Source organism: Medicago sativa, chromosome 1, assembly GCF_051527215.1.
Source record: "Medicago sativa cultivar Bolivia chromosome 1, Bolivia_mono, whole genome shotgun sequence".
Classification (NCBI taxonomy): domain Eukaryota; kingdom Viridiplantae; phylum Streptophyta; class Magnoliopsida; order Fabales; family Fabaceae; genus Medicago; species Medicago sativa.
Genome location: NC_140749.1, coordinates 68345414 through 68415888, shown reverse-complemented (window position 1 = coordinate 68415888; position 70475 = coordinate 68345414). Strand labels below are relative to the sequence as shown.

Below are 70475 nucleotides of genomic sequence, written 5' to 3'. Positions count from 1 at the left end.
ATTATAACACCTTACCTTTGCATTCATCAGACATTTTTTTTTGCCTATTTGTGTTTGTGGTATATAATGCATTGCAATGTATGGTGTATTTATAGTAGTTTTTGGTGGAAACCTTATGGGTTTTTTTATTACAAAAATCTCATAGGTTGTTGAACGGTGCATGATTTGACTTGTGTATTATATTGTCCAAATTTGTACGGCTATTATTTTGTCAAATTTTATGATATCACGCAATCAGTGTTCTTATTTAAGAAGCATATATATGTCAATTTTTTTTAGTTAACAAAATGGTTATAGAATTGGCATTTGACAATTTGTTCTCATAAGGTGTTTGTGCAGCCTTTTTGGATTTAATATTTCACAAACAAGTCTATAAAGATAAGAATTGGATTGAACTTGAAGCATATTATATTACGAGAACAAAAGCAAACACGTAGAAAAAAAAAATATTTTGCATGACTGTTCAAAGGAACTCTGTTATTATGTACACGGAACTTGGTTTGGATGTTCAAAGCGTTGAGAGTTGAGACATATGTGACACATACAAACTATTTTCAGTAACTGATAAATAAATAAATACAATTCATAAAGTTTATAATATTTTTTCAAAAGGTGTCCACATATATTATAGATTAATATTTGCACCTACCGACATTGTTTTTAGATTTGCAATGTACAATTCTTTGTATTACCATGATTGATTGTAGGGGTTGTATCCAGGGTCGTCCTTATGAAACTGAAGGATCGGTTCTCATAGCAAAAACATGTCCCTAATAAAAAAAATGCACAATTTTTTAAAAGATTAATGTTCTATTTAACGTGAAAATAACACTCGTATAATGATTATTAGCCATCGAAATAAAAATTAGCAATTATTTTTACTAAGGACATGGATTTTAACTTAGAAATAGAAACATGAAACATGATTTTTTTACTTAGAAATTGAAACATGAAACATGTTTATTTTTCTTTTTTGAGTGGGGTGGAGATATTGAGCAATAATTTTTTTCTTCAGGCCCATCACTTTGGAAGGCCCAGCTTGGTTGAACTCTTTGCACTCCCCAAAAAACGACTCTGGTTGTAATACTATCACTTCTTTTGTAAGAGTTCACAAGTGAAACCATAGTTCTAGTTCGAGGAACAATACGAAAGATTTACACAGTTCTATATGGATTATGAGACATAGATATCATAAGGGGCTAGCTTGTGGTAAGGAAAATTCTATGGTGAAGTTCTTCAATTGACTTTTTCGGTGAAGTCACCCTACATCCAATAATAATGCACCACGTTTTTAAATGATGTCATGTCATGTTGATGGTTGCATGGTTTGTACCGTGTACCTTTACAGTTTGCTCAATATGTTCCACCATAGACTAGTTTTATTAGATTTTTTGAATCATCAGATTAAGAACCTCACTAGTGTTATTGTGTTTCCTTTCACACTATATTTATTTCCTTTCTACTTTTTGACTTTTTCTTCCTTCTCCTCCATTTCAACAACACATTTTTCCAATTTATTTATGGGAAATGCTAACCAGTGCCCCCGGGGCACCGGTTATGGATATGAAAAAGGAAATTATATAGTAGTTAATGCATTGAAACTGTGTAATTAATTTATAATAAAGTCAAAAACAGTTTCCTTTTATGGTAATAATTCCATTTTATGGTATGCTTAACCAGTGCCCCAGGGGCACCGGTTAACAGGACCCTTTATTTATTTATTTATTGTTTTAGATCCTAACTAATTAATTTCTGATTATTCTTTCATGAACGTCCACCATATCCACCTCCATCACGACAGCCACTACCGCCACCTCCAAAACCTCCGACTCCTCCACCGTCTCCACGACGGTTACCACCTCCATAACCTCTGTCTCCTCCACCATATCCACCACCACTTCCAAGATGGTCGCCGCCTCTGCCACCATATCCACCACTGACTCCACGACATCCACCGTCGCGACTCTGAGCCTCAAAGCCTCAACCTCTTCCCATCGTTCTCGCATTTCTTCACCATCATCAACCTCTTTACACTCTCACAAATCACAAACATGTGAGATTTATTCTTTAGATCCGAACATGTGAGATTTTCTAATTGCAAAGTGTTGTTAGGGATGAATATATTAGTTTGGGTTGAATTTGTGGATGAATTTATGGGTTTGAGATGAACAAGATTGTTGTGATGAATTTCTTAATTTCTATAAATTTGAATCGTTGGGTTTCATTCGGTTATGTGCTCTGACCGTTGTTGAAATCACAAATAAAATGTTTTTTTTTCAAGAATATTTGTTTAAATCTCAAATTTCGGTGTTAAATTGGTTTGAATTAGTGGTTTTCATGTTTTGGGTTACGTGGGTCTTCAACCTGGTCGAACTGACCCTATGAAGGTTGAAGATGAAGTTAAAAAAAAGAAAAAATTTCGAAGAAAAAAAAAAGGAAAAAAAAGTCTGAAACATTTGATATTTACTTGCATTTAATAAATTAGGAAAAGTTGTGTCTTGATAAAGAGAGTGGAGGATCAGGGGTTCATAGAGTGAATGAGTTCAATTTAACTTTGTTAGGAAAAATGTGTGTTTTGGTATATAAATTTGAAAAATGGGTAATTTGGGAGAAAAAAAAAGTTTTTAGGTTTAGGTTTTAACCTGATAATTTCTATTGTGATTATGATTCAATAATTAAACAATTGAAGTTAAAGATATGTAGTTGGGCATAGTAAAACAGTTCAATTCATCACATTTCATTTAGAAATAAAGTCGAACAAATATTGATAATTTTTTTTAGGGGAACAAATATTGATCAATTAATTGACCGTAAATATTGGACTTAAATATGCAAAATATCCTTGCAATTACGGGTCACTTTGTTTTATTTTATTTTTTTTGTCAAGGGGTCACTTTGTTTTATTCCCAATAAAAAGTTATTTTTTCCAACTTGACTATGCAAAAGTTATTAGACATTTTTTGGGCACATACATATTAATGTGCGTCACGTCACTAATGAATAGATAACATCAGCAAAAATGACCCTAAAATGAGATTGAGATTAGGGTGGAAAATTCAGGAAAATGTAAAATTGGAGAACCAAAACTCCATTTTTTAAAAAATAGAGGAACCAAAAACTAAAAGAGATGAAACAAATCAAATTATATATTATTGGACAATATTTGTACAGTGTCATATATAATTCCTTGGCATAGAAAATAAAAAACAAATTATTTATATATGCATTTGCAATGCAAAACATGTATGTTTAAATGATATATAATAAGTAGTATACAATTGGAAAGAAACTAGCTCCTTATTGAAACATTAAATTTATGACTTGGAGCATATATACAAGTTCAATTCCATGACACTTTCTATCCAATTGTTGGAACCTGAGTGACAATTCCATCTTTATTAACCCAAACCCAAACCCTGTCGTTGCGTAAGTCGTCGGTGACAGAAGATCCTTCTAGCACAATGATGGCATTCACCAATGGATTCTCCCTCTGAATTGTAGCTTCTGCTACCTTTCCTTCCACTCCAACCAACTCTGGCCATGAGCTCTTAGCTGAGAACAAAATATTGATTAATTCAACCATCAAATTATAATAAAAATTTCACAAACCATTTAATTTATTATTCATATCATATATATGCATGTAAACACCTTACCTTTGCATTCATCAGACATTTTTTTCTTCCTTTTTGATCCTTCAATATGTATGACTATTTTGTGTGCCTTTTTCTTTCTTTTTGCAATTCTTCTTGTGTTTGGATATATAATGCATTGCAATGAATAGTGTATTTATAGTAGTTTTTGGTAGCAACCTTATGGGTTTTTTTTATTACAGGAATCTCATAAGTTGTTGAACGGTCCATGATTTGACTTGTGTATTATATTGTCCAAATTTTACGATATCACGCAATCAGTGTTCTTGTTTAAGAAGCATATATGTTAATTTTTTTAGGTAACAAAATGGTTATAGAATTGGCACTTGACAATTTGTTCTCACTAGGTGTTCGTGCAGCCTTTTTGGATTTAATATGTGTGCACAAACACGTCATAAAGATAAGGATTGATTAAATACATACAAGAAAAGATAAGAATTGGATTGAACTTGCAGCATATTATACTACGAGAACAAAGTAAAATATATTTTGCATGACTGTTCAAAGGAACTCTGTTATTATCTACACGGAACTTGGTTTCGATTTTCAAAGCGTTGGGAGTTGAGACACGTATGACATACACAAACTATTTTCAGTAATTGATAAATAAATACGGTCCATAAAGTTTATAATATTTTTTGGACAGTCGATTTGATAATAATATAGGATAGTTAATACATTTAAATATTTATATTTTCAAAAGGTGTCCACATATATTATAGATTATAGATGCACCTACCGACATTGTTTTTAGATTTGCAATGTACAATTCTTTGTATTACCATGCTTGATTGTAGGGGTTGTAATACTATCGCTTCTTTTGTAAGAGTTCAAAAGTGAAACCATAGTTCTAGGGGTGCATTTAGTTTGCACCACCAATTATGAGACAGAGATATCACAAGGGGCTTGTGGTAATCCAACTTAAGTGAATTTTGTACAAATGTGAAATCCATGGTGAAAGCAAAACACTTGCGAGTGCAGAAAATTTGTCATGTGAGTCTAGTTCCCCTAATTTGTCATGTGAGTCTAGTTCTCCTTGGACGAGAACGCTTACTTGCTCCAACATCCTTCGAAGAACTAGTAATACACTTTTGAGGATCTTCATCACTTTTGTCATCATCACTTTCTTCATCAAAACTCTCAGTTTTTTCTGGGTCTTCTTCCTCTTGAAGAGATTTGTTCCCGTTATCTTGTTTTGACAGCTGATCTCGAAGCTCTCTCAGTTTTGCTTTCTTTGAATTTAAGACACCCAGAAACTAAAACAGAATAACATATGCAGATTCAGTCGAATACATGAAAACAGAGACCAAATTCGAAAGTTTTGTAATATTAACATAGTACAAGTAATTAAAAGCATCATAAAACAACAAGGTAAAATGAGGTCAATATTGGAAAAACTACAACTAGTTCAATCAATTAGTTGCTTCAGCAATCTATCAGGAGTAGGACCAATGGCTTTCTACTGTGACACAGGGTGTAACCATGCTATGCCGGTAAACCATACAGGTCAAAATTTTCAATGGACAAACAGTAAAACAACTACAAAGTGAAAGTTAAAAAGTTACCTTTGTATAGATTTGAGATTCAAATTCCACCCTTTCATTGGCTATTCTCTCACTCTGAGCCAAGCACTTCTCAGCTTCTAATTTTGTCTTCTCAAACAATTCCGTTTTTATGACAACTTCTTCCTGTGGATGTTTTGGGAGTTAGAATAATGGACAATTGTAGTTTAAGTAGTTATAAAAGTTAGTTAGTTAATTGGAGGTTGTTATTATATGGCTATTTGTATAATTAAATAGAATAATGTACAATGTTAGAGTCGAACATTATTGAATATTGTAAACATTGTGAATATAGTAGTGACTCTATTATGAAGGGTAAACCCTCGGAAGAGAGATTTCTCTTCTATTTATGTATAAAAGGGTTATTTCTTTGGAATCGAATTCTTGGGCTTCGAACAAAATGCATATAATCAAACATGGCCAACTATGATGTTCAAAACTAAATAAAAGGGAGGAGGGATACAACTATACAAGTACTGACTATACCAAATCAAGCAGGATTTGAAAAAAATGAGAAAGATTATTTCCCTGATCTCGTTCATACGAAAAGAGCGTGCAATTGATCTTTAAGTCTAGTATGATTTTTACAAAAGATGATTAAGGTATTATAATTTTTTATCAAAATATCAAAAAAAAAAATTGTTGGATTGGAGACATAAGCCCCGTTCTGTTAGTCACAAGGACCATGTGAATGACTGTATGAATCGGCCAATTTTCTTTGGCGGCACTGGCAAAGGCTCCACAAAAAAAATTGTTTGGCGGCACTGGCAAAGGCTCCACAAAAAAAATTGTTGGATTGGAGACATAAGCCCCGTTCTGTTAGTCACAAGGACCATGTGAATGACTGTATGTATGAATCGGCCAATTTTCTTTGGCGGCACTGGCAAAGGCTCCACACTTGTCTCAGCCCTCACACCTGCACACCTGAAGTGTGAAACCAGCCCCAGCTCAAAGATTTACCTGTTTCCAGGCCTGCATTTCTGCAGATTGGGCCCGGGGACTTTCCTGAGCCCAGCACTTGGCATGGGCCCATCCACATCATCTCAATCCATGTGTTGCACTATGAGCACTCTTGCTTAATATAAACACCATTACAGTAGTTGATATTAACGATGTGGGACTAAATATCTAAACTAGAAAAATAAGAAACAGGCAACAAATATGACACACCAAACACCTCCATTGACATACTTTAAGTTTCAATATCCATAAAATAGGCATATTGATTCCACCTGAGAACCATCATATGGCAATGAGGAACATATGGCAATTAGAAACCCCATATTTACTCAAGTTTAAGACTCATGTTTCTAGTGAGATGAAATTCAAAAAAGGCATTTTATATTATCAAAAAGATACATTTTGTGGCTTTCTATGAGGAAAGTTGTCTTTTTCATCTTTGGTAATTTACTGAACATTAAAAGTATGATACATTAGACCAACTGTTATGATCTGTTGATATCATTTGACTCCATAAATAACAGCCAACTTATTTGTGTCTCATTTCAGATGTATGAATATGACCAGACAAGGCATGTGATATACAAAATGGAGAATAAATGAACCTACCCGCTCACAAGCCACTTAGTAGATCCTTGATAGTATAGTATATTTCATGAAAATGTCAAATTTCAGGAAGAACAATAATTCCAATTTCAAATTTAAAGGTAATTAATAATGTAAGAGGTATTGATTGCACACTAGTACACAACAGTATTCTTTTGACCAGCTTAGCATTAGGTTATGTTTAGTCCAACTGTAATTTAAAATTTCTACCTAAATGGTAGAATATGAACACAATATGATTAAATAAGGATTAATATTTTCCCAATTTAGTTCTAGCTATGTTTGCACTTTCTCTCAAGATTAGAATTGAGGTTATGAGTAACAACTAACAAGAATGCTTATCGTTCTTTCTCTAAACAATGATTTCTCACAAAGAGCATAACACAATAATTGCACGAATTGAATACAACAACAAACTGGGAATGAAACAATGATATACAGGATTTTACCATTTCACCTATCAAAAACCATTTCACATAAAATAAGTAGTAACAGAATTGATAATTCCTCCTTTTGAACTCCAATTTCACACCGTTAAACATTACATTCCTATTTGTTACCATTATCATCCCAAGCATGACATCTCCAAGTAATAACCATAATAAACAAATCGAGAAACACGAAACATACAAGTGAGGCTGATTGAAATTTCTTGTATGAAAAATGCACAAAGAAAAGTTAAGCAGAATGTTATCTTACACTAAGCCTTATGTTTGCATCCATGAGAAAGTCCAATATTTCTGCCGTAGTTTTCTTACAATCAGGAGACTGCATGCATTTCCATCTCCAATGCAGTGTCATTCCTCCCTTCTCAAACGTCCACGACAACTGCAACATTCCCACAAACATTAATAGCCAGTAGTGAAAGGACCGTCTCCGTGACTGAATATTCAATGGTGAGTGAAACAGAATGATATAAAAAATGGAATATTATAAAATTATTGTACAATTGATTAGATATTTTCCGATGGAATATCTAGCCCAAAAAAAACCCTCACATCGAAGAAAAACAAATACATTGGTAAGGTTTTAAACAGAGGTCTACAACTGCAACATCAGGTTTTTCGCTGTCTCTGTGACTGCGATTGGGGCCACACACATCAACCATATTTGACCCCCAACGTAACCGCAACCATTAACGCAAGCACTACTTAAACCGTGGGTATTGGGTTCAAGTGAACTAAACATATTACTTCATGTGACATTTTTTATCCTATTTCAAAAAATTAACACTAGTATCCTTCTATTTCACTTCATATTATTATTTTCTTCTACCAATTAAAACATAATTTTTTTTTTTTTTTGTTTTGGTTGATCCAGATATGTATTTAAGGGGTTGACTTCTCCAAACAGAAGACCTTTCAAGCACACCGGTTTGATAAGCCTTTACTATATGTTTACTGCACTCAATTATCTACCAATCATACCACATTCTATAACACCAACACTTCTAATCAAAAGGTGTCCGACACTGACACATATAATTACACTGAAGTATTTTCTTTTCTCAAATTATTATTCAGGTCAACGTGTCAGTGTTAGTGTTGGTGTCTACGAAAAATAACAAACAGTTGGCAGGTACCCTCTTATGAGCATCAGCAGCATCAGCAAATGCATAAACAGACCCAGGTTGTTGAAACCCCAAATACCGCTCAGACAATTCCACGTACTCTTCCACCGGCTGGTCCCACTGAGCAGCACGCTGCTTCACTTCATCTTCCGATGCTAAAAAAAAATTCAACAACCCCACAAATCAAAATCAAAACTTGAAGATAGATTAGTGAAAAGGGTTATTAGAAATAGTAGTACCGTTGCAGTTCCAAGCGGTGAAACCGTCGGTGATGGAGAGGTTGAAGTGAGTATTAAACCATGTACCCTTCACGAATATTGATTCTTCTTCGGTGAGTTGTAGTTTCAAGCATGTGTGTCTTTTCTTCCCTTCCATCGATCAAAATTCAAAAATCTGGGTGGAGACAAATTACTGTAACAATTTGAAGGCGCTCAAAACTGAAAAACTTTACGAATGTTTAGTAGAAGAAAGTATATAAACTAAAAATACGGAAGAGTTATCACAAGGCGCCCATGGCCTAATGGATAAGGCGCTTGACTTCTAATCAAGCGATTGTGGGTTCGAGTCCCACTGGGCGTGCTCTTTTTTCTTTCTTCTTTCTTTTTCATTTTGTCATTGGAAAATGATATTTAATCATTTTTTTTTTCATTCATTTTTTGCTACTTGTCTAAACTAATCTTCTTTAAAATATTTACTAACACTGTGTTTGGAACGAAAGAGTTACGTGAGAGAGAGATTGCCGAGAGAGAAAGTCTGAAGAGAGATGACATTTCTCTAGTTTGGAGCATAAGAGAGTTGCTGAAGAGAGATTATATTTCATGGGTCCCACCTACTTTTTATTTCTCTTCACTTATGAGAAGAAAGTGTCTTGACGTGTTTAATTCCAAAACTGTCCTCCCCTATTTTTCAAAGCTCATGTGTTATTTTTCTTTGATTGAATGCTAACATGTGAAGGTATATGCTATTATCAAGGGGTATGTTTTAATTAATTTACTTATTAAAATAATAATAAAATTAATTATGTAAATTAATAACTAAATTATATTAAAAGACAAAATAAACTTGACCAAAAAGAAAAAATCAATCAAAATTAAGTACAAGGATATTTTTGTCTTTTTAAAATTAAACACACTTCTCTCTCTTCTATTTCTCTCTTTTTTCTCTTATACCAAACAACCCATCAAATCTACTCTATTTCTCATCTATTTCTCTCTTCTCATACTCTCTCTCACCTATTTCTCTCTTTTCACTTTCTTCTCGCTGCCAAACACACCCTAACACACTGCTTCCAAAGTGAATGTATTTTAAAATAATGGTATGAATGAAATACACAAGGTTAGCTGTAAAACTGTACATCTTTTGATAACTTTATTACATCTTATCGATGTGTAAAATTTTAAACAACAATTTAAGCAATTTTTTTTAGAAAATAAAACACATTTTAGAACCAAGGGAGTATTTAACATTTTTAAAAGATAGTATCTCTTGAAGTTTATAAGAATTTGTGTAGAGTATGATCATCCCATCTAAAAGAACCAATACAAGAGTGTTAAGTGAAAAATGTAGTGCCAACAACCCTCTATGAAACAAATAGAATGATGGACTTAAAAACCTCTAACTTTGTAGAGGGAACTACCCTCTCTACCCTCTACAAAATTTATTAAATAAGAAGAAAAAAAACTCCAAACTTGATTAAACAATAAAAGTGTTGAGTTGAAAAATTACGTGAATTAAGCCCAACAATTAGCTAACAAATTCCCCTAAAATAAATTAACAAACAAATTAGTGATTTTTGTATTGCACGTGAGTCGTCACAACACATTCACGTGCAAAGTCATCTTAAATGTTTGTCACTGTTGATGAGTAGCGAGTGGCTAATGAATTTAAGCAACAAACATCAACAATAACAAAACAACCTCAAAAAATGGTTCATCACTATCACAACTATGTTGTTGTTGTTGTTCTACTCTTGTTGTTTTTCACCTCAATTTCATCTCATCAACATCAACATCATGATCACGACCCTTCAATCATCTCAACCATGGAACAATTTTCCGGTTACTCAATTCTTGAACCCACTTCCTTCTCTTCACTATCCTATGATGCTCAGACTCTGCAAAACCAGGTACAGTACACTCAATCATTCACAAAAAATCCTTTTATTTTGTTGGTTTTTGACATTTTGAACTGTTCTTTGTTTTGTTCTTAGATTGATGAACTTTCTGCATTTTCTGATGCACCTGCTCCATCAGTAACCAGGGTTTTGTACACTGATAAGGATGTTTTAGCTCGAAGGTATTTATTTATGTAGTAATGTATGTATATATCTATATAAAGTTTCAGTTTTTGGATATTTTTTTAGTTGGCTTGGATGATGAGCAAAGTGTGTACCTATGAAGTACGGACACAACACTGACACATTTGTACCGGTAATAATTTGAGAAGATGAATTAATTGAATGTAATCAGTATCACATATGTCGGTGTCGGCACTGACACACGTCGGACACCAGACACACTTTCTATTAGAAGTGACAGTGAGTACAAGAAGAGTGGCATATGGAATTGTACAACCACTACAATTCCAGGTAGTTCTTGAATAGACTAAAAGAGATAATTATTGTGTATGATTATAAAATTAGGTATGATTCTGTGCAAAAGAACTTAGTTGATATAGACTATAGTACTTCGCTGATTCAAAGGTGAATTTAATGGTGCAAAAAGGATGTGCGGGTGTTTGTTTCGCTAATTTTTGTATGAATGAATGACATTAACTATTTAACTCTAAACAAAGTAGTCAATGTGTTCGACAATATTTCTCCTTAGAATGTGAGATGTTTACCTTTATAAACTTTACTCTTGTTTTGCATCTGTAGGTATGTTAAAAATCTCATGGGAATTGCTGGTCTATCTGTAAGAGAGGATGCTGTTGGTAACATATTTGGTCGTTGGTGAGTGTTCATTCCTCAAAAGCTCTCTCTGGGATCTAGATTCCAATCAACTTATCATTGACTCGGTCTTCAAGTTCATATTAACACTTAAATCTTCCCTCTATTAGCTACGGTTTAGCGGTAATTAATTAACTAATATATAGCTTTACCTTTGCTTGGTTTATGTAGGGATGGCAGTGAACCCGGGCTTGCTGCAGTTGCAACAGGTTCTCACATCGATGCTATACCTTACTCGGGAAAATATGATGGAGTTGTTGGGGTTTTAGGCGCTGTTGAAGCCATCAATGTATTGAAAAGGTTTTTGTCTTTGTTATTATTGCTGATATAGGACTTAATTGAGTGTTTAAAGTACGACAATCGTTAATTTGTTTCTTCTGATAATTAGCGAGCAAGTCTTGAAGTTTCAGCATCTTGAATCTTACTACGGCCTTTCACCGTTCTGATAGTCTCGCTGCAAATTATTTCAAAGGAAGAATTGGGCATATAGATGTAGTAGCGTAGCCAAGTGAAAATGAAAAAACCTGTATGTATCTCGTTATAATATTTGATGTTTGATTAGAACAAAATCAATGAATTTGTTTGAGTTAATGTTTAACCAACATATAATTGTTTAAACCATTTTATGAACGATGCAATACTGTATGTGTTTAATACTTTTGTTCAACAATGTGGAAATAAGAAATTCCACAAGTAACTATTTCCTTATAATTACTTATATGTAAAAAGATCCAAATTCCAAAGATGTGATTTACACAGATCAATCATTACCCACTTAGGTGAGTAGCAACGTTTGCCATACTGACTAAGCCTTCACAGGTCTGGTTTCAAACCTAAAAGATCGTTGGAAGTCATATTATTTACATCGGAAGAACCCACACGCTTTGGAATAAGTTGCTTAGGAAGGTCAGAAGCATACCATTGTTACTTTGATTGACTAAGTTAGACACCATATTCTACTTTAAGTTTCAACATTTGTTGCTTTGTGCAGCCGCTTATTGGCTGGGAGTGAGAATCTTGCAAATTCTCTAAAGACTATAACTGATAGCCAAAACGTATCCTTCTTAGATGCTGCAAGGTCTGCTGGATACGCAAGAGATGAAGACGATTTATCGAGTGTATTTTTAAACAAAGGAACATATTCTGCTTTTGTAGAATTGCACATAGAACAAGGGCCTATTCTGGAGGACGAAGGTACACATCTCTGTACTAACATAATCTTTATACTAGCTAAAACTTCAGTGATCATAATACGTCATTTGTTTCTCGACTCAGGTATATCTATAGGCATAGTCACTGCCATTGCAGCTCCTGCAAGTCTAAGGGTTGAATTTGAAGGCAATGGTGGCCATGCAGGTGCCGTCCTTATGCCTAACAGGTGGCTGCTATCTTTAAATATATATTTTTCTTTTTGATGTTATTCAATTTCTTCATATTTTTAAGCAAAAGGATCGTAGCGTCAAGTACGACACTATCACTTGATCATGTAATATTCGCTAGTTCGCTTCATTGATCCTTTTTGAATTTAAAATTCTCAATTCTTGAAATCTAATGTTTAAAGTATTATTTTTAAATCACATGGAGCAGAAATGATGCTGGTCTGGCAGCCGCTGAATTAGCCCTGACAGTTGAGAAACACGTCTTGGAATCTGGGTCTGTTGATACCGTTGGCACTGTTGGTAAGTTATTATTGTAGCACCTCGATTTGATTAATCAAGAGCCTTCATTCAAAACAATTTATTTTACAAGGTATCCTGCAACTGCATCCTGGAGCAATCAATAGCATCCCTAGCAAATCGCACATAGAAATTGGTACGTATATTCACGACAATTTGAGTCATACCTGGCATTCTTACAGTGTTTAAATACAAGTAGTTTGGCCATCCAATAGTTGTTTATTTTTTTCAATTCTGAGAATTGCTTAGATTATTTCCCTCTCTACTGACTAATATTTCCAGTTGCAAGTATAATATACTTGGTCACACACTCATATAGATATTTAATATGTAATTGGTTTGTGTTGCTGCAGATACTAGAGACATTGATGAGGAAAGAAGAAACCAAGTTATTGAAAAAATTCACGAAACAGCAATTAGAATAACTAAAACCCGAGGTGTCAAGCTCACTGAGTTTCATATCATCAATCAGGATCCACCGGCCCTATCTGATGAAGCAGTCGTCAATGCAGTGGAAGCTGCAACAAAAGAGTTAAACTTGACGAGCAAGTTGATGATTAGTAGAGCCTATCATGACTCTTTGTTTATGGCCAGGTATTTGCAGGAAGATAAGTTAAAATGTTTTAACTTAGCAGGAAATATTACACAGTGGATTGTGCTTATATAAAATATCTGCTTCTCATGTACGTTATGTAATTGCAGGGTGTCTCCAATGGGCATGATTTTCATTCCATGTTACAAAGGTATTTACTGTTCAGTTTTTTTTGCTATATACATCAATCTGATACAAGCTATCCAATTGTTTTTGCAATCAACAAGCAAGTTGAATCTTGTAGTACCGACACAGACAAAAACCGCACATGTTATTACATTCAACAATTGCTTCTGTTTTCTCAAATTATCATCGTTGCCACATGTCTGCTATTGGTGCCTGTCAGTGTTAGATAGAGTTGAATAGGTGTTAACTCAATCAATTACTTTTACTAACTGATTTATAAAGAAAAATAATTTGTCAATATTCTTGTCGTCGTCGCTTTCGCAGGATACAGCCATAAGCCTGAAGAGTTTGCTAGTATAAAAGATATGTCAAATGGTGTAAAAGTATTGGCTTTCACCTTAGCCAAATTGTCCCTTCAGTAGTATCTTATGTAATTACTTGTATTGACTATCATTGCAGAACAAGGAAATGTAATTTATTTCTGTTACAGCTTAGTAATTAAATAAATTTCACCTTAGCCACATGTCTGCTATTGGTGCCTGTCAGTGTTAGATAGAGTTGAATAGGTGTTAACTCAATCAATTACTTTTACTAACTGATTTATAAAGAAAAATAATTTGTTAATATTCTTGTCGTCGTCGCTTTCGCAGGATACAGCCATAAGCCTGAAGAGTTTGCTAGTATAAAAGATATGTCAAATGGTGTAAAAGTATTGGCTTTCACCTTAGCCAAATTGTCCCTTCAGTAGTATCTTATGTAATTACTTGTATTGACTATCATTGCAGAACAAGGAAATGTAATTTATTTCTGTTACAGCTTAGTAATTAAATAAATTTCAAATTTTAGATATACCCTTTTTGTCTAACGTGGAGGGTTCGATAAACCATATAATGTGAAAAATGTGCCTAAAAAGAACATTTTTAGAGGAGTATATCTGTAATCTATGTATATAACCATAAGGGTGTTAATATATCCTTGTAGTTGGCCACTGTGTATGGAGGGAAAAGACACCTTACCTTTGTCAATTATCCATTTGTTGCATTCAAAATCTTAGGTATGATTAGAATAGCTATAATTGCTAGTTACAAATCAAGAAGAAAAATGCATGTATTTTAGTTTGGCAGATGAAATTTCCCTTTTATGGATACTTTTGAGTAGGAGAATGAAATTGAGGATGGGAAAGGCTTGTCATAGAAAAAGAAGTAAGTTAGGAGGAAGATTAAAGTTGACATGCTTGAGGTTTTCAGTCTTGATCTTGCTTGTTTATTGAGTACCAGAATGCTGATTTGGATTGCAGAGACGAAATTGACTTGGTCACATGAATTTCCTCTTACTCAGCAAACTCTAGTGTTGCTTTCTAGTAACATTTTGAGAGTTTCAACCATTCGTTTAGTTGTCTTTTGGGAGAATAGTGTATTATTTTAAGATTTCTGCTCTTCACCCAGCACAAAACACTCGCACCCAGCTGAAATGACCAATTTACCCCTGCGCTACTTAAGTAACGCAGCGTGAGTTAACTCACGCAAGTATTAATTCCAGCGTGAGTTAAGTTGCGCAGCGCATGTTAAGATGCGCTGATTTTAACACTTACGTTACTTAACTAACGCACGGGTATTTTCGGCATTTCAGCTAGGCGCGAGCGTTTTGTGCTGGGGGAAGAGCAGAAATCTTATTTTAACATAAGAGTGAAAAAAATTGTAATTCAAATTTATCAGTGGGGACGAACATATGCCCATACTATCTACATGTACTTTCTAGGAATGTTTTGCTTCTTTTCATGCATGACCAAAGCTTAGAGCATCCAGAATGGGAGAGTCTTAAACATTTAAGACCTGGTACCTAATAGGTACCCCCATTGTGGAAAAAAAATTGAGGGTCTTAAAAGATGCAAGGTCTAAATTAAGACCTCATTCTTAAATGGACTCACATCACCTTTTTATTAAAATAATAATTAAAAAGTGTATTAAAATAGATAATGTATTAAATAAATAATATTGGTGGGACCCAATTAGACTTTTTGTTAGAGGGTCTCCATTGAAGTGGTTGAGTACCTATTAGGTACTATTTATTAAAAAGTGATGTGTCAATGTGGGACCCATTTAAGACTTCAAAGATGAGAGTCTCCATTGTGGATGCTCTTAGAGCTTTTGTTTGGAAAAAGCAAAAAAGAAAAAGTCTATATACCGTCCATGAAATTCAAATTTTGTTCTGTTATCTACGTTAGACATTAGACAAGTTGCAAATGATTGATTATTAATGACTGGAAAGAAATGAATTCAAGAACTCTACTAAAACTCAAATATTACAATCAATACCTTATTATAAATGGTAAATATGGACGTGTAATATTATGATTATGTAATGGACTTTGAATGAATTATTATTATTATTATACATTTATGATTAGATAAATTGTTAGAGGGTGTTGGGCATTTATCAAGGTGTTATGCAAGAGCAGTCAAGTATTATTGGGTCTAAGCAATGCTTTAGATAGGATGTCTTTTCCTTAAATCGCTTTTATGCAAAGATATGGACATCATGATTTGTGGTGATCACTTACTTGAAGCCAAGAACTAGAAGTCTTTAGAAAATAGGTTTGAGCTTTTATTTAATTTAACTTAATTAGTATAATTTGTGAGGTAATTATATGTGTGCTTAGCTGGATTGAGTGAGACAATTTTTTATCACTATAATACAACTTAGATGATAAGTATGTGTGGATGTATATATAATGACAACCGACACTACTAATTAGTGCTTTGCGTTAAGAATGAGATTATAACTACTTCCATTTATCTATTTTTGTTTTGATTTTGATTTATGATTTGATGTATATACTTTTTTGTTGATATATACTATAACCTAAATTTCTTCACCTTTGTAAAAAAAAAAAACTTTAGATTGTTTTAAACAAGACCTTGTTAACTTTCTCACTTTTTTATTTGAATATTGTTGGATTGATTTTTTATTCTCCTAACTAATCATGCCAATAAGCTAACTCACATAGTTGCATTAGAAAAATATTGATTCCCGCTGTTATATGACTGGTGGCTCTACAAAAAAAAAAGCATATAGATAAAGTATTTTAGTTTCAAATAGATGTAGAGGGAAAGAAAAGCAAACACCCATACATGTAATAAAATATGAGAGATCTTATTTTAATCTGTAGTGTGAGAAAATAACGATAAATAATTCGATTTGAATGTTTATACGGTGTCTAATATTAAAATTAAAAACATTATGACTAAATATCACATCCTAAAAGTAGAATTGATTATCCAAAATGTCATTCTCAAAGAATAGTCATTCTTCAGAATTAATGATCATTCTAAAAGTGGAATCAAACATGTATTTAAAAGTTACTTAAAACTCTTTACCATCGTTTTGTTCCACATTCAAACTAACATTCTTACATCCGAATATCATTTTTGTCGTGCTTTTGTGAAGATAAAAACACATGCTTCTCTTTAAACGCATGACATTGTCCGGTTCACTACCATAACAAACACACTATTACAATAATGGGTTAATTATGTTTCTAGTCCCTATAAAATAGCGACCTTGTAAGTTTAGTCCATACTTAATTTTAATAGCATTTTTAGTCCCTAATTTTGTTTTTCTGCACTGAGTATTAGTCCCTACTCAATTCAAATTTGTTTAATTTATGCTTAAACTCTTAAATTTTTGAACAATTTTTTGCAGACATATTTAGAACATTACTAAAAGTTCGTCCGCAAAAAATTATCGCAAAATTTGATTTCTACATCCAGATTTTATTACTTTTTATCTTTAACTTTTGTCGTTTTAAAAAATTCATATTTAATTCATTTCATGTCAGAAAATTCTAAATTTTAGTAAACGAACCTTTCATAGTGTTCTAATCTTGTCTCAAAAAAATCGTTCAAAAATTTAAGAGTTTAAGGATAATTAATCAAACTTTGTTTTAGTAGGGACTAAAATTATAAGTAATTTTTTTTTATAGGGACTAAAAATGCTATTAAAATTAAGTAGGGACTAAACTTACAAGGTCGCTATTTTATAGGGACTAGAAACATAATTAACCCTACAATAATTGACGACGATTCTAAAAAATAGAAGTCGACAATGGCTCTCCTTGTACTTACTTATTGTGACTACAAAATTTTGCTCTTTTGGCCCCCACAATTGCTCAAACCATTCTGTTCGTAACAATTGAACAAAATTTTTTATGTTTAAAAACGCTTTGGTATATAACTATTGAATATTGTTTTTCATGAATACAATTTTGTAGTACATATATTTGTTTTATCCTATTTTTATTAAATCGAAAGCGATGAAGTCACTTCTCAATCATAGTTAGTTTTTCTTTTTTAAACCAGATACCATCTGCACAAAACTTTCAAGACTAATACCTCAAGTTTTGTTGGATTTAAATGAACCGAAAACTCTACCTAAAAGTATTTTAATGTTACTGCATCCTAAATTTTAATTCCAATCCAAAATCTTTACTAAACTAAAAATACAATGTCATCTCTTCTAATTGTTCTTGGGGTCGGCCATAGTAATAAAGGAGCCGTAAATGTTTACACTTTCATTCAAATCAAAAGTGGTGCATAGCACAGTAGAATTTTTCAAAATTCAAATTCAAAAACTAGAAAGGTAGAACTTAACTAACACCGTTAAGAGTCACGGCGCGTGACCGACGACTAGTGACATATAAAAACCACAACATGAAAACAAAACAAAAGTACAGAACAAAACAAAACAAAACACAAACTCCTAGTAATTCACAAACTCATCATAATAACTCAAACTCAACAACACAGTCACTTCCATTATTATTCCAGATCCAAAACTCTAAATGTGAGTCATTCTCAACTACCCTTTACATTTTCATGCATCAAAATCCACTTTTTTCTTTCCTTCTAAGATCTAGCATGTTCTTTTGTTACTATTGTTGATGTTTGTTAATCAGGTTCAGTTTGGTCCCTTTTATTGTTTTTTGAACAAATGGTTCTTGCATGGTTGGATCCAGTATAGGAAAAATAAATAGTAATAATTTGTACATTATGAAAAGATAAAATTTTCTAAAGCAATTTTGAAGCTTAAGAAAATTCAACGTCTTTATAATAAATTTTTTTAAACCAACCACTTAGTATAAATTTATTTATTTATTTATTTTTGTCTAGTGTATGATACCTTGTCGGTTAATCATATTGTTGAGTTGTTAATTTTGAATTATTAGAGTTTTAATCATTGATTGAAGATGCTTGCCAACCCAATTTGATTACTTTCCTTTTCTGTGTTTTAGTTTTTCTTAACTTAGTTAGGTAGACAATTTTGGTTCTAAATTTTTATATCATTTATTTATGTTAAATAATTCACATATGCTAACAACTTCAATACTTTTGGAATTTGTCCTGCTCATTACTTAGGTTTTTTAATCAATCTTTGGCCCCATGGTTCCACTTTTTAGTTGAAAGCAACTATTATGATTTCTAAAGAATATTCTCTTATCTTCTAGGGTTTATTAAATAATTAAATTTATATACACGTTTGGGCATGCTTGGTGTAAGAGTGTTTATATATCTATGTTAGTGTTGTATATGTAATGTTCCATTTCTGAAAGATTATTTCAACAATAGAACCTATACAGTCCATTTCATAAAATCACTTGAGTAAAACCCTTTGGAAGCATTCTTTAATTTTTATTTCAGCCTTGAATTTGTACCTATGTAAGATTTTGTTTTTCTATAGAAAGATTTTGTGAAACAATTTAACTATATAACTTTTTTTTGTGAAAGATTGTACATTCAGTTAACTATTTAATTTCTTTTGTACTGACATTTCTTTGTTATATAGTGCAATGGGAATAGAAGATTCAGATATTTGTATCATCAAGGAGCCAGATCGTGTTGTAGTCTATTCCGATGGAATTTCGCACAATTCAGGTCATGAAACCGGAACTGATAATCACAATATGGCAGAGTCTTATGAGCATATCAACGAGACTACTGAACATCATAGTTCAGAAGAGAGCACAAAGGAATACGAGGTGAAGGAATGTACAACAGAAGTTTCTGTTAAGGCCTCGGACGTATCTAACCTAAAAAAAAGTCAGGAGAAGTTGACGCCAGATTTTGAGGGTGTTCTCAATGTGAAAAGTTCGAAACCGCACAAAACAAGGGGTAATCAAAAGCCACGAGATACTGTCAAGCCTACAGTTCCGCGACCATTTTCCCTAGCAACTGAAAGGCGTGCTACAATTGTAACTCGTCCTACTTTTGAAGAAGATAACAAGGGCGGTAATGGAAGAAAATCTGTAAATAAAAAGAATGTGCTGTCTTCTAATACGCTTAAACAGAATCAGGTATATGCCGATTTTGAATTTGCTTCCTCCTTCATTGTCTAATCTATTGCTGAACTGTTTGTGGTTAATTTATTACTATGTACTCAGAGTTAGTCTTAAAACTTATGTTTTGACTGTTTGTGCCTTGCAGTTGAAGTCTCCTTTAGTTCCAAGGAAACCGTTGAAACCTGATAACAAGAAACATTCAGACGAGGACGATTCATGTTCAGTTGCTTCTGGGTATATTCTTATAAACCTTATAGTCGAAGGGTGTCAAAATCTCATCTCATGTTTTTCTTATTCTAGCAATGATTTTTTTTTTTTAATTTGTCTTATAATTTGAAATTGATTTTACCCCTTGACCATGTAAAGAACTGCAACTTCTGTGAGGTCTTTCAAGTCCAGGGCAACTGTTGCTTCTGCTCCAAGCTTTCGGTCGACTGAACGCGCACAAAGAAGAAAGGAGGTAAAATTTGTTGATTAAGTAGCTTTGTTTCAATAGGGTTTTCTTCCCAAATTGATCGGTGCATTCCTTTTTATTTGTGCTATAGTTTTATTCAAAATTAGAGGAAAAGCAACAAGCAATGGAAGCTGAGAAGAATCAAAATGAAGCAAGGAGCAAGGTACAAAGAGATTTCTTCATTATCTCAGGAACCATAAATTACATTGTCATTTTGTTACTTCTTTTCTCCTAGTTTTCTCACTCTAATTTGTTCATCGATTAAGGAAGAGAAAGAGGAAGCCATCAAACAGTTGAGGAGGAGTTTAAAGTTTAAAGCAAGCCCTATGCCAAGCTTTTACCACGAGGGGCCTCCACCTAAAGTTGACTTGAAGAAGGTATGTAATGGTCTTGTACTTAAACTTATGCCCTGTTGGGATAAACAACTTAATTGAGTGGTTATCATATAGGTGTTTATGTATAAGCTATTTCTATACCAAAAGATAAAATGAAGTCAAACTATTTTTTCAATCAGCGTTAAGCTGTTTTCATAAACAGTCTCACAAGTGCTTTTGGTAGTAGATAAACTCAAATCAGTCAATTCAAATAGATCCTTATAACAGTATCATGTCTGAGGTTCACTCTATACAGCGAAGATAATGTGTAGTTCATGTTAATCTCTCAAAGCAAGTTTTGTCTACAGTAACTTGAAAACAACACATTATGATTAAGTTATGTTCTTCAACTTGTGTTAATGACAATGTTAACATGTATGGCCAGCTACCACCCACACGTGCAAAATCTCCAAAACTGGGTCGGCGAAAGAGCAACAGCGGTGCAGCTAATTCATCTGAAGGGGTCAAAGAAAAAGGAGCGGCTGCTCAGAGAAAGCATCGCACATCGAACACCAGTTGTAACTTGAGTGATGTGACTAACGACAATGGCTTGGATGGTCTCAAAAATAAGACTGAAAACAAGACCGAGCACACCGAATTAATTGAAGAAATTAATATGATCAAAGTGAATGGACAAGCGGGCATAGAGATCAGCAGCCAGTAAAGTCTTCAATGAGATTAGTTTTTCACTTCTAATTTATGAGTTTCCGGGGAATGGAAGTATTGTTCCTTGCAACTTTCTGAAGGGTGTTCACTTTAATTCCTTTAACTTATAAGCACTTTCTTCTGTGTGCAGTGTTTGATGATATGTGAAAATGTTTTATTTGTAATTTATCTCAAGTTATTTGTAAAAAGGAAATTCTATTGCTCATAGGAGCTATTTTAAGCATTTTTCTGTCTGCCTCAACTTCAGGGTCACATTGTTTGAAGTTATTGGAAAATAATGATGTTCAGTGAACAGGATAATTATGCTTCATTCATGCAATAGTTTGTTATTAAGGGAAAGGCTACTGAAGCCCTGAAATAAGATTCTCTATGATGGATAAACTAAAAGTGTGTTTGTTTCCACGGTACCCTATCTACAAACGTACGTTTTGCTGGATGCTACAATTTGTAGCTTCTTATTTTCACGGTACAAAGGCTTGGTAACACACGTTTTTTTTAGTGGACATGGAACCAAACAGTCCATAAGCTTATGTTTGGAAAGTTTTTTTTCACGGTGAAAATCCACGGTAGACCAAAAGCTACCTTATGTAGCTTCAAGTGACCACGCGGCCAGTTACAAGTCACCGCGTTACCAAACACACTATTAGATCCTTAATTACTTAGGTCATTCTAATTCAACTAAGCACAAGTGTAAAAATTCAAATGAACACAGTCGTGAAGTCCTATACCTAGGGCCTAGGATAATCACCCTAGGGCCTAGGATTATCACGAGCACGGCAATCAACTTCGTATTCCAATCGTGAACACACAATCACGAAGTCCTAGCCATATTCCACAGGATCATCACGAGCACGGCAATCAAAACACACAATCACGAAGTCCCAGCCATATTCCACAGTATCATCACGAGCACGGCAATCAACTTTGTATTCCAATTGTGAACACACAATCAGGAAGTCCTATCCATAGGATCATCATGAGCACAGCAATCGACTTCGTATTCCAATTGTGAGATTGAATCTACAATAAATTCAAAGATAGTCAATCAATGAAAAGCATTAAACATAGAGGAAATTGTTGAATAAGCATGAATAAAACTAGTATTGAAGGCAATGTGAGTCATACTTACACAAGAATCTAACAAAGGTTCATCTTCCCTAACCAAATATAAACACTTAACTACACATAATGGGATAAGAAACAGGTAAAGATAAGAAAAAAACTAGGGTTTCTTACATTCAAATTTCATGTAGTCCCCTACAGTTGCACTATCATTCAAGGTGTTTCTGATCTACTTCATCTCTCTCTCTCTCTCTCTCTCTCTCTCTCTCTCTTATATGTAAATAATTTATAATTATTTTAAATGTATGAACATAACCATATATTCTACTATCATTTAGTAATTAGTTTGTTACAAATTTTGAAAAATTCCAACAAGTACATAAAAGCTAACGACCATATTATGGCTTGGTTGACTAATATAAGATCCAAGAATGTGATCATGGCCACTTGACTCAACCAAGTTCTTATGCCAAATCATGGCATGCCTAACTCTATCAGAGTCATCAATCACATTCAATGATCAGACCATGATCTCAATCACCCATAGCCATCAATTGCAATCTTTTTTTTTTCTTCTTTCTTTCCGGTATTACTTCTATTGTAGCTAACAACGTAGGCTTTTAAGTGTTTTTTTAGTCTCTAGAGTAATTTGTGTTGATTTGAACTCCGGATTTAAATAAGCAAACAAAATGAGTAAACATTATTGCTTATGTTTAAATACAAGTTAAAATACGAGAGTTTTTTTTTCCTATCCTCCAAACTTTTCGTACGCCTTACATTATTTCAGATTATGTAATCTGAAAAGTGTAAAAACGTTAAAAAACCTTTCATAAACTCTTCATTTATTGAATTTTAAAATCCTACGCAAGAAGCTTAGATAGTGGAAAAAGAAACACTCGGATAATTTATCAAATAGATCAAAGTCATCAAACATCAGCCAAGTTCATGTCTTCAAATAGAGCCACTTACACCTAATATGATGCTATTGGCTTTTGGCCTTCTTTCCAATGACAAACATATACCAATAATTTGTTATTAACTTGAAGTGATTGGAGGCTTCTTGTATACCAGATTCCTCAAGGACATGCAAGTATAAACGTTTAAGATGCGAGGACTTTGTATTATATATTGGGTGACTTTATTATGCTAACATGCACAGTAACCAATTTCGAAAAATTGCTCTTCTCCTAATAAAAAACGCTCACTTTCATATAAATTGACCAAAATACCCCCACACGAGTTAACTCACGCTGAAGTATAACCTACATGAGTTACCTCACGTTGGGGTTATAACCTACATGAGTTAACTCACGCTGGGTTATAACCTATGTGATTTAACTCACGTGGGATGTACCAATGTAGCGATCATGACTTAAGTCACGCTGGTTATAAGTAACACATGCGTGACTTATGTCACGTGGAGGTATTTTCGTCAGTTTGTATGGGAGGGAGCAATTTTGGATGGGAGAAGAGCAATTTCCCCAATTTCGTCGTGTTGGGCCTTGAGGGCCCATCGTCCTTTCCTTCCCACTTCATTTTTGATAGTCGTTTTTAAACACTTCAAGTTCGCTCTGATTGATTCATAACTTTTGATCAACTATTTTTATGTGTAAAATTTGATCTAGCCGTAACATCCGACCCGTCTTTTTTCAGTAAGGTGAACAATTTTTATGTGTCTAAAGATACAACTATCTCATCTCATTATTATTACACTTTGTATGCATGTTCTCTATTTCCTTTTTGATATCGACCGTGACCATAGTTGTTCAATTTGTTTTGTTGTGCCTGTTTTCATCGTATATTGTTCTTCGGGAGTAACTAACTGTTCTACTACAGCCCCACACTTTCAACAATGCCATTAATGGATCTTTTGACCAATATGATTATGAATGCACATCGTGCAAGCAAAATAATTTAGTGATTTATTTTCTTTTTGACTATGCTTATGATTGGTTTATAGTATGATTACATCCCCTAAGTTTATAACTTACCTCCCTGATTATTCAATTCCTTTTATTCTTTCATTTCTTCGGACCAGCTTTAGAGTGCAGGTGCAAGTGTGACATACTCCTTCAGATCATATTTATATACAAATTTTGTTTTTTCAGGTTCATTAAACATCTTATGTATTTGGACTATAATATAGTTCATATATATTAGTTATTTAATGAATTTAAAAAAGTAAAATTTGCTTATAAATATGACTGGATGAAGTATTTTTTTTAGATAGACGAAATGAGAAAAAACCATAAACTCACAGACATAAATGGAGGAGTTGGGACTCGAACTCCGATCCGACTTACTAATTTCAACATTTTTACTGGTTGAACTATGACTTCTAGACAATGACATGATTTTATAGATGTTGGTTTGTATATTATTTATTAAAGTGTTGGGTCATGAGACGAGCCGGGGAACATCACATTAGTGATCACTCTTCCTTAATTACTAAGTTAACCTCCCTAGAAACTTCCAATGTTTTCATATACTCCCTCCGGTCACATTTATAAGCAAAAATCAACTTTTTAGGTTCATAGAATAATTATTGCATCTAGTCACATTTATAGACCATATACATTAGTCATTCAATGAACCTAAAAAGTTACTTTTTGCTTATATATGTGACCGGAGGGAGTACTATTGTTTTTACTTTTAATTGCATAACTGTCACATTTATTTTATTTAGTTTCCTGTACAACTTTTTGTTTGGTAATCTATGTAGAAAACTTTGATAATAATAAGAAATAGATTGAAAATAAAGTTATGGTTAAGCAATTAAAACTAAAAAACATAACATAAATTAAAAGTTCTCTCAAAGTAAAATAGTCCCCACTTTGCCTAGTTGCACCCCCTTTCCTTTTTTCCATCAGGACCAACAAATTGCTTTCTACAGTTTTATTACATGAGTTTGATTAGACAATAGACATTGAAATCATCTCAAGCTATTAAATGTCACCATAAAATATGGCAGGCTATTTGTTCACAGCAAATATCATACTATAAGCAGTAATTAATTTCACACTTAGTAATTTCAAATTTTTCAAAAAATATTCTATTTTGGTATCCACTATCCACTTTCCAATACCTCTGCTTGAGCTAAAAAAGGGCATGTTAAAAGCTTGAATTGATACCATTTAGAGGTATCATTCAACAACAAGAGTTTTTCTATTCATCTTTTCATTAATTTTTCCTTTTTCCAAAGTAGAAAGCAAAAGAAAATTCCTTTAAACACCAACTCAATACTTATGAGATACAATTTTTTCTTTTTATCTTTTTTTACTCATCACTGCTTATGTCACTATGACATCATCAAATCTATAAACAAGAAACTGTATCCAAGTTTTCTAGATACAAAAATACTTCATAAATAAAAGTAATACTATGTATCCACTACATGTCACAAGTTTGCAATAGTGTACATGATCTAAGTTTGACATGGAAAATTGAGATAATCTGAATTTAGGAGGACTATACTATAGTTATATAAAATGTAACAGAAAATGAGCAATGTAAATAGTATTAAGTTAAGCAAGTAGTGTCTATGAGGGGTATTGTTTGGTAAGAGATTGGTAAGGTAGGTAGGACTTGAAGGGAACTTTGGCAGGCCTTTAAGAGATGCTAAAAGAGGTCTTGTTTACTTTTGCATCACTAATTCACTAATTTCTTTTTTTATTGATTTGAAACCATTTACAATGAATAAGAAAAATGGGTCTTATTAACTGTTTCCTTTTAAATTTCTAAGACATAATGTTTGATGAAGTTATATAAATTTGGTACTGATTAATATAAATGTGGAAGGACTAATTGTAATGGAAGTGAACACTTAAGGTTATAACACTCCACTAATTTCCACAATAGTTTGGATTCCTTGTAGTCGAAATATCCTGTTAACATATCGAAAGTCATTAGATCAAATAGTCCAAATTTTTGGTATTTGGACTATTAGATATGCGTACTTTAGCCTATTTTGATCAAATAGGCCTTTAAAATAATCTGCGTGTTTTCTCAACCGTTCGATCTTGATCCAACGATTACCGATGTGTTGAATGTGTAAATGCAAGATATTTGGATTGAAAGGAATCCATTTTTATTTCCACAACTTCATAAAAAAAGAAGGGAAAAAAAAATCTTGCCATGGTTCACTTGAAATAAAAAGAATAAGGTAAAGTATTCTATTCTATGGAACATATATGCATAAAATGTGTTGAAAAGTTTGATAAGATGGAAGGAGCCATACCAAGTAGGACACCATGTTTTCCTGGCCCACACATTTTCCCTTCTTCACGTATATAATGGACCATGAAAAACAATGCATGGCCAAATCAAAATCAATCAGTTCTCTCTACTTCTCTCATCAAATCAATCCTTTCTCACCTTTCTCCATACAGAGGAGTTGAGGGGGATGCTGTCTGATTCGAGACCATTCGTCACAAGTGACCCTTGAGAGAATGATCTCGGACCAGGCTTCATTCCCCCTAGCTCTTAGTATCATGCAAGCAGTCTTGTTCCCGGCAGTTCAATTCATATTTTTCACCTTCAAGAGAATTCAGTGACCAAATAACATGTAAGTTGGTTCAAAGATCTTTTCTCATAATCTTTTCATTAAAATTTGTGTTTCTTTCTTTCAATTTACATAAACACCAATGAAAAATGTAGATTTTTTTTAATGATTACTAGCATAATCTTCTGGAGATAATTGTTTGTACAACATATTTGCATAATTGCTGTGGTAGACATGCATAAGAGTTATCTGTCTCAAAAAGCCATCACAGTTCTTTTGTTTATGTTTCCTGTGTGTATATAGTTAACAAATATACCCCCTCCATCCCAATAACTGAACCATTTGTAAAAAAAATTATCTCAAAATGACTTAATCATTTCAATTTTCAATACAACATTAATATTTTTTTCTTTTCAAATACACCTTCTAATTAATACTACTTGCATTACTGTTAATTCAATATCTACTAAATTTTGTATTTATGGTAAAAGTAAATACACCAATACATGATAACGATAGTTTAGTAAAAATACTATGCTTTCTCTTTTATTTATACAATTATCGTGTGAATTGGTCAATTATTTTGGGATGTAGGGGGTATTATAGTAGAAATAATTTGTGTTGCCTTTGTTTGATCAAAGGAAAACATAATGTAGTTAAATTGCACAAAACACTGGCAATTTCTTTGAAAATGTTTGTGAAATAAATAATTGATTGATGTATAGAAAAAGTGGTGACTTATCTTTTTATAGTTGACTTTTTGTCCATTGGCTTTGCTTGTGAAGTGTTGCAAAGAATAGTTTTTAGACCTTTAATTTTGCTTTATTTGTTGCAAGAGTAGGGTATAACTTCTTTTGGAGTACCAAATCCATCAAAGTGTAGCTTTAAAATTAAAAATAACATCATAGAAATACCTTACTCTTAGCCCACACCTCACTTTTAATGCAATGTGGGTCATAGATTGTACATGAAAACTCCATAACACCATATATGGGTCAGACGGCTATGCATGGTTTATGATAACCCCATAATGCAGCAGTATGGTTCTGTTCTAGGTGGATCTTATTCTCAGCCTTAGTTTCCTATATCTATATTACAATATTCTTCAACCAATGGGTATTATTACAGCCTTAGTCTCTTACAAAAATAAAACACAAAGTAATTCCCAACATTTTTATATCGAGGACAAATTAGTCCCTCATTCAATATAACATAATGACTAATTTGTCTATGATATAAAAAATTCAAAGAGTGCTTTGAGTTTTATTTTTGTCGGAGACAAAATTGATTCATCAAAAAATTGCAAAAGACCAAAATGAGTCTTCACTCAATTAATAATTATATCCTTGCTGATGTTGCATAAATTTGCTAAAAGATGGCAGCGTTAAATTTGTTGGAGTATAATTAATATAGACAAGGCAAAATTTGCAGAAATCATCAATTATAAAACCTTTTACAAATATATTTTTTTATTGGTTTTTTCTAGATTTTTTTGTGGTTACATGAGAAAAAGAGAAAAGGAAAATAAAACAAAAAAGAGAAAGAAAAAAAAAACTACTCCATCCGTCTCACAATAATAGACTCTTTAACATTTTTTCTTTTTCTCAAAATAATTGTCATTTTAGAATACCAATGCAACATTTATTATTTTTTTTCCATTATTATACACTTATTCATTGAATTTCATCCAACTTAACTACTCCACTAACTACAATTAATAAGGATATTTTAGTAAATGATATTAATTTTACCATTGAAATCAACACAATTAATCATTTCCTTAATTATCGTGCACAAACCTTAAACGACTATAATTTAGAGATGGAAGGAGTATGTCCTTAGAAAGGACACACCTAAGGTATCATCCATTAAAGCAGATGATAAACAAGGGGGAGGCTCATTGATCGTGACAAGATGGTCTGAATTGTTAGCTCCCAACTTAAAGAGAACGTCTGCACATGAATTTCCTTCTCAAAGAATGTGGTGAATAGTAACTGTCCAATCCTTAACAAGATAGTTCCGGATGAGTTCCATAATATTTACATGGTGATGAAAACGTGGAGTGTTCTTCGACACCAATTGCACCACATGAAGAGAGTCAGAGTAACTCATAAGTTTTTTATAACCTGCCTCCCAACACAACTTGATTCCAATCCAGAGAGCTTGAATCTCAGCATGAAGGATATTAGAGATCCCCACATCTCTATGCTGCCAACTCACCATCTTTGGAGTAATAATATGAGACGCTGAAGGGTGAGTCCCAAAAGCTTGGTGGGTAAGTTGAAGTTGGAAATAAATAGTTAGATGATTGAAATGCAATAAATAAAAGTATGTTAGTGGAAAAGAATAATAAATGTTGTATTGATATTGTAAAAGAGACAAATAATTTGAGATTAAGAAAAATTGTAAAAAGGACATCTATTGTGAGATATAAGGAATATAAAAATAACCCGACTCATAAGTAAAAGATACGAAAACAACACAAACATAGAATCCACGATTTGACTATGGAGTTAAGTTGATAATATTTATTCTCTGCCCACAAATCGGTTGCAACATATTTCTAAGCTTAAAGTTTATAAAGTACAACTTATGTTTAAATACAACGTTCAATTTACGAAATTATGATCCTACATCCCTAGTCGCACCCATTGAATGTGTGGTCCAAGTCCACTTATCATGGTTGTTCCTACGAATCTGGTGGCGTGGTTCTGTAAATGAAAAGAGGCCCGTAATAAAATAAAAATGTACTTTTTGTTAAAAGAACAATGTTCTATTTAAATTTTTGAAAAGATAAATACAAGGTGTCGTATATATGCGGTACACCCAAAAGTGAAAATCATTACCATATGCATGAGGAACCTCAAACCACCCTCCCAAAACAACACCCACCTAACACTTAGTAGTACTACTGGACTATAATTTTTTTTTTGAGGCCCATACTTTAGGGTGGTCCAGTTCCATTGAGCGGTTTGCACACCCCAAGGCCCGACCCTGCCACTTATGGATAAACTATGGAGTCAACAAGAACAAAGCAAGCTGGTAGTTGAAACTTCTATGGTTTGGAAGAGTGAACAGTAGTAAGAAACTGAATAATGAAACATATAAATTGTTTTTCGAAGGAATATCCATTTTTTGACATGTGAATCTTATTGGTTAGTTTCATGTAAAATATGAGAAACTATCACATTCATATTTCGCTTCATCAGATCGTGCATTTATGTTCAACTCAATAACCTTTTAATTTGAAACTATAAAACAATTTCAATACCCTACGAAATTCATCTCTGATACATGTTTGCATCTCAAACTCGAAAACTAATTCAAAGGTTGAAGGAGTCTAAACACACATATGTCACAACTCACACAGCCAAGAAATCATGACGATGTAAGACTCTAACACAACTTCAACAAGACCTAGCTCATGCAATCTTCACGAGACTTCCAACCAACTTCCCTCACGGTTTGTTCATAGCAAATACTAGGAAACACAATTATATATGAAGGAATTTAGCCTGAGCAATCTCAGCAAATCTATGCAAGCACATTTTATATGTCTTGATCTAAACATTTGATTTTTATAATAATTGAAGACGTGTTCTTCAGATATGAATTTTCCTAGAGAATGAGCCTCTTGTTGCAGGGGAGGAGAATTAGGTTGGAAGCAAATATATATTAGTCACACCCCTTAAGTACCACAATTTTTTTTTTTAGTAAACTCAAGGCCCACAACATACAAGCATGTACCGGGATGAATTTTTTTTGGACTATTACTTTTCTCACCCTATCCCTTACTAGCGCACCCTGTAAATTTTTCGAAAATGCACTTGAGCAATTTGGATTTTGTAATCCGAACTCAGTTTTTCCTTTGTTATAGGATGAAAAAAATGAGTTCCTAACCAATTTGGATTTTTTTCGGATTATATAATCCGAAAACTTCAAAAAATAGGGCGTGCTACTTGATTTTTTCGGATTATATAATCCGAACACCCCATAAACACCCTTTTTCAAGGGAAAAACAGTTCGGATTGTATAATCCGAATTGTATCAGCACAAATTCTAAACATGTTTGTAATATGGATTGTCATTTTATGGACAATATTAATCTTCATAACTCTCATCCTTCTGTTTTGCGTCATTTTAGCCGTTCTTAGTCAAAAATTGGGTTTTCGGGCTACTTGATCGGATTGCTCCGAAGTTTCCCAGAAAATCAGAAGAAAAAAAAATCAAGAATCATGACTCCCTTAAAAGATACTTCTTAAGGGACTCTGCCCCTCAAAATCCAAAGTTTATATCCATTTTTAATTTTTTTTAATTTTTCATATTCTCAGAAAAATCCGAAAAAATTTGCTTTAGTTTTATTTGATTTTTAGAATTTTTGGTGGAATTTTTATATTTTTATGATTTTATTTGATAGGTGTTTATCATTTTTTACTTTGTTTCTTGTTGTTTTTAAAAGCAAAATTCAAAATTGCTGAAATATAAGAGATTCTGATTGCTGATAATACATAAACATAGTTTAGATTATAAAATCCGAATTAGTGAAGCATGAATTCAGATTTCAAAATCCGAATTGCACAAGGACATTTCTGGAAAATTTACAGGGCGCGCTAGTCATGCATATGGTGGGAAAAGTAATAGTTTTTTTTTCTTCCCCGCAAACCAAGTTAAATATATCTATACTATGTATAAAGAAAATAACATGTTTTGACCTTTTTTTCCTTAAAAAAATAAATAAATCTTGTTTTGATATTTTTGGGGTGTCTTTTTCTATTTCTAAAATTACCCTAAACTTTCAATACAAATAACACGTATAACAAATAGATAAGAGTAAATTATATTGAAATAAAAGTGTAACAAACACGATTCCAATTTTTTTCCTTTATCCTTTAAAAAGTGTAACAAACTAGATAAGTATATCTATACTTACTTTTTCATTATCCCAATTATATCATTTTTCTATAATAAAGATTGTTGTTGGTGTCATTAAAAAAATATGAATTTAGATTATTTTTTTTGTTATATTATTGGTGTCATTGAAATAGATAATCATGGTTAGTTTGCTTTTTTTTTTTTTTGTGGTGTCCGAGATTTGAACTCCAAACCTTACATACATTATGCATTATCCCTACTAACTGAGCTAAACTCACGGCGACATGGTTAGTTTAGTTTGTTATAATTTGAAAGCAACAAACATTTATTTTTTTTGTCTTAATCAAAATCAAAATTTCACAAAAAAAAAATATCGTTCATAATTTTTAAATGTTAGCGTAATAAAAAAAGCAGAAAGACGGATACGTGAGTGTCCGTCTTTTCGTTAGTATAATATAAAGAGGATACATTTTGTAAAAAAAAAATATATAAAGAGGATACATGATTAAGGAGTGAATTTTATCTTCCAATCATACCCTTAATTTAAATTTATCTAGTAATAATTTTAAATTTTGAATGATATTATTTAAATCTTTAATTACAAAAATCAGTTAAATCACATTATAATAGAAACAATTTCACTACTATAGAAAAAAGATATAAGTTTAGTATATTTTTTTTTTGTAAGAAAGTTAAATCTTTATTTGATTGTGATTGAGTGATTATTATAAGTATTGTTATTAAAAAATTATAAATAAGTGATGTGTACACGTGAGACTCATTTAAATACTCAAAATTGAGGGTCTTCATTGTAGATGCTCTAACAATTTCATAATTTTTTTTGAAGAATTTCATAAAAAAAATGTGATGCAGTTTAAATTAAAATAAAATAATTAATTGGGCTTCGGCCCTCTTTGTATCAAAAAATAAAATAATTAATTGTACATTGAGTAATTAAAACAACACAATTTTATTTATTTTTTACTAAAAAAAACAACACTAGTTTAAGATACTATTATAGTTATTTACTATAGATTAGTAGTAGTAGTTTTTTTGGTGCACAAATGTAGTGTATATTATACTAAAAAAATATATAGTATAGGTAAAATTACTCTTAAGAAATTAACAGAATACCTTTATTTGAATTTAATTGTTGTTTTTTATAGAGATAAAGTTGATGATATTAATTTATAGGCTTAATTACTATTTTGGTCCTTTAAGTTATTTGTTGGTTACATTTTGGTCCCATAAGTTATTAACGTTACAATTTGGTCCCTTAAGTTATTTGTTGGTTACATTTTGGTCCCATAAGTTATTAACGTTACAATTTGGTCCCTTAACTTAATTTTTGGTTTCGTTTTGGTCCCTTAACTTATTTTTTGGTTTCGTTTTTGTACCTTAACTCTAATAACATAAAGGACCAGAGTGGTTGACGGAGGAAGAGTTAAGGTACCAAAACGAAACCAAAAAATAAGTTAAGGGACCAAATTGTAACGTTAATAACTTATAGAACCAAGATGTAACCAACAAATAACTTAAGGGACCAAATTGTAACATTAATAACTTATGGGACTAAAATGTAACCAACAAATAACTTAAGGACCAAATCATTAATCAAGCCTAATTTTTTTCTTAGGTGAAAGTTGATGATAGTATTGTATTGTCTGCAACAAAAAAAGTCAATTATTGTCTGTAGTTGATTTTGACATGTCGGTAGCTAGAAACTTTTTTAATACTTTTTAGAAGCATTTGAATCAGATGCCCGTCCCTAAAATTAAAGATGTCCTGATCCAATTATAAATTTGATGTTCTATTTTATTATTATTATTATTATTATTATTATTATTATATATATATATATATATATATATATATATATATATATTTTTTTTTTTTTTTTCTTTTCTTTCATGGCCATATTTATGCTATTGAGATGGCTGCTCACATGGGCGTAGCCCCGTAAGAGAATGAGGTAGTACTACCCCAAAGAAAATAGATTCTTGAATTGGTTGGTATGTTTGTATATTTAGCCACCCAATAAAAAATATTTAGCTACCTTAAATAATTTGTAAAAAAAAAGCTACCTTAAATAAATTTATTTGACGAAAACAAGCATAAATAAGAAGCTAAAAAAATTACTACATGATTGATAGATTTATTTGTATTAGTTTTACATTTTCAGTCTCAACAATAAATATAGAGAAAACTTTTTGAATAAAAATTGACAAAAAACAAATTAAATGGATAATGAGTTTCTTGCAAATACCTTATTTGTTTATATTGTAAATGAAATTATAATCTATTTAGTATACAATCAATTATGAATAAAATTGACTTTTTGACACGCGCTGTGCCCAACTTTTTTAAATAGCCATTGTCAATTTTTATTTTCTTTGTTATTGCTTTAATTTACCTTTCATGTATGTAAAAATTATTGTGATATTTTTTGAGATCTGATATTTGAACAATTATTTTGTGACAATATTTATGACAATTTTCTTTTTCATACTCTCATTATGTTCTCATTTTCTCTCTCCATTACTTTGATTTTTATGTCAAAATCTACATTTTTTTTTTATATTTTGATTGTCCCAAAAAATGGTTGTTCAAATGGTTCTTTGAAAGTGACTCTACAAGCGATTTATTGGCTTTCAAGAATTTTTCTCTTGTTCCAATTAAGATCCAAAACAGATGGCATAACTGTTTTCTTTTAGGTTATCTCGCCCCATATTTAAAGGAAAGGTAAAGGGAATGTGGACAAGTTGATAAATCGTGGGCATGCTATATATGAGACTATTTGGTGGGATGATTTGCCCTCTAATTTTATTAGAAGATTTTTTAGAGATTGTTATGGGTTGCCTAACTTTCGGTTTCCGTAATTCTTTTTCTTTCCTTCTGTTTTTAGGAGGGTATTGGTTTGCCCCACCCCCCATATATTTTTCATCTTTTTTAATATATATATAGGGTTGTCTGGAGGTGCCAACCTTGTTGGAATATCCGCACTTCCCTTGATGCTTTCCTTTTCTTCTAGCCTATATATAATGCTTATATCCTTTGACATAAAAAAAAAAAAAAAGAGCTGAATGTTACTCCCTCCGTTTCAAAATGAGTGTCGTTTTAGGTGTTTACACACATATTAAGAAAAGCAATGATTAAAAGAAAGAGAATGGTTATTTTACCAAATTATCCTTATTAAGTATTAGTTAGTTTTAAAAGTAATACTTTGAAAATAGTGTGCAGAGTATTAATTGGAGGATACAATTGAAAAGAAAAAGTTATTATTGCATTGAAAACTGAAAGTGACATTCATTTTGAAACAATTTTTTTTTGCTAAAGCGACACTCATTTTGAAACGGAGGGAGTATGATACAAGTTTAAGTGAAATAAAACATCTTTACTGTCTTGACCAAAAACTAAACATCTTTACTGTTTAAAAGAAACAAAGTGGAATAAAATATATTAAGAGAAGTCAATATCATAAAATTTAATTTTGATTTAATTATTAAATCTCTCAAATCACTTTTAATTATTCAAATAGAATTAGCCATCACGATCTTAAGAATTATCATGTTTCAAATAAGTTTCAAGATTTATCCAACATAATTGTTTAATTACCGGTGAAAGTATTTTTAGAAGTTTGAGGTGTTTGTAAACAATCCTAGATGCTTAAAGAGTAATTTCTCTAAAAGTCTCCTTAGTAGAACCATGGTTTAATTGTGCGTATTTAAATGAATTTTCATCTATGTTGCGTATGTACAGGTATCAATACGAGAATACGATAATTTTTAAAAAAAATATTAATATGTCAATAAAATCATGAGTTATGTTATATAATCTAAAATAAGAGAGCTACAACAAAATATCATGTTAAAAATTTAAAAAGTCAAATACTAAAATTGATTACAAATTTACCAAAAAAAAAAAAAAACTATGCACATATAACCCTATCAAACAGCTAGCAAGAATCAAGGAATGTCCATGTCAATGAATGTTAGTGGAATGGTATGTATCTACGTGGCATATCCTTACCCTCGACAACTACAAGTGGACTCACAGTTCTCTCTCTCTCTCTCTCTTGCACAGATCATTCACATTTTTCTGTATTTCCTAACCAAACAAAGAGGTGTGTACTTTGTGTATTTTCTCTTTCAATTTTCTATTTTCGGTTAATGATAAATTATGCCTTAGTCAATTTATGTATACTTTTGTATCTTACATTCATGTACAACATGTTTTCGTGTATCATTATTTGAGTAAAACCATGTACTAATATTCTTTCATACAATGAACCTGTATGCTTCTGTTTCTGGAAATTCTACCACGGTACCGTATCTTTTCTATTCTATATTTATATTTATGTTTGTTTCACGTGATCATGGGGTGTTTGTCTTAATATACCTTACTAAATTCACAATATTTTCTTGTCTTATTTTTGTCTATATATATATGAAGAATTTTGAATCAGCTTGAATTCTTGAGCATATCAAATTATGTATTGCCTAGTCATGTCAATTTCCTTAGACTGGAATCTTTTATGTTCAGAGGTCTGTAGCATCGATACTTCTTATTGAAGGTGCGTCCGATCCGATGTGTGTCGGTGTCGTAATACATGTGATGTGATTACACTCCGTTACTTCATTTTCTCAAATTATTATTGTTGTTGACGCGTTAATGCTTCATAGGTCTAGATTGCAAACTAATGAGTTGATTGTCATAACTGGGAAGAGCCTATATTAATGTGATGTTTCATTTTGAAGAATAAAAATCTGTGAAATACTCATTTGATGGATAATTTAAGGTAATGATGCAAATTAAAGTCTAATAAATATTAGTAGAAGATGCAAAATATCATGTTTTCAACATGCCTTGAAATAAGATGCATCTCACACTCGGGTTGGCCTGATGGTATTGGCTTGGGATTTGGGAGTGTGCTCCTACTCAAGGTCTCAGGTTCGATTCTCTTCAGTGTCAAGTTAGGTGGGCTAATTTACTTTTTTTTTTTAAAAAAAAAAGATGTATCTCACAATCTTACTCATGAGTAACCTATAATTCAATCAAGTAATTTGATGGTTTAGTGTTGAGTGGCTAGTTGCATCCACATTCATACCCTACACAGGCTAATTTTGATTGGAACAATATTTCATTTCAGGACCTTCTACTGCTGAGTACTCAAGTTGAGTTCAAAAAAGCAAGAAAATGAAACCAAAGACTGGTTTTGAAGTCATTCTGAATTATTCTAGTCAATGTCATAAGGAAAAATTGCAAACTGAGTCAAGTGCAGGTGCAAATGCAGCTTCTAGAGCAAACACAATCTTTTCTGCCAATGATCCTCTATCTGAAATAGTTTGGACTCCAGATAAAGGTTTCAGTCTTAAATGTGTCGATTCAAGTTTTACTAACAAAAATACCTCGCTTTTGCGCGATGTTGAACCTAGTAGTATGGTTCTTGCTCTGCTACAAAGTGTTACTTGTGCCACAGATAAACCTGCAGAAGACGTTTTAGTGCAACCTCTTGCTGTTATATGCGCAAAGAGTGACGTTTCTTCGACAGGTACTCCTGCTAGGAATTCAACAAGCGATTCAGTTGCCATCTTTCCAGAATATACACCATATCAAGAACATGATACAGGTAAATATAACATCCCTTATGGATCCTACAGATGTAGGGAAATGTGAGTTTGCAGTAAGAACTTTGGAGTCAAGTATACATTATTGAAGTATTTACTTTGTCACGAGGTGTCAGCTCAATGGTAAGAACTTGGCCGTGTAACCTGAAGGGATGAAATTCAAATCCCTCGGGGACGGTTGAAAAATGACCACTAGTGTCACTTTAATTAATAACAATTTTTTCTTTCTCCAATTTTTTCCTTTAAAACCTTTTTTGCTCAATCATGATGTTGATCTGCCAGGATCTGGTGATAATTTGGAGAAAATTAACTCTGCTGGAGGAACATCTGATTTGGCAAATGGTCAAAAGGAGAATTTAATGAACCATTGGGAGAAGAATATTTGTGCTCAAGCCTGCATTGAAATTGAAGCAGCTAAAATATCTGAGATAATGGAAGAGGAAAACAAATCTTCTACTATTTCAGGTATTTGCTGTCATAATTGATTCTTTGGTAGATCTTTGCCATTTTAAGATACTATCATGATTTGGAACACATTCTAGAATTATTGATATTTGTACACAATTTTATATAAATTTTCCTCAATCATGGAAAATAAATCCAATTAACACTGCATATCAAAGGCATGTACGGTGACACATGTCAGTATCCGACACTGACACATGTGGTTACATTCAATCACTCTCATTTTCTTAAATTATTACTGTGTCTACATGTCAGTGTCGTGTCCGGTTATGCGACAATGCATTCTAGTAACCTGCTGAAGTTATTAATTTTTAAAGAAAATTGCAAGTCCATTCTCTTTTGCATATCTAAAATATCATCTGCATCATGACTTTCTTCAGGTCAGATCAACCAAAGTCCAGTTGGTAATTTACAAGTTCATCAAGATGGGTCTAAACTTAGCATGGAACAAAATCCTTCACCAAGGAAACATTACAAAGAAGGCTTGGATACTAGTGTTGACAACATGGTGGTTGAAATAGAAGATGACTCGTATACTAGAGTTGAACACATGATTGAAGATAAAGGTTCTAATCCTCTTGGAACATATTTGATATCATCCGGCATTAATCATTCGGAAAAAATGGATTTAACTTCACAGAAAGATTTACAAACTTTCAGCTGTAAAGCAGGTACTTCTGCAGCAACAAGCAGAGTTCTTGTTTCAAAATCCAATGATAATAAAAACAAATCCAAGGTCAATGAGATGATGTTACCATACAATAAGAATGAGAGTCATCTAAGTTTTGAAAACTATCATAATCCTGGATTGTTTTTGGCAAGTAGGAAGCGATCGAAACAAGAAGTGATAATTGCGAGCAAAAGAGTCAAAATGCAAATTCAAGAAACTTCATCATATTCTAAATCCTATGTTAATCATCATAGCTCATTCATGAACTTGGTTTCAAACATGACTAAAGGATACTCACAATCTAGTCAAGATGAGGAGAAGTCTTTGGCTCTTGCTCATGAAAATCCTGATCGCCACCTTCGATGGCCTTACAAGGGTCAAGCTCCAGAGATTAAAAATTCCTTCAAATCCAATTTTCAGTCCACATATTGTCAGTGTTTTGAGAATGCCGGAACAAGAATGTCTCATCAAGTAGGAGAGTCTTCAAGCAATAGCCTCTGCAGACGGTGTTCTTCTTTACATCCTCAGGTTAGGCCTATAAATTTTCTCAATAGCCATGAACACTGAAAAATATCACATCGAAGAATGAATTTTTTTACAAAATAGAATCAGTAAGGAGAAAGAAAGAATGACATTATACTCACCAATTTCTCATTTGAATTACTGCAAGGTTGAAGAGACTAAAGAACAATATGCTGATAACCAATTGGTCATTGAGACTAAAAAGTTACAGAATTGTTTTATCAACAAAGAGGCTTCTTCTTCCATTGGTCTTAAAGATGAGAAGGGAAACAATGAGGACATATCTAAGCATAAGTTTAACAATGTTACGCCTTTTTCGAGATTGAGAGATTCAGAGGCAATGGTTTCCATGTTTGCAAAGAGGTTAGGTGCCATCAAACAATGCCAACAAACAGAATAGTCTACCACACAGGTAAACATGGCTTGACTTTCAATTTCATAATACCATGAAGTAAATCAATAATGTGATGATTGTTATCTGAAAAATAGGATCTGAAGCATTTGAAGTGTTAAAATCTATAATTAGTAACTTGAAGCGCAATCTGTTTTAATATTATCATACTTTGTTATACAAAAAGAAAGAAATTGTTTCTCTTGATTCTATGACAATAAGAAGGAAAGTAAGACACTGTAAGAGATGACAAAGACATTAGCAGTATCACTAGAATCTCTTACGTTGTGATTGAGCGACTCAAATTCTCTATAGTCGATAAACCCTACAATTGTTGTCAATGCTCGTGATCGTTGGATAATGATCAAACGACTCTGACTTCATCAAATAGAGTTTAAAATACAGTTCGTCCGATCTTCATTCATTGGTTGAGATCTGCGAGCGCAGGTCTTTAGTAAGTAAGTAAATGATTATACAAAATTCGTAATATCTTGTATATTTAGAACAAAAGAGTCAAGTAAAAGATGTATAGCAATTATCAAATACACATCAAAGCAAGTCAATTGTCAAGTCTATTAGTATTTTTTTTTTTGTTGGGACAAATATTGTTTAGATTAATTGAAGTCAATAATTACTTTATTAAGCCTGTGTTGTGGATATGAATTCATCACAACAATAAAGATACTTTTGCTTTTCTCAGTAATGCTTGTCAATTATTATGTCATATGACTTTATCCTTCAAGTGGAGTAGTTCTTTAATTGTGAACCATTTGTTATTGAATTATATCTTCAATGATATAAAAATACCAAAGTGTTGTATCACATATGTTATAAGTAAGATTGATCAATAAAAGAACCAACACATAGATATCCATTTTTTTGTGATGTCATATTCATCTTTTTGTGGTTTGGACATGTGAAAGTATATATTAGGATGCATTTGATCTGCTAAAAAATGAAGGACAAGACAAAACAACTTCAGTTCTGCAGTGTTTTATTTGTAAAACTGCTTCAGGGACAAAACAAACTGGAGGCAAGAGACAAGACGAAAACTGAAATTCTTGTCCCTCACTAAATCACAGCACAACTTTTTAACCCACATACAAGTTTTCTAAAACACCAAAATAGCCTTTTGTCCACAAAAAATCGTATAAGACCAAAAATTATTCAATACCGTAAAATTTTGTCTTGTGTTGTTCTGTTAAGTTGCAGACCAAACACACCTTCAGACTTGTTGAAAAAAGTTTCTTTAGCTAAAGAAGACTTGCACTATATGTTTCCTAGTGGTCCCTTTATTCGATTATAGATATTTGTTAAGCATATTACAATTTACATGAACATGGATATCAACTTTTTTGTTTTGGAACTTCCCTAACTTGGTCCATCTCTCTATCTTGTTTGTACTGCAGGAAGACATCATGGAACATGCATTACCTCAACTCATTTAACGTTGCTGTTGTTATTCCAACTAAAGATATGACAGAAAAAATCAAAAATAAGAAAATGATAGGTTTCTGGACAAAATAAATATCATTAAACTCATGAGTTAGTATTATTTTATACATTCTTGAATTGTATATGAAAGTCAGCTTACATTGAAGATATATATGTTGTACCTACCCAATATACAATTCCATTTTTGAATTGTTTCTATTTTTGAAATAGCATAACCCCTTGTTGAAAAAAGTCTTGATGCATGAAAAACACTTCTGATTAAATAAACATACCTATTTAGGTATTCCTTTCTGTCGGAAATTGTTGGTGAAAAAAAAAAGTTAAACAAAAAAGTGTTGCTTGCATTGTTTTTAAGGAAGTTTCATAAAAGTATGGTTGTTATACTAACTTACGATAATAAACAAAAAATGTGTTGCGGTTCAATGCTACAACTTTAATTTAAGAAGCACATGCAGTTTGAAAATTATCTTTCAAGTCTGGCATCCTGTGATTATATGAAAAAAAAATTTAAGAACCAATAAGAAAAACAATTATGACTTAAAATTAATCAATTGCTTATTGAATTTGCTTTCAAGGAAAAAAGTTTACTCAGTGGAACATTATTTCCACTTTTTTTCCAGTCAAATTTACTTCAACCTTTAGTAGCACATAGGCTATGTTTGATTTGCCGATGACATATACAAAAGCGAAATCGAATGCCAATACGTAACCAACCTGATTTCTTATTGGCATAGCTCTATTCTTGAATTTTCACCAATATTATACTTTCTATATAAAAATAAATTTCAAAATTATTCTATTTTAAAACTTTGTAGATTTATTGTTGGAAAATGTTGAAAGGATACATGTTGATGTTGACGAAGTCCAACATTGTTTGGTACCGTAAAAAAAGTAGAAGTCCAAGATATTATATACTTCCTCCGTCCTAAATTGTAAGCAAAAAAACTCAAATCACACTTATTAAGAAAACTAAAACATAAGAGTTTGGAGTATAATTTATTGTGTTTTCTTTAGAATAAGTTTTATGGGAAGTGTAAAAACAATTTTTATTGGTTATTGGCTATGGAGAAAATGGAAAAAAGAGAAAATTGAATGTAATTTGCATTTAATTTCATGAGAATAAACAAAAGTTTTTCTTGTAAAAGATGATTTTAAAAAAAAGATTAAATAGGATAAAAATTTGTCTTTTTTGCTTATATTTTGGGACAAAGAAATTAAGTTTTTTTGCTTACATTTTGGAACGGATGGAGCACACACACGTTTACGTGAGTTTAACTCAGTTGATAAGGACATTGCATATTATATGCAGGGGCTTAGTTTGAACCTCGAACATCCCACTTCTCTACATTTAAAATGTGTGAGCTTCAACCACTAAGTTACTTGACAAAATAAATACACACATGCACAAGCTTTAATTCTTCCTTAGAGCATCCACAATGGAGACCTTCAATTTTAAATACTTAAACGGGTCCAACGTATACACCTCACTCATTTATAATTTTATAATAACAAACCTAATAAACACTCAATCGCTCCAATGCAGCACCTTTGACTTGACAAAAATTATAGGACTAGAGTCATTTTTAGGTGGACCCCACAATACTTTTTATTAAAAAAAATTCTCTTCAATGAAGTACCTTGGTACCGGATCCTTCAAAAAGAAAAAAACAAAACTATTAGATACCGGGTTTTAAATGATTAAAACCTCACAGTTAGGATGATCTTAAAAGATACATCAATCATAAATACTTTTTGTATACTTGACTTTTTTTTCTTATACTATTTCTATATAATGTCGTACCACAGTTTTAACATGTTCCTAATACTAAAGAGGATAACTGCGAGCGACAAAGTAGGAGTAAGCAAGTGGAAGCACTCAAGAAATGGCAAAGTAAAAAGGAGGTCAATTCCTTCATCTTTAAAGAAACTCATCATCATTAGATTAGACGTGGAAACAATGTAACATTTCAACAAAAGCAAGTGCCATTATTTCTAATGCTTTTATTTTTCCAAGAAGTGACGAAGAACGTGTGACATAAACCACAAAGCAGAATGACACGTCTTCGTTATTTTTTATGCTTATATATATATATATATATATATATATATATATATATATATATATATATATATATAATCTAATCCATTCAAAATTCTAATTCCAATTTCATTTCCTATTCATGACGGTAACATCTATTTGTGATTCTCAATCTTCAAACAACATACAGCTACAAGGTACTACTGGTAGTGTTGGTAATGTGATGAGCAACCTCACACATGTTGTGGCAGCCTCCATCGTCGAATCAATGGTGGTAGACTCCAAGATCATTCCCCACTTACATCAAACCGCATCCGGCCGTGTTGCCCAAATTGAGATATTCTCTCACTATGTTGGTAACTAACTTCTTCTTCTTCAACCTTTATTTCTCCTCCTACTTACTTTACACACGACACAGATAAAATTTTGAGAAAATAACATAATTCATCGTAACCACAAGTGTCGGTGTCGGACACGACATGTGTTGGACACCGAGACACACTTTCAATCAGAAGTGTCGGTGCAACAACTAAACATGTACCTACCAACTTAGTAAGTGCATGTTTTTATTGTCGGTGAATTGGACGTAGTTACAGTGTCACTGTAGTTCATGGAAGCTTCAAAGCATAGCTTTCGTTAAAATCAAGGTGGCACACCATGATTCTATCTTGAATATTTCCTGTAGTTACCTGAAATCTTCCTTTTGTCTATATGTAAGTTTCCAGGTGGTGTTTGCCACTCCTCCTCACCAAAAAAAATTCTATATGGCCCAACTCTTGTTATATTTACATGGCCTGTAGCCATGTAAACAATTAATCAGCCCTGTTAGAAATCATTACCCCAATCCCTTGTTTCATGTTTTCAACCTTGTCAGCTAATTAGTATCAAAGTTTTCATCCCTTAGAAAGCAAAATTTATCCAATTTCAAATAACTTTGGATATGACTCATAGTTTACTCCTAAGTGAACAAGTTGCTCGAGTGGGATGAGAGCCGAGAGCGATTGCCCTTTGGACTTGGCTCAAATGTTTGTTGGTCTGCGATTCCGGGGTGCCGGTGGGTGATAATAGACAAGTTGTACTTTGTAAACCCTAAGCTTTCAGCAATAGTAGATAGAAATATATCGCTTCCACTCTGTAGTTAGAGGCGTAGCCTACGTAGGCACAATTGGTTGAACTCTGTGATCAAATATCGTGTGATCTCTGTTTGCACTGTTCCAACAGCACTTTTTTCTTATTTATTTTGAAACCTGGTTGTTCTTACAAAACAATGTCTCCCAAACCTTTATTTTGTATAATCAACTAAATTTCAGTGTGATGAAAAGCCTTATGATCGGTGTTAAAAAGTGGAATGAAATGAAAAAGACTAGTTAGGTTTTAAAAAATAGATTTTATCTCCTTCCATTCAATTTCACTATACCATCAATCCAAACATATCCAAGACTTTAAACCACATGTCTTTTATTGGCAATCTGAAATTGATCTATCATTGAATGAAACATTGGAGTAGGAATGTTAAGAGAATGAATCTTGACAAGAAAGTAAAAACAAATGGTTGTAGCAATATAAGAATTTGATGATAATCTCAAAGTACAGGTTCTTTTCATGAATTGAATCCATGGCTACTGTCCATTTGTTTTTGCAGCTAGGCAAATAGGATTTGTTGATGCTAGTGAGGTTCCAGAGTTATGCAGATTGGCACAGGACTACTTGAGAAATTCTGAAGAGTGTAAAGAAAGTATCTATCAATATCTAGCCAACGGAGAGGACCCTAATTCACTATATGCAAAATTGATTGATGAGTTTGAAAGATGCATCCTCAGTTATTTCGCTTTTCATTGGAACCAAGCTTCATATATCATTAGTCAGGTACATAATTCATTATACTAAAACTACCAATTCATTTACTTTTCTCGTTGTTTTCTTTTTTCATGTAATTAATGACTTTAAACCAATAAAAACTAACCACCGAAACCAACGCCAAACCCCCATACACTGCAGAAACTAAAGTTGAGACAAAACCTCAAACTGTATCGTGGATGACCACATAAACAAGTTCCAAACACCTATCGCATGCAACTCACACCAAAACCCTCCAAAAAACCATCAAAACCGACCAAAACCCCTATAACAACACCTCACTTTCTCTTTTTATAGTTGAGCCCAAATAAACACCCGAAAAACACTTATCCCAACATTCATTTGAATTCCACTACCAATCGACCCCCGGTCCGCTGGAGAAGACACCATAACAAGGCCCTGATAAAGTTGATAAGTGAATATTACTCTCTATTATGAATTTATTCAAGTATTTTATATTTTTCTTTCTTCTAGCCATGCAGTTTTTTTATATGACTTAGATAAATGTATGTTAGTGTTTATATGTTTTGATTCTCTCAATCATAGGTATTGAGTACCGAGTCCCAACCGAAAATACATCTCAAAAATATTCTTTTGGCAGCCACAAGGTAAATTTATATCGAAAATACACTGCAAATCAATTACAATCAATCACATGTGTGACTTCTTAAATAATTATAAATTTATATTCGAAGCCAATTATTTTTAACGGTCCACCGATTACAGTCGACTAATTGTGTAATTTTTTTTTCTTCAGACATTGCATACCAGTTAAAACCATTTATATTTTTCTATTAAAATCACCTTTAAAAAACATTGAGTAATTTCAACTTATCTTGTACTTAAGTTTCTAATAAGTACAAGGAAATGCCACATCATTATTCACTAATATGGTGCTATGTTTACAGGGAACATAGATTTAAGAGAGTAGCAAAGAATCTAAAGGTGACAAGAGTGTTCTCTACTTTAGTAGAAGAGATTAAAGCAATAAAGGGAGACTCTCAAAGTTGTGACGTCAAGGACTCCGCCGTTGTCCACAGTGAGAGGAGTCCAGTGTTGCTGCTTATGGGTGGAGGCATGGGATCTGGAAAAAGCTATGTTCTTAAAGACATTCTAAAAGAGTAACTATCACCTTAACTCTACCACTTCAATACAATACCATTGTTCAATTCCATCAGTTGCAAATGATCTGAACCATGTGTGTCCAAATTAAGAAAATGAGTTTATAAAATGGATAAATATTTGGTTCTATTGTTTCTACAAGTAATGATAATCACCCTTTAAACTTTCAATTCTATGTATTTCTGTAAATTCATTAATGGATTTTGCTAACGAGTTTCCTATAGACATTGGTTAAGGAATAAAAAAAAAAGTTTGTATTGAGAATACAACTATACACTTGTCGTAATGTAATAAACTTGCAACTTTTGATACCTTAACAAATGCGCTAAGAATACTTGTTAGCATAATATCTTATACAATACACTAAGGCACATGTTGCCCCCCCAACGAAAAAAACTATGAACCTCTTACTTATCATGTGTTAAATTTTGGCGCCATTCGCTTTTCTTTTCTTCTAGTTTCATCCTTGATTATTAAATGGTTTTGGCAGATCATTTTGGTCTGAAGCTTCAAATGCTGTGGTCGTTGAAGCTGATGCGTTTAAGGAGAGTGATGTCATATATAAAGCTCTTAACTCTAGGGGTCACCATGACGACATGCTCGAAACTGCTGAATTGGTATGCTTCTATTTTGTGTGAAACTTTCATATTACTATTTTCACTACATTCCCTAATTAGTTTGTCATCAAAATCTAAACAGGTGCATCAGTCTTCCACTGATGCTGCATCATCTCTGCTAGTGACAGCTCTAAATAAAGGACGAGATGTGATCATGGATGGTACCTTATCATGGGAACCTTTTGTAGAGCAGACGATAGCCATGGCAAGAAATATTCACAAATATAGGTATCGAATGGGGGCAGGATATAGAGAAGCTAAAGATGGGACAATAACTGAAAATTATTGGGAGCAAGTTAATGAGGCCGAAGAAGAGCACGAATCAAAGGAAAATTATAAAAGGGAACTACACACTCGAAAGCCCTACAGAATTGTGCTAGTTGGTGTGGTTTGTGATGGCTATCTTGCTGTTGTTAGAGGCATTAGGTACTAATTGCATGTGAATTCAACTAATGTGCTTCATTGTAGAGATTTTGTCAATATGATAGTTGACATTTTTCATTGAAATTTGGACAGGAGAGCTATCATGACAAGAAGGGCAGTGAGGGTGAAATCACAACTGGAATCTCACAAAAGATTTGCTAATGCATTTCCAAAATATTGCAAACTTGTTGACAGTGCAAGGCTCTATTACACGACTGATGTCCGTGGTCCACCAAAGGTAGCAAACAGTTTTGCATACTATCTTGGTGAAATGTTCAATTTTACACTTTATTAGCATTAATATTGCAAAATGGTAATTTAGTTGTACCACATACTGCAGTTAATAGAATGGACGAATGATTCTCACAATCTACAAGTGGAACCTGAAGTTCTCAAATGCTTGGAAATGATAAGCAGTTTAAATACCGAGGCAGATTCCATCTACGAACTTTATAATGAAACCAACACTGCTATGGGACCTGGCACTGTTTGGAATGACATTGTTCTTTCTCCTTCAAGGTCAAGTGATGTGGAAAACTTAAGGGAATCCATTCTGAAAATAGAAAAAACCATCAAAAAACAATAACTAATATATCATCGCATGATGTGTTATCAAACTTTTTGTACATATATTATTTCTATGGTTTAACATCAGCGTGGGAAACAAGGTAACTACAACGAAGTCATTTTCTTGGCATCAATATGCAAACCAACTCTAATTATTTGTTATTAAGTTTAGCTATGTACATGTTTGTGTATATTTAGTGCTACCATTGGAGCTTTATTTTCAGCTCTAATTTGGTGTGTATGTTAGTGTTGACCTGTGACATGTACAGGGAAATATTTGTTTATAAAAAGTATATTGATGATTCCCGGTTATAACAGTATTTTAGTGTAGTTTTGGAGTCATTTGGCAGTCAATTGAGTCATTTGTAGGATTATTTTAGTTGATTTCAGCAACAAGTTGAAGGAATTGTCATAGTGCTGAGAAGACATTTTGAACTTGGTCGTGCTATGCTTGTTACAAGATGTATTGTGTGATCTCTTTGGGCATAATCACTATGAATGTTACAATGAAGAGAAATGAGACAAAGAATGAAGAAGATAGATGATACAAGCTGTTGGAGGTTGTGCATCACACAACACATCTTGCACATCGTGCAGGAAGATGAAGAAAGAAGAGGACATGTTTTGTTGTGTGCGCATCGCCCAAGTTGTTCCACAATATCAAGGATCTCGTTTTTTCTATATAAGCCAGTGAACAGCTCAGACCTAGGTGTTGGTTTTCTGCACTGAGAAGCTGAGGAACACAGTTTCTAAGAGATCCAAACTGAAGATTCACCGTGGAAACAAGATTGAAGCTTCTTGTTCATCATCTATTCATGTATAATTTCTTAATCTTGTTGTCATGTCCCTTTTGATTATGAGCTGTTAGATTTCTTTAGATTAGGTCAGTAGACGAACTTCTATGAATCTACTTGAACCATGTAATTGTTGAGTACTCTTTATGCAGTTGAATTTCCTTGTATTATTCAGTTATATTTGTGCATAATGTGTTTGACAAATACATGAATTGATCTAAAGTATTGAATGATTACTAATGCTAACATTAGAAACTTGATCTAATATAAATGTTCAATCGATAATAGTTTTAATGTTCAATCAAACCTTCGATGGTCACAAACTCACCTAAGTCGACATTAGGGTGTTCTGATCAAATAATGGAGTTCTGAGCCAAGAAATTTAGCTACACATACTCATGTTATGTACAAAGAGATGAGAATGAGGTGACATAACATGAAATCTTGATGATCCAAGTTTCCAAGCCTTCCTACCTTGTTTGCTCACCTTCCTCTGCTGCATTAATGCTTCCTTCCAAAAGTGTAAGAATGCCCCAATTTGGTTTATGATTTGCTTTATATACTTTGCAGAAATAGAGGAATTTGTTAAGCAAATGGGTGTTCGCTTAGAGAATTGAGGTTTCTTCGATGCGAAGTAATTGCCAACCTTTGTGAATTTGGATCAAAACTCAAACCAATAAACTTTGATCCATGGAACAAGGGTCAGCGATAACTAATAACCAAAGAGATCACAAGATATAATAACAATGTAATGCGAAACCACAATTGAATCGAAAAACAACATAAAAGAGTAATAGAGAAGAGGAGGAACACACAATATTGTTTACCCGGTTCAGTCCCCAAGATTCACATCTTTCTACTATTACTTAAAAATAAAAAACCATTATCTATATATAGCATTAGTCTCCTTTTTTCTCTTCAATCTGAGCAATTTGGGACTTCTTATATATGTATATTTTCAACCAACACCAACAATTCCACTTTGAAATAAAAGATTCTAGTTATGATGGTACTCAAAATCTAATTGTTGGAATTCTATAAGACTACTTGCAAAACAAGTTGATAGATTACAAGATAATATAGTGAAATTTAAATAAATTTCACACTTACAATTATTTCCAAATAAGAGACAAATTATCAATTTATATAAGACATATAGCTTTAGAAGATTTCACCATATACAGCTGTTGGAGTTCCTTGAAATGTTTACGTTAGAAAATGAAATAGCTAGATATGATCAACTAGAACGACGTCGTCTTTGATAGACATGGTCGATAATATAATATGTTGCTATTGTTTCTTCATCTCAAGAACATTTGAAATTCATTGTCGAACATGAACACAAAAAATAATTTCATCAAACAAAACATTAGGTTGAATCACGGACTAAGTTGACATTTTTAAAATGTTTCGTGGCTCGTCAATGGTGCAACAATTTTCAGTTTTGTGGTCCCAGAATAAAACAATTCTTCAACCTTTCAATCAAAATTATATGTCTGTGTGGGTATTTCTATCATTTTATTAAACATACATCTTTCTTTCCTTTTACTTTCGATCATACTAAACAATCAAAAATCACATTTTCCATTCACGTGTTACTAATTTTCATTCCTTTAACACTTTTTCTCCTACTTTATTTCCTTCGATTTTCTTTCACAATGAAAAAAAACATTATCGTCATGTTCGTTTTTATATTTAATTATTTTAAAATAAATATAAATTTTAATTTAATTTTATCCACATAGTATCGGTTTGCAACCAAATTCAGACAGCATCAAAGAATTAAAAAAAAAATAGTAAGACATCAAAGAATTTTAAGTGTAAACGTTTGCAAGACTATTTATTAAAGAAAACGTTGGCAAACATAACGTTATAAAATAATAAAAAAATATATAGATTTTATTTTAATATTGTTTTCAATAAAATCACTTGACATGTCTTGAGGTCATCCTCTAAAAAAAATGTAGGCTTAATAGCACTTTTGGCCCCCTATGTTTGACAAAATTGCGATTTTGGCCCCCTATCTTTGAAAACTACAAAACCGCCCCTTATGTTTCGTTTTCGTTGCACTTTTGGCCCCCATGGTCAATTTTGACCTGGTCCACGCTGACATGGCACCCACATCACTTATATGAAGGGCCAAAATCGCAACTTTTGCAAACATAGGGGGCCAAAAATGGTATTAAGTCTATTTTTTATTTTTTTAATTCATTTTCTTTTTTTTCCATTTTTTTTTTGTTTCGAAAAAATTAAAAAAAGAGGGAAAATTAATAAAAATTGAAAATAATGAAAAAAATACTGAAAAAATTTAAAAAAATTGGAAAAATTAATAAGAATGAAAACAAAAATCTGGAAAAAAAATTTCACATGACATGTGTGTATATACATACCACATCATTAAATCATTTTAATAATAAAAAAAACATTAAAAACTGAAAATCTTTTAAAAATAACAAAAAATCAGATTATTTTTTTTAAAAAAATAAAAGATTGATATTTTTAAATTTTAAAAATAACAAAAAATCAGATTACTTTTTTCGAAAAATAAAAGAAAAAAGCAGAAAACACATTTAGATTTTTTTTCAAAATTTAAAAAATTAGAAAAAGTTCGGATTTTTACGAAATTTAGAAGATATTTAAAAATACTGGAATTTAATTTTCAAAATAAAAAAAGTTTAGATTCTTTTGCGAAAAAAAACTGGAAAATATTTAAAATTTTAAAAATCTATATATATATTTTTTAAAATCCAATTACAATATGAAAATTAAATTTTGAAAATCATATAATCTGAAGAAAAAAAATCAATTATAGTTCAAAAGAGATTGGAAGAGCAACTTGAGGTACTCACTTTTTAAATTTTAATGTCTCTTAAATAAGACACTTTTTAAAATTTTACACGCATTAATAATTCTTTTTACAAAAATATTCCTATGTAATTCAAGCTTCTCAGATTTTTTTCCTAAATTTTTAATTAAACTAAAATCAATTTTTTTTCTTCAGATTATAGGATTTTTAAAATTTAATTTTTCTTTTGTAATTGGATTTTAAAAAAATATATATCCAGATTTTTAAAATTTTAAATATTTTCCATTTTTTTATTTCGCAAAAAAATCTAAACTTTTCTTATTTTGAAAATTAAATTCCAGTATTTTTAAATATCTTATAAATTTCGAAAAAAACCCGAACTTTTTTCTAATTTTTTAAATTTCGAAAAAAAAAATCTAAATGTCTTTTCTGCTTTTTTCTTTCATTTTTCGAAAAAAAATAATCTGATTTTTTGTTATTTTTAAAATTAAAAAAAAATCAATCTTTTATTTTTTAGAAAAAATAATCTAATTTTTTGTTATTTTTAAAAGATTTTCAGTTTTTAATGTTTTTTATTATTAAAATGATTGAATGATGTGGTATGTATATTAAAAAATAATCTGATTTAGATGGGATCAGGGGGGTTTTCGAAAGAATCTTCATATTTCAGGGTTGAAATTGAAAGAATCTTTTTTACAGGGGGGAAAACCGGAACTTGCCTAAATTACAGGGGGTAAAGACATATTAACCCTTTTTTTTTAAAAAAAAAATGGAAAAAACCGAAAAAATGATTTAATTTTTTTCCAGATTTTTGTTTTCATTCTTATTAATTTTTTCAATTTTTTTAAATTTTTTCAGTATTTTTTTCATTATTTTCGATTTTTATTAATTTTCCCTCTTTTTTTTAATTTTTTCAAAACAAAAAAAATGAAAAAAAAAGAAAATGATTTAAAAAAATAAAAAAAAGGCTTAATAGCACTTTTGGCCCCCTATGTTTGCAAAAGTTGCGATTTTGGCCCCTCATATAAGTGATGTGGGTGCCATGTCAGCGTGGACCAGGTCAAAATTGACCATTGGGGCCAAAAGTGCAACGAAAACGAAACATAAGGGGCGGTTTTGTAGTTTTCAAAGATAGGGGGCCAAAATCGCAATTTTGTCAAACATAGGGGGCCAAAAGTGCTATTAAGCCAAAAATGTATTGAGATCATCATTATGTGTTGACCTAGACTTTAATTTTTGTCATCAGTACATATGTATGAATCAATGAACTTCTTGAAAAAAAATTCCCTTTCACATTTTTATGAAAATAATCTGCATAAACTATATCCTATCCACACTGTGTCCCCGTCATACGTACATCATAAATGTATGAAGCAATGACATTATCAACTAACGTAAGGCTATTAATCTGTTAGACGTGCCAATGAAAACATTTTTTAATATGTAGAAAGCTGGCTATACGGTCAACTTAATTAATCTGGTCGAAGCACTTATAATTATATCAAGTTGATTGATGAGTTGTTTCATTATATGACACTTTGATTTGAGTAAGAGAAGTAACATTAATCAAGGCATAGTTCTTACTTTGGCTCAAGTCAATTTGTGTTTGTGTTTGTGATTTTGAATCTCCAACAAGATATGGAGCAAGGTAATATTTTTTTTTCTATTCATTTTTCATTATAAATATGCATAAGTTCAATTTGGTTGATAAATCAAGTATATGTAATTATCTTTGTAACATGACTAAACTACACCATTTTTTGTTATTCAGATGGTTCTATTGGTAAAGCCATCCGCTTCACACTGGCTGCCTCCTTAGCTGGTTTGACTGCCGTTGCTGCCGCCTCGCATTACCGGCGACAAACATCCAAGGTGGGAGTAGACCAGAAGATCATTCCCCAAGTAGATATAAAACAATCTGGTCGTTTAGAGAAGATTGAAAAATTCTCTGACTATGTTGGTATGTTTTACCTTTTTGTGAATTCTCTTGCAAGATAATTTAAAGTATAGACTTCTTTTTCAATATAGATGCACTCTCAGTGACAAAGTGTCAAAGATGTACAAATGATTACGACACAAACATTGTTGTTAGTTGTTATGCCAAAATGCTAGGTAACTTATGCTTCACCAAAATGATAGTGTCTCAAAATCCAGTAGTGTAGAAAACTAGAAAAGTTTAATGATCCACCGGTGCAGAAAGTAAATATTAAACCTCTTTTAATTTTAATTTGTTAGTATTGTAAAACTTTCTAACACAGTTTTTCAACCGGCTTAAAATAACATGTTTTAAACCCGTCAAAATAAATAGTTGAGACTTAAAATATGGACTATCGGGTCAAATTTTAACCCGGACACGTACACACAACCAATTTCGAATGATTTAGTTTTACACCGACTTTTGTTCATAACTGGGTTAAAAAGTTATAAAAAAAAAAAATTGTGTGAAATTCTGCTTAATGTGCATGTCAAACATAACCTCAAAATTACAGCCAATCAAATAAAACAATTTTCTTAATAACATACATTTTCACAAGAAAACTTACTTATTCATGTATCTCTATTTTTTTTTGAGGAAGTATTCATGTATCTCTTGTTAAGTTTTTTAGTTCTGAACTTTCAAAAATGAAGAAGATCCGTATTATATATTATTGTTTATTTATTATTTCTAAGTGTTAATTGCTACACATATACCACTACTTGCATGAATGCCGCAAAATCTAGAATAAAGTATGAGCAAAATAAACAGTGCTATTTAACGGGAGAGATATTGTCCCGAAGCACAATTAACCAATCAAATCTATCAAATCTCTTCCTGGGCGGAAAACAAGGAGGTGGCGGGGTATGGTTTTAGGAATATATCAAAGTGAACAATAGCTCGCAAATGATTCGTGGAATTTTTTTGTTGCTATAAATAGCAATATTTGAGCAAAATTGTGTTAAAATACACCTTCGTGGGATTCTCGTGAAAATGTCTTTCGCTTGATATAGCATTCCTCTTGAAGGATAAATAAACATAAATTATAAGTACCAATACCATCCTTCAAAAATATTGACCCCTAGTAGTCTTGCTGACATAATATTGACAAATTATCTTTTCAATTGAGCTATCATTGGAAAGTTTGGAGATCACGCCTATTAATCCATTCCAGAAACTGGGTTAAGAGTATTACATTTAAACTTATATTTATTAACAGTCGTCTTAATTTCTAACACGAATTTCACTTTAGCATAATATTTCACGTCTTTGTTGTGGGGATTGTTAGATTTAGATAGAGAATTTTTCTCTTACTAGATTTAACGATTCCCATGGTTGCTAGCTGTTACACAATGCAGTTGGCAGAAGGGGATTCAAGTCCATATTTTTACTAAAAAGACATGATAAGGTGACATGATTAGCTTGTCAATGATTACCGACATGTCAAACACTAAAGACAAAATGATAGTTTATTATATCCAAGCCGTCACGGCCCTTACCATTATATTTAGATGGACAAAACTTTGTCAAAAAATACATATACATTGATGAATATATGTCAAGCTTCAATGAGATATTAATGTTGTATATTCTAGAAAATCAGAAAGATGGATGAATTGCACTTGAACCAAATTCCAAAATTTAATTACTTTCGCTTGTATTTGTGTTGGCAGCTAGGCAAATAGGATTTGAAGATGCAAGTGAGGTCCCAAAGTTATGCAAACTTGCCCAAGAATATCTACAGAAATCCAAAGCGTGCGACCAAAGCATCTATGCATATCTTGCCAATGAAAAGGACTCTGAATCTCTTTATGTTAAGTTGGTTGATGAGTTTGAGAGATGCATCCTCAGTTATTTTGCATTTCATTGGAAACAAGCTCCATATATCATTAGTCAGGTTCATTCTCCATGCATTATACATTTTCTTTTCTTCTTCTAACTAAAAAAAGTTCTTTGTTATTGAGTACATCTCTGTCGTTGGCTAAATTATAGGTATTGAGTATCGAATCTCCACCCAAAACAAGGCTGAAAGAAATTATTTTGGCAGCTACAAGGTAACTTGCTCATTTTAATATTTTCATCATTGATTCAAATAATTTAAGTTCACAATTTTTATTTAAAAATTTCAGCTCAAAGTATCACATCATTATAGAGTAAACACTTCAAAGGAACTAAAATGTTTTTAATATAGGGGGAAATGACACTAAGTAAGTGATGTATATGTTTACAGGAAACAAAGGTTTGAGAGAGTAACCAAGAATTTGAAGGTGACAAGAGTGTTCTCTACTTTGGTAGAAGAGATGAAAACAATCAATGTCGGTAAGGAAGTCATGGTCCCCATGGCCCACAGTGAGAGGAGTCCAGTGCTACTGTTCATGGGTGGCGGCATGGGAGCTGGAAAGAGCAGTGTTCTTAAAAACATTCTTAAAGAGTAAGTATCGTCCATCCTAATTCTACTCTCGCATTGTGCAATTCTAATAGTCCTACAAATTAAATCTGTCTTGGTTCAAATAATACAATATGTAATCAACTGTTGTCTCTCTAGTCACACCTCGACTTGACGCAGGTGTGGGTGGAGAGCAATCGAGAATTCAAGTCTGTGCCATAAATAGGAATTTTCAAGCAATATATATACATGTATATTTATCAAGTATTAACGAAACTATACAAGCCTAATTTGTACTTTGCCGATGTAAGAACGTTTTGTTTATGTATGAAATGGCTTTGGCAGATCATTTTGGTCAGGAGCAGATTCAAAACCAGTGGTTGTTGAGGCAGATGCTTTTAAGGAGAGTGATGTTATATATAAAGCCCTTCACAATAGGGGTCATTATGATGACATGCTTCTAACAGCTGAATATGTATGCTTCAGTGTGATCACCTTAATGTGATATTACTATTGTAAAGTATGCTCTAAACATGTCAAATTCTGAACAGGTGCATAAGTCTTCCACTGATGCTGCATCATCTGTACTTGTGACGGCTCTAAACAAAGGGCGAGATGTGATCATGGACAGTACCTTATCATGGGAACCTTTTTTCGAGCAGACTATTGCTATGGCAAGAAATGTTCACAAATATAAATACAGAATGGGAGTAGGGTATAGATTAGCCGAGGATGGTACAGTTAATGAAAATTACTGGGAGCAAGTGAATGAAGCAGAAGAACATCATACTCGAAAGCCTTATAGAATTGAGCTAGTTGGCGTGGTTTGTGATGGTTATCATGCAGTTATTAGAGGCATTAGGTATGATTCAACTATAATTGTATACTTTTGGTAGTGTGATTTTTGGTTTGATTAAATTTGCATTTTAGTATTTGGAATTATAAGGCTTGATCAATTTAATCCCTCATATTTGCAAAATAACATTTTAGTCCCTTACATTGAAAAACAATCAATCTACTCCCTCCATCAAAATATTTATATAGTGAAGAACAATAGAAAACGTATTGACTTAAAGATTTGAGGGGCTAAATTGACCGACTTTTACATTTTCGAAGACTAAAATACCTATTTCCTCTCTTGCGTATGATATAGTTAACACTTAACATTTCCTATTGGAATTTTAACAGGAGAGCTATTATGACAAGGAGGGCAGTGAGGGTGAATTCACAATTGAAATCACACAAAAGATTTGCTAATGCATTTCCAAGATATTGCAAACTCGTTGATAATGCCAGGCTTTATTGCACAAACGATGTTGGGGTCCCACCAAAGGTAAACATGAACATTTTTTTCTATCTTGTGATTGATTTTACACTTTACTAGTATTAAAATGTGAAGATGGTAATTTTCTTTTTCATACAAAACAGCTTATTGGGTGGAAGGATGGTGATAACAATCTATTAGTGGATCCTGAAGATATAAAAAGCTTGAACAATGTAACAAGTTTGAATACTGAAGCTGATTCCATCTATGAACTTCACAAGGAACCTAGCCCAGTAATGGAACCTGGTTCTGTTTGGAATGACTTTGTTTTGTCACCTTCAAGGTCAAGTGTTCAGAAAGAGTTAAGGGAATCCATTCTTAAAATAGAAAAGTCTATAAAAAAATCAACAAGTGTTACTCTCTTATGAGTTATGAGGTGTGAAGTGTGATGTTATCAAAACATTGTTTATTTCAATTCTGTGATTTACTAAGATAGGACAGAAAAGGCTTTTAATGGATTGGTGTAAAACCATTTCAGTTCTATGATATATATGGTTGTAGCTTTTGCACCACGCCATCCCTCTTTGCCTTATGTTTCCACTTCAGACCTTTGTTGGGCAGACATCAAGAACTGAAATAAACAATTGATGTGCCATGTATCGATGTGGTATCTCCTTCCCCCATGACTTGCATCTTAAGTCTGGGTTGATTATCTTAAGATTCAACCGAGTTACTCTATCATTTTGCATTTCCTCGTGGTTTGTGCATAGACACGTGTCCTTGTTGTTTCATGCTTTTGTCACATTACGTCGTAGATGCAACGATTGCTTTTCTTAGGCAAACCTAGATTGTTGGATCTAATAATTAAAATAAGGCTTAAATACGTCATATGATATTTTTAGTGTCAATATTTTAAAGTCATTAAAATAAGGCTTAATTATGATATTTTCAAGTAAAAAATAATGAATAAAATAATATTCTCTCGTTAGCAATCCTTTCTTTGATGGCGCATCAAGGTCGGCAAAGCGTCGTGGCATTTTGTTGCATCCAGATTCTGGGTAGTTGGTAGTTTTCTAGGGATTTGTGGTTGGTTTTCCTAAGATTTGTTTTGCGTTGTTAAACCCTTATCCCTAGATCTCCTCCTCCACGTTGAATGGTGGGAGAGTTTAGGTATTCGCTGGCGCTTCCGCTCTACCTTGCCCGAAAAACCAAATCGAATTTATTCTCTAATATGTCAAGGTTTATCTTAAACGTGTTGCTAGCGTTGTTGGTGTTGGTGTTGGTACATGTCATATCCTATTCATTCTCTATGTTTTAATTCTGGAAAGTTAAGTTTGAAAGGGCCTTTAATGCTTATTGTTGTCGAGACAGGAAGTTGATGGTATGTTGATCGGATTCCTTGTTGGCGGTCGGCACATTCCTCTTATTGGTGCTAGCATACCATTATTATTTTTCTTGTTTTGCAACTTGTTTTCACGCCCGTATGTGAGCTTGCTCGGTTGCACTTGTGATGAGTCATTGCTTGTTATGATTGATTAGGGTTGGTTCAACTTTTGTTGTTTTGTCACTTTGTAACCCTTGTTTGGTCGGGTTGACTAGTGGTCTTCCTAGTTTAGGTCAAGTCTTATCCCCCACTTGTATTTCTTTATTTTTATTTAATCTACTCTTATGTTCACTTAAAAAAAAGGGGAATTAGTCACTTTAGTCCCTGAATGGAAAACGATTCGTCAATTTAGTCCCTGAATGCAGATAAATTGCAAAATAGTCCCTGAATGTAGACTTTGTTAGTCAATTTAGTCTCTGAATGCAGACTCCGTTAGTCAATTTAGTCCCTGAATGTAGATTTCGTTAGTCACTTTAGTCCCTGAAATTGACCATGCAGGGACTGTTTTGTATATTATCTGCATTCAGGGACTAAATTGACGAATCGTTCCCCATTCAGGGACTAAAGTGACTAATTTCCCTAAAAAAAATTGTATTCATACATAAAGTGTAAGAGAATCCATTTATAAAATCAAAAAATCTATCAGAAAACTATGACCAATATGGTTGCTGCCAGAACCATGTAGAGGTGTGAGGTTATAAACAAATTTATTTCAATCCCATGACTTACTAAAATAAGAAAGAAAATGCTTTCTAATGGATTGGTGTAAATTGTAAAACCATTACACCATCCTGAAATTTGTATATTGGTGCAAACGAAAAGGTATTTTTCAAAATGATGTAAGATATACAGAAAAATAATTTCTATTCATTAAATTTTTAATAAAATTTATCCTAATCAAATAGTTTTTCTATATGATAAAATATTGGCCAAATTCCTCAACCGTATGTTAACAAACCCCTTGACATCCTCTAAAAAAAAAAACTCTTGACATGTGTTAACAAATCTCATTCGATTGAGCAAGAACTTTTTGGTAGTTTGGTCCGAACTAGCTATTACATTCTTACAGGTTTCCAAATAATATACAATTTATATTACAACATGAGATGCTAAAAAAATGTAAAGATCGGTATACTATTCTGGATTATAACTTCTCTACTTTACTTTGTAAAGTTGAAGTGAGGAAACAAGAAGAGAAAAGATAGACAAAGAATCTTATTATTTTATGGTGATGAAAAACTTGTGCATGTTGAGAAAGTGAAATTATTATTTTTAGTTTGGCTTTTTGGCCTCCAACTTTTTCAATTTTGTGATTTTGCACTCCTTATTTTTTGTGGTAAATATGTTTTTAGTCCCTCAAAATATACCAAATTTCAGTTTTAATCTCTATAAAAAATTATTTTTTTGTCCCTGTAAATATTCTGTTTTCAATTTAAAAAAATTAATTTTTTGTCCCTCTAAATATTCTGTTTTCAATTTTAGTCCATACTTTTATACCAAAGTTCATGTTTCGTGTTTCAAACAACTTTTTTATGACATATAATTAGGGGTGGGAATAGGTCAGGCCGCCCGTCAGGGGCGTATGGCTCGGCCTACTAAAAGCCCGGCTCGACCTAGCTCGGTTAATAAATGAGTCAAGCTTGAGCTTTCTAAAAAGCCTATTAATTTAATTAAGTCGGGCTTAGGCTTATAAAAAAGCCTATCAAGCCTATCAAGCCGGCCCGTATATGAGTATAATACATTTTTCCAAATTATATATATATATATATATATATATCAAAAAGAATTACTGATATGGTTATTTGATTTGTGTGAATTGTTAAGGCTTGCTACTGATATGCCTAAGGTCAAGTATGATTATTAGATTAAGTTTGAAATCTTTGTTGTTATCAGACATGATTATTCTTGAGTTTCTATCCATCTATAAATTTAACAGTTGTGTTTTATTAGTTTAATTTGTATCTAATTAATGTTTATCTCTATATTAAGTACGTTGCACAAATTGAAAGGGAAAAAAATTGATGAACAAACTCTGTTTGAAATTTGTAACACAAACTAGACTTTTAGACAGGTTAATAGGCCAAGCCAGACTTTTAAAAAGGTCATGCCAGACTTAAAATAAAGCCTTTAATAGGTAAAAGGCCAAGGCTTAGGCTTTAGTTTTTTCAACTAGGCCTGGCCTATTTAAGCAAAGCCCGGCTCGGCCCGGCTCATTCCCACCCCTACATATAATTAATGAAACCTTAAAATGTCATTTAATTTATCTATAATTTGAAATTAAACACTAGCTAAACTGTTAAATTTAAGATTAAACACCACTCAGTAGGGACAATCAGCAACATCCTTTTGCTAAGGGGAGCAACAGTGAATGTAACAATCATCAAGTGCTAAATACAAGCCTCTTAAAAAAAGTATTAAATACAAGAAAGATTTCCTCACTACCAACCACAGTGTTATCGGTCCTAACATAACATAGGACATGTTTTACTAATCCCTCATAATGGCTACAATGATTATTACCATTATTACCTATATAATCTCTTTGTAGTTGGATAGGTTGGGAGTTGTTTTTCCCACATACTTATACGGTCTTTTCGTAGTTTTTGGATCTCTAGGGGAAAAGATTAGGATTATGCTAGGTTTGACTTTGGTCTAAAATGTGTGATTCATCTGTAAGTTCCACAATGATTTGATCTTTCCATAAAAGACGATGGATGTGGATCAACTGGAGTTAGGATCCTCTCCATTTGTGATTTTTTCTATTTTTTATTTGGAGAGATAAAAGACATAAAAAAGTTTGAAAAAAAAGTATAAAAAAAATGAATGATGGTGTGATCGTTGTCGTCCGCGGTCAAAATAATTTACAAAGAGTAGTAGTACAAGGCAATCAAACCTTGGTCGTTTCTCAAGGATCTATGATAAAACAATAGCAAATTAGAACAACAAAGAAGGTAAATTTGGAAGTTTTGTTTGTGAATACGGATGATTAAATTGAGAAAATTAACGATTTGACAAAACAACAAATCCACTTGTTTGTCGGATTCTGTTCAGGTCTATCATTGATGCTAAAAATATTCGGTTCCACAATTCAATAACTTGTTTGATCACAAATTCAATTAATTAAGCATCAATTAAATTTGTAAGAATTCCTACTGATTATATGTCAAATTAACCTACTGAATTCTTTAAAACCTATAGCGAAGCGTTAAAGAACCTAACAATCTTCACTCAAACATAAATTAAAACAAGTGTCTAATTTAGTTCAAGTAACCTTATGCAGGCACATGATTACAATTTAGCAGAATCAGATATTGAAACAAGCGTTCAACATATGAAACTATGAATTATAATCGATGAAATCAAATAAGAACTGAAGCAAGCGTTCAACTCATACAATCAAAGATTGAAAGGGAAAAGACATTAAATCATAGAACACGAAATTGACATTAAAATCAAACCTCAAGACTTAAAACAGAACCCTAACTAATGAATTGATCAACAGAATTAAGCTTCCATGGGGTTGATTTTGCACAAAAACTAAATATGAAAAGTGGCTGAATAGAAGATCCTATATTTGGCTGTTATCAGCCTTATTTATTTGTGTTGGAACATGTGTGGAAATTGAGTAAAAAGACTAAACACAAATTCTCATGTTGGGTAGAACTAGTGTTGTGTGAATTGAAAAAAGTGGAAGTCCCACATCGGATGGAACACACACATTAGTAGTGTTTATTTATATAGTGGGGGTGTACCTCTAATTAATGGGGGTACATAAGCACTAGAGAAAAAATATATATTGATATATATTTTATTATTTGGAAATGATAAATTAAATAATTAATTTAATCATTATTAGAAAGTGTTTTCTTAGTCCCCAAGTTCTGCTAAAATATTTTTGTACTAAATATAATATATTTTGGTACTCAATTAAGATATTTTTGTACTAGATCTAATATGTGAATTACTTAATCGCAAAGTAATATGTTACTTATTCCCAAAGTTTCTCATATTACTTGTTCCCAAAGTTTCTCACTTATTAGTTGTGAATTTTCTCTATAAATAGAGAGCTCACACAGTGCATTCCACACACCAAAGAGTTTCATTGAGTTGTCGGGAACTCTTTCTCTCTTCTCCCTTTTTTGACTTGTGTTGACGAGTCTTTCATCTCTTCTCCCTCCTTCGACTTGTTTAACAAGTCATTCTCCTTTTTCTACTCCTTTCTGTCCCTTCGGAATTAAGAGTGTTCTTAAGACCATAGTCCCTTTTCGGTTTAATGTCCCTTCGGAATTAAGAATGGTCTTAAGTTCATAGTCCCTTCGATAATATATGTCCCTTCGGAATAAAGAGTACTTTTAAGATCATAGTCCCTATTTGGAATAAACAATGTCCCGTCGGAATCAAGAATGATCTTAACGGTATATAAAAATTATTCAATATTTGAGGAGAAATGGTGGTAACACCATATTTGAGTGGTCATAGTACCATATTGATAGTTTGGAGAACTTAAATGTTAGAATGGTGGAAACACCATATTTGGGTGGTCTTAGCACCATAATAGAATGGTAATGATACCATATTAAAGTTGTTTCAGTATTAAAGAGTGGTCTTAGTACCATATTTGACGGTGTAATTCTCGAACGATTTTCTACAGTGCAGTAGTTAATCGAACAGTTGTAGCTGGGCTTGTTTTATCCTGGAGGCGGCGTGGTTGATAGTCTACCTTGCACAATTTTGGGTAGTGCCACGAAACGTCTTAAAGAGAGCGACCTGGTCGTGACTCAACCTAGTAACAACTTCGGTAGATAATAGAATTTGGAAATCCAAATACAGTACAGTTTGGAAATCCAAAAACAACAATTTTAAGACGTTTCGATATGCTATGTCTACCGAAGAAGTTACTTTATTGAGGTTTAATTGTCCCTAAATACATTAAGGATAAATCAAGCTATAGAAATACATCTTTGACTGAAACAATAAAGTGCTTGTTGTTTGAAACAACAACACTGAATTTTGTGTATCCCTTTCTCAATGAAATAATTCAGGAACGGTACTATGTTGAACGTGGTCTCTATGAGAAAATGAGTGACTACTGCAGGTGGGTTGTGTGCAGACAAAGCTTTCATTCACGTATAGGATGAGACACACCTATTCGCTTATAATGGTTTGAACTTAAACCATTTATCATTTGTCCTGGAACGACTGCAGTTAGAAAGGGAAATTGTACAGAGCCACCTTTTGAACATAATCAAAGCTTATTTATTGAACAATCATGAATCATGTACCGTGGAATAAATAGGAAAATTTTACCATCCAAATGGTCATTACTATTTATATGAGAAATGGGATCAATTGAAAAAGGCGTTTTTCGATGAACCGGAAATTATACGAGAAATTTGTTCCAAATGTTTCGTATAAATAAGAAAGAATCTGAATTTCAGATTTCTACTGAATAAGACTGAGTTGACTCAGACTTAAAAGAGACTTGTCTACCATACATTCTTGTGCAAAAAGATTGCACCTTTGATGGTATGTTCAAAATTAAACTCTCCTTCTATTTTATTAGTTGTGTGATTTTAATATTTGACATATCAAAATTTATTGTGTGAACAAGCGTTTAATTTTAAACTTGAGTAACTTGGACTTAATTCCAACGTTATATGATTAGACAATTTTATTTATTGCAGTCAAGAAATATGAACCAAAAGTTCATATAAATCAGAATTTAGAGAATATGAATCTCTAAACATAATAAATTATGATATGTGTTAAATTGATGACACATAAATTAGAAATGATAAAATGATATTTTTATCATATTTATTGATGACTGTGAATTTTGGAAAATAAAATTGATATGCTTGAATGTTCAATTTTTATAACGAAAATTGAAATTTATAGAGTAACCCAAGTCTAAGAACAAAAATTCTAATTAAGAAATTTTCGAAGAAAAGACAATCCAACTTGTCTTATTTTTGAACTTGGGATTGTCTGGACTATATTTAGATCCTGGACCCCAAGAGAGTTGAACTCACTAGTAGAGCCTATGAATATGTATTCATCGGGTATGCGATAAATAACGAAACATATAGGTTTTATGACCTAAATGTTAAAGTGATCATAGAATTTAAAAGATGTCGAATTCTATGTAAATATTTACCCCTTTAACTAAAGAATAGTGGGGGCACTAGTGGGGGCTCTAATGGGAGCACGACATTAGTGGGGGCAAAATAAATTCCCTTCTAAAAATTAAGAACTAGTGGGGGCACTATATCTAATCACATTCATGTAATTAGAAATAGTTATGAAAACATCATACGAGATGTTATAGAACCTCAAGGAGGTAAGAAAGCTAAAAATGCTAAAGAGTATGAACTTGGTTTATACATTGGAAGAAGATTCATTAAGCCTTAAAGTAATTATATCCTCATTGGATGCTGAATTATGGCAAAAAGCAATAAACGATGAAATGAATCTTCAAGAGTCTAACAAAACATGACACTTAACTTGTCTCATAGTTGCAAAATCAATCGGTTGTATTTGGATTTTGGAAAAAGGAACTAAAACCTGATGGAACGGTTGATGAATACAAGGCTCTCCTTGTAGTCAAAGGTTTTAGACAAAGAGAAAAATATAGACTTCTTCAACATTCATTCACCAGTCACGAAAATCATATCCATAAGAGGACTAGTCCCTTTAGCCTCCGTTCATAACTTGATAGTACTCCAAATGGATGTGAAAGTTGCCTCTTTTTATGGTGAACTAGAAGAAGAAATCTATATGAAACAACCTGAAAGTTTTGCGATTCATGGACAAGAAAACAAGGTCTGTAAGTTAGATAATTATTTGTATGGTCTAAAATAAACTCTTAAGGAATGACATGAAAAATTTGACATTCTAATGCTATCGAATGAGTATAAAGTGAATGAAAGTGACAAATAATATTTGCACGATCATAAGTCTCTATAAAGACGATTTGCTCATATTTGATTTAAAGATTCATGTTATGAATTATGTGAAATCATTGTTTATCAACAACATTGATAAGAAAGACCTAGACAAAGTTGAAGTAATTCTTGGTTTCAAGATTACTAGATCAGAAAAGAGAACTTTTTTGATAAATCTCACAAAGTTGAGAAGTTCTTAAGGAAATATTATTATTTCGCCGTAAACTTGCAATCATATATTATGATCCAAGTGTAAGAACACTTGAGATGGAGTTAAACAAACAGAATATGCGAGCATCATTGGCAGTCCTTAGGTAAGCCACTGAATGTATTAGACCCGACATTGCTAATGTCGTGAAACTCTTGTGCAAGTTTACTAGTAGACGGATGAGAAGCATTGCCATGCTATAGAAAGAGTCATGAGGTGCCTTAAAAAGACTATGACTCTAAGATTACTTCACTAGGAGTAACCTATTGTACTTAAATGGTACAAGATATAAATAGAACATTTTTCAGATGAATATTTAGCGACTAGTGTTTGCACATTGAGCATCACTAGAGGAGTTGTTTGTTAAAACAAATGATATTGACTCAGTCCACTATGGAATGAATCTGAGATGAGAACACTAAAGAAAACTAGTGGAGAAGCAAGTTGACAAGATGCTTGCTAGTTGAGATCCCTTAGTGGATAAAACCGTTTCCAGAAGTGTTAATTCATTGTGATAGTCTGCAACTATTACAAAAATTGAGAATCGTTAGAGACGATAATTAAGGCATGAACATATAAAGGATTAGAGAGCTAGCTACTCTCAAAAGGAACGGTTAAAGTAGATCAAGTACGTATTGATAACGAATTAGTTAATCCTTTGACGAAAGGAATTACTAGAAAGAAAGTCCTAAACACATCCAATAGGATGGGACTAATGCCCAAAGGTCACAAGTGATGGTAACCCGACCTACATGACTGGAGATCCCAAGAAATAGGTTCAATGGGTAATAACAAGTCACAAGTGATAGAACATGCTATGATAAAAGTAAGAAAGCATGATTCCTGCAGCGATAGAAGGATGAGATAATAGAAACTCTTAATGAGATCTATACTCTATTTGGAGTGGAGTACATAGCTACAGGAGTACTCTTGATAGACTCACCTATATGAATGTGGAACTAAGGGCCGGTTCCTATGGGATTCGGGGCAGAATACCTAGAGCATTCGTTAAAACCGGGATACATGTGCAAGGCCATAAACGCACAGGCTTTTAGAATACACCTTATGAAAAGGTTTGTGTGTGGGTTCTATGTCTGAGATAGAGTTCAATGCTGTAAGCAACTCTTGTTAATCAGAATTTTACTCGCTATGCAGAGGTTCAAGTTGTACGCGACACCTTTGTTTACTAGCAAATCTTATGGAGACGTTTTTGACGTTATTTATGAAACCATTTTTTAAATTCAAGTGGGGGATTGTTGGAACATGTGTGGAAATTGAGTAAAAAGACTAAACACAAATTCCCATGTTGGGTAGAACTAGTGTTGTGTGAATTGAAAAAAGTGGAAGTCCCACATCGGATGGAACACACACATTAGTAGTGTTTATTCATATAGTGGGGGTGTACCTCTAATTAATGGGGTACATAAGCACTAGAGAAAAAATATATATTGATATATATTTTATTATTTGGAAATGATAAATTAAATAATTAATTTAATCATTATTAGAAAGTGCTTTCTTAGTCCCCAAGTTTTGCTAAAATATTTTTGTACTAAATATAATATATTTTGGTACTCAATTAAAATATTTTTGTACTAGATCTAATATGTGAATTACTTAATCGCAAAGTAATATGTTACTTATTCCCAAAGTTTCTCATATTACTTGTCCCAAAGTTTCTCACTTATTAGTTGTGAATTTTCTCTATAAATAGAGAGCTCACACAGTGCATTCCACACACCAAAGAGTTTCATTGAGTTGTCGGGAACTCTTTCTCTCTTCTCCCTTTTTTGACTTGTGTTGACGAGTCTTTCATCTCTTCTCCCTCCTTCGACTTGTTTAACAAGTCCTTCTCCTTTTTCTACTCCTTTCTGTCCCTTCGGAATTAAGAGTGTTCTTAAGACCATAGTCCCTTTTCGGTTTAATGTCCCTTCGAAATTAAGAATGGTCTTAAGTTCATAGTCCCTTCGATAATATATGTCCCTTCGGAATAAAGAGTACTTTTAAGATCATAGTCCCTATTTGGAATAAACAATTTCCCGTCGGAATCAAGAATGATCTTAACGGTATATAAAAATTATTCAATAATTTTATTTGAGGAGAAATGGTGGTAACACCATATTTGAGTGGTCATAGTACCATATTGATAGTTTGGAGAACTTAAAGGTTAGAATGGTGGAAACACCATATTTGGGTGGTCTTAGCACCATAATAGAATGGTAATGATACCATATTAAAGTGGTTTCAGTATTAAAGAGTGGTCTTAGTACCATATTTGACGGTGTAATTCTCGAACGATTTTCTACAGTGCAGTAGTTAATCGAACAGTTGTAGCTGAGCTTGTTGTTTTATCCTGGAGGCGGTGTGGTTGATAGTCTACCTTGCACAATTTTGGGCAGTGCCACGAAACGTCTTAAAGAGAGCGACCTGGTCGTGACTCAACCTAGTAACAACTTCGGTAGATAATAGAATTTGGAAATCCAAATACAACAGTTTGGAAATCCAAAAACAACAATTTGTTTAAACATTAATCTAATACTCCCTCCGTTTCAAAATGAGTGTCACTTTAGTCAAAAAAATTTGTTTCAAATTGAATGTCACTTTACATTTCCAATACAACTTTAATTTCTTTCTTCCAACTTTACCCTCAATAAATACTCCAACTTTTCTCTCACATAATTTTCAATGCAACTTTAATTTTGTTTTTTCTTATAAAGTAACGGCAGTTTAGTAAAAGCGTTATATCCAATGATTATTTCATTCCATTTCTTAATATGTGTGCCAAAGCCTAAAGCGACACTCATTTTGAAATGGAGGGAGTATATAAAACCGAGCCTGAGCAAGAGTTCGGATATAGAAATGTCAATTCGGCCCATTACAAGAGATTAAATGGCCCAGAAACCTGCAGTCAGCTTTAATGCTTCAGAGGTTCACCTTTTTGACCATCAAGACGTCCAAACAGGGCTTTTTTTTTTCAACATGAAAGTTGTAGGTGTTTTCCCTAGCTTTCCAACGCCTATTTGTACGCCTCATTCTGATAACCGCAACCAAGTTATGGCCTACACAGTGAACAGGGGTCAAAACACGTTAAAAACAAAAATTAATCCACAAATTATATTAACGCTCAAATCATTCCCAAAATATAAAAACATGCTAAAATTATAATGTTAAGCATATAAATATCAAAAATGCACCGATCAGACCTACTTAGTGGTATGACCCATTATCTACTTTTTTTTTTTTTATCTATCTCCAAAATTGCATATTCCATTTATTTTGACAAATGGAGAGGACCTTTACTCATATAGGTATGTGCACCACTCTTAAAGGAGCAAACCCGTAAACACTTAAACACGTAGGAAATCCGGTGTAATGGTTGAAATTGACAGCTAGGGAGAAATGAACCTATATCTCAGAGAGAGTAAGACCCCACATGTACCTAAATGTGTGATCAACAGATGAGGGAGATAAAGGCAAGCATTTTGAGGGAGGGAAAAGTAAGACTGATGGTAATAACAAACTCAAAGGCAAGGTTGTTATTATAGTTCGAGGAAAGAGGAACTTGAGTTCGTAAAAAAGGAGGCACGAGTTAGTGAGGCTGAGAGAGAACGAGATAGGCTAGAAATTGCTAAGGGTAAGAAACACGTGTCTGGAGAGGAAGAAAGGAAGGATAAGGTAGGTGTTTCTTACTCCAATGCTACTATGGGAAAGCGGAAGAATTCTGAGATTGTTATAATGAAGAACAAAAAAGGTTAGATTGGGTAAGTAAGGGTGTTGTTGCAAGAGTCTTGAATGGTAGACACATCCCTAAATAACTTTTCAAGCACAAAAAATTCAAGCACTTAATGCTCCTGAAGCTTTGAAAGGTAGACACATCCCTAAAGTCCATCATGACCCTTCTTTTTTAAGCTTACGACGTATTGCTAGAATGTCAGCTGAGGACCGTCATGCCATGATACAATTGCTTAAGCGCTACAAGAAGAAAAAGAGAGCTAGCTCTAAAGACAACAATTTACATGCAGAATCCTTGGGGGTCGATAAGTTTTCGTCATCCCATGTTAGTGATTGGAAAAAATTGGTTAATCCTTCATGATAAGCCAGGGCCGTCTTAACAAATTCATAGGCCCAGTTTTAGTTTTACAAGAGATGCAAAAAAATTAAATTTTGGGCCCCAAAAAAAAAAAATAACTCATTTTAAAAAAAATTATTAAAAATCACACTTTGGTGGGAGTAGAACCCATGACCTCACACCCTACAAAAACAAGCCGCGCCACTCCAGCAAGCTGAACGGATTGAAATTAATTGCTTTGAATAGCTATATAACCATTAATTATGTGTCTTACATATTAAAAAAAAATAATGTTGGGCCCCAAAAAATTGAGGCCCGGTGCCATAGCCCAGCCTCGACAGGCTTTGGGCCGGCCCTGTGATAAGCCTAAAAGGGCGGTACAAGAAGTTGTAGATATTGGCACCTCTATTGGGTTACAATCTGCTGATATGCTCAGTGTACTTTCGAAGGCGGGCAACAAACCAATCAGCAGCAGATCTGGGACAAAATTATCAGTGTGGCATATTATTTTAGAAAAGTAAATTACGCTAAAAATAATAAATATTATTCAAATTTTAGTGACAAAAACAATAGCCAAGACTTGAACCTATGACTATGAGTTAGGAAAACATGCACTTGACAACTACACCGATGCACCATAACAATAGCCAAGACTTGAACCTATGACTATGAGTTAGGAAAACATGCACTTGACAACTACACCGATGCACCATATGGAAATATATCTCTAAATTGAAGATATAATATAAAATTGGGGCTTGAATATTATAAAAATAAAAATAAAAAGTTTGGGTTGGGCTGGTGTGGCATTGCCACACCCAGCCTTGAACCAATCCGTCCCTGAAACCAATCCGGTAGTCAATGCTAATGTTCAAGAAAAAATTGACAACCAGGTTATTACAACCGACTCGAAGGATTATTAGTGTAACACTCTAA

General features: G+C 32.7%; 8 protein-coding genes, 1 long non-coding RNA gene and 2 other non-coding genes across 32 annotated transcripts in view; 6 read left to right on the top strand and 5 right to left on the bottom strand.

Moving 5' to 3' along the window:
* The window catches only part of LOC146956713 (inhibitor of trypsin and hageman factor-like), a 4288-nt gene extending 525 nt beyond the window's left edge, over positions 1 to 3763 (bottom strand). The window contains exon 1 of one of the 2 annotated variants that reach the window (XM_085731082.1): positions 3657 to 3763. In XM_085731082.1, coding sequence (XP_085587208.1) covers positions 3657 to 3675 — 19 coding nt within the window. In that variant the 5' untranslated portion in view covers positions 3676 to 3763. Of the gene's footprint in view, positions 1 to 15; positions 64 to 3656 lie in introns of those variants that run through there. The other variant, XM_085731078.1, reaches the window with a different exon arrangement.
* LOC146956712 (inhibitor of trypsin and hageman factor-like) lies at positions 3129 to 3763 on the bottom strand. Its single transcript, XM_085731068.1, has 2 exons — positions 3652 to 3763; positions 3129 to 3547 (listed from the first exon to the last, which is right to left on the bottom strand). Exons 1-2 carry the CDS (start codon positions 3673 to 3675, stop codon positions 3359 to 3361), a joined length of 213 nt encoding a protein of 70 aa, XP_085587194.1. The 5' UTR covers positions 3676 to 3763; the 3' UTR covers positions 3129 to 3358.
* A 577-nt stretch (positions 3764 to 4340) lies between these two features.
* LOC146956710 (DNA repair protein XRCC4-like) lies at positions 4341 to 8865 on the bottom strand. The gene is made up of 5 exons (XM_085731056.1): positions 8591 to 8865; positions 8364 to 8506; positions 7481 to 7609; positions 5219 to 5341; positions 4341 to 4909 (listed from the first exon to the last, which is right to left on the bottom strand). Exons 1-5 carry the CDS (start codon positions 8724 to 8726, stop codon positions 4670 to 4672), a joined length of 771 nt encoding a protein of 256 aa, XP_085587182.1. The 5' UTR covers positions 8727 to 8865; the 3' UTR covers positions 4341 to 4669.
* On the bottom strand, positions 5858 to 6268 carry LOC146956711 (RNase MRP). Its single transcript, XR_015025080.1, has one exon.
* Positions 8858 to 8930, top strand: TRNAR-UCU (transfer RNA arginine (anticodon UCU)). The gene has a single exon. It is a non-coding gene; the product is annotated as a tRNA-Arg (tRNA).
* A 1291-nt stretch (positions 8931 to 10221) lies between these two features.
* Positions 10222 to 14209, top strand: UAH (ureidoglycolate amidohydrolase). 2 transcript variants are annotated; one of them, XM_085731042.1, is made up of 12 exons: positions 10222 to 10476; positions 10561 to 10646; positions 11227 to 11301; positions 11470 to 11598; positions 12118 to 12204; positions 12290 to 12492; positions 12574 to 12676; positions 12886 to 12977; positions 13048 to 13110; positions 13328 to 13568; positions 13677 to 13717; positions 14017 to 14209. In XM_085731042.1, the coding sequence occupies exons 1-12, from the start codon at positions 10276 to 10278 to the stop codon at positions 14112 to 14114; spliced, it is 1419 nt and encodes a 472-aa protein (XP_085587168.1). In that variant the 5' UTR covers positions 10222 to 10275; the 3' UTR covers positions 14115 to 14209. The 2 variants fall into 2 exon arrangements, with proteins under 2 accessions (XP_085587168.1, XP_085587159.1); XM_085731033.1 differs by having other exon boundaries at positions 12290 to 12676.
* A 4211-nt stretch (positions 14210 to 18420) lies between these two features.
* On the top strand, positions 18421 to 21820 carry LOC146956707 (protein WVD2-like 3). Of its 3 annotated transcripts, none has more exons than XM_085731005.1 (7): positions 18421 to 18534; positions 19534 to 20041; positions 20172 to 20260; positions 20393 to 20486; positions 20572 to 20643; positions 20747 to 20857; positions 21240 to 21820. In XM_085731005.1, the coding sequence occupies exons 2-7, from the start codon at positions 19538 to 19540 to the stop codon at positions 21516 to 21518; spliced, it is 1149 nt and encodes a 382-aa protein (XP_085587131.1). In that variant the 5' UTR covers positions 18421 to 18534; positions 19534 to 19537; the 3' UTR covers positions 21519 to 21820. The 3 variants fall into 3 exon arrangements, with proteins under 3 accessions (XP_085587131.1, XP_085587147.1, XP_085587141.1); XM_085731021.1 differs by having other exon boundaries at positions 18482 to 18646; XM_085731015.1 differs by lacking the exon at positions 18421 to 18534 and adding an exon at positions 19282 to 19406.
* A 14171-nt stretch (positions 21821 to 35991) lies between these two features.
* Positions 35992 to 41283, top strand: LOC146956705 (uncharacterized). 18 transcript variants are annotated; one of them, XM_085730921.1, is made up of 8 exons: positions 35992 to 36078; positions 36408 to 36528; positions 36638 to 36753; positions 37105 to 37584; positions 37865 to 38047; positions 38428 to 39245; positions 39388 to 39651; positions 41040 to 41283. In XM_085730921.1, exons 4-7 carry the CDS (start codon positions 37152 to 37154, stop codon positions 39637 to 39639), a joined length of 1686 nt encoding a protein of 561 aa, XP_085587047.1. In that variant the 5' UTR covers positions 35992 to 36078; positions 36408 to 36528; positions 36638 to 36753; positions 37105 to 37151; the 3' UTR covers positions 39640 to 39651; positions 41040 to 41283. The 18 variants fall into 18 exon arrangements, with proteins under 18 accessions (XP_085587047.1, XP_085587057.1, XP_085587018.1 ...); XM_085730931.1 differs by lacking the exon at positions 36408 to 36528; XM_085730892.1 differs by lacking the exon at positions 36408 to 36528 and having other exon boundaries at positions 36638 to 36927.
* Positions 37077 to 39644, bottom strand: LOC146956706 (uncharacterized). Its single transcript, XR_015020683.1, has 2 exons — positions 39362 to 39644; positions 37077 to 39280 (listed from the first exon to the last, which is right to left on the bottom strand). It is a non-coding gene; the product is annotated as an uncharacterized LOC146956706 (long non-coding RNA).
* A 1959-nt stretch (positions 41284 to 43242) lies between the features above and the next one.
* LOC146956704 (calmodulin calcium-dependent NAD kinase-like) lies at positions 43243 to 48707 on the top strand. Its single transcript, XM_085730854.1, has 8 exons — positions 43243 to 43479; positions 44766 to 44989; positions 45527 to 45588; positions 45889 to 46101; positions 46593 to 46719; positions 46802 to 47145; positions 47236 to 47380; positions 47483 to 48707. The coding sequence occupies exons 1-8, from the start codon at positions 43266 to 43268 to the stop codon at positions 47726 to 47728; spliced, it is 1575 nt and encodes a 524-aa protein (XP_085586980.1). The 5' UTR covers positions 43243 to 43265; the 3' UTR covers positions 47729 to 48707.
* Positions 48708 to 52556: 3849 nt separating this feature from the next.
* On the top strand, positions 52557 to 57675 carry LOC146956703 (calmodulin calcium-dependent NAD kinase-like). The gene is made up of 9 exons (XM_085730845.1): positions 52557 to 52957; positions 53081 to 53269; positions 54958 to 55181; positions 55277 to 55338; positions 55515 to 55715; positions 56016 to 56145; positions 56222 to 56532; positions 56859 to 57003; positions 57099 to 57675. The coding sequence occupies exons 1-9, from the start codon at positions 52948 to 52950 to the stop codon at positions 57360 to 57362; spliced, it is 1536 nt and encodes a 511-aa protein (XP_085586971.1). The 5' UTR covers positions 52557 to 52947; the 3' UTR covers positions 57363 to 57675.
* The last annotated feature ends 12800 nt before the right edge of the window (positions 57676 to 70475 follow it).

Coding starts and splice junctions, on each gene's coding strand:
- LOC146956712 (XM_085731068.1), bottom strand. CDS start 3,675: ATGTCTGATGAATGCAAAGGTAAG. Junction 3,548..3,651: donor CTGATGAATGCAAAGGTAAG/GTGTTTACATGC, acceptor TTCTCAGCTAAG/AGCTCATGGCCAGAGTTGGT.
- LOC146956710 (XM_085731056.1), bottom strand. CDS start 8,726: ATGGAAGGGAAGAAAAGACACACATGCTTGAAACTACAACTCACCGAA. Junction 7,610..8,363: donor CTGCTGATGCTCATAAGAGG/GTACCTGCCAAC, acceptor GGAATGTTGCAG/TTGTCGTGGACGTTTGAGAA. Junction 5,342..7,480: donor ATGCAAACATAAGGCTTAGT/GTAAGATAACAT, acceptor AAACATCCACAG/GAAGAAGTTGTCATAAAAAC.
- UAH (XM_085731033.1), top strand. CDS start 10,276: ATGGTTCATCACTATCACAACTATGTTGTTGTTGTTGTTCTACTCTTG. Junction 12,677..12,885: donor GCCGTCCTTATGCCTAACAG/GTGGCTGCTATC, acceptor CACATGGAGCAG/AAATGATGCTGGTCTGGCAG. Junction 13,111..13,327: donor CAAATCGCACATAGAAATTG/GTACGTATATTC, acceptor GTGTTGCTGCAG/ATACTAGAGACATTGATGAG.
- LOC146956707 (XM_085731005.1), top strand. CDS start 19,538: ATGGGAATAGAAGATTCAGATATTTGTATCATCAAGGAGCCAGATCGT. Junction 20,644..20,746: donor AAAATGAAGCAAGGAGCAAG/GTACAAAGAGAT, acceptor TCATCGATTAAG/GAAGAGAAAGAGGAAGCCAT. Junction 20,858..21,239: donor CTAAAGTTGACTTGAAGAAG/GTATGTAATGGT, acceptor ATGTATGGCCAG/CTACCACCCACACGTGCAAA.
- LOC146956705 (XM_085730869.1), top strand. CDS start 37,152: ATGAAACCAAAGACTGGTTTTGAAGTCATTCTGAATTATTCTAGTCAA. Junction 38,048..38,427: donor CAAATCTTCTACTATTTCAG/GTATTTGCTGTC, acceptor GACTTTCTTCAG/GTCAGATCAACCAAAGTCCA. Junction 39,246..39,387: donor GTTCTTCTTTACATCCTCAG/GTTAGGCCTATA, acceptor AATTACTGCAAG/GTTGAAGAGACTAAAGAACA.
- LOC146956704 (XM_085730854.1), top strand. CDS start 43,266: ATGACGGTAACATCTATTTGTGATTCTCAATCTTCAAACAACATACAG. Junction 46,720..46,801: donor TGCTCGAAACTGCTGAATTG/GTATGCTTCTAT, acceptor AAATCTAAACAG/GTGCATCAGTCTTCCACTGA. Junction 47,381..47,482: donor ATGTCCGTGGTCCACCAAAG/GTAGCAAACAGT, acceptor CACATACTGCAG/TTAATAGAATGGACGAATGA.
- LOC146956703 (XM_085730845.1), top strand. Junction 53,270..54,957: donor AAAATTCTCTGACTATGTTG/GTATGTTTTACC, acceptor TTGTGTTGGCAG/CTAGGCAAATAGGATTTGAA. Junction 57,004..57,098: donor ATGTTGGGGTCCCACCAAAG/GTAAACATGAAC, acceptor CATACAAAACAG/CTTATTGGGTGGAAGGATGG.